At 39.9% G+C, this 72,089-nt stretch overlaps 4 protein-coding genes and 1 pseudogene across 4 annotated transcripts; 2 read left to right on the forward strand and 3 right to left on the reverse strand.

The window, feature by feature from the left end:
- LOC132842557 (interferon-induced very large GTPase 1-like) overlaps positions 1-2,295 on the reverse strand; it is an 18,718-nt pseudogene extending 16,423 nt beyond the window's left edge.
- Positions 2,296-20,827: 18,532 nt separating this feature from the next.
- On the reverse strand, positions 20,828-23,066 carry LOC132842560 (leucine zipper protein 1-like). Its single transcript, XM_060865294.1, has 4 exons — positions 22,819-23,066; positions 22,401-22,429; positions 21,768-22,243; positions 20,828-21,657 (listed from the first exon to the last, which is right to left on the reverse strand). Exons 2-4 carry the CDS (start codon positions 22,421-22,423, stop codon positions 21,179-21,181), a joined length of 978 nt encoding a protein of 325 aa, XP_060721277.1. The 5' UTR covers positions 22,424-22,429; positions 22,819-23,066; the 3' UTR covers positions 20,828-21,178.
- Positions 22,811-51,433, forward strand: LOC132842121 (uncharacterized). The gene is made up of 3 exons (XM_060864791.1): positions 22,811-22,848; positions 23,082-23,098; positions 46,892-51,433. The coding sequence occupies exons 1-3, from the start codon at positions 22,811-22,813 to the stop codon at positions 47,764-47,766; spliced, it is 930 nt and encodes a 309-aa protein (XP_060720774.1). The 3' UTR covers positions 47,767-51,433.
- A 14,070-nt stretch (positions 51,434-65,503) lies between these two features.
- On the reverse strand, positions 65,504-67,099 carry LOC132842150 (uncharacterized). The gene is made up of 3 exons (XM_060864815.1): positions 66,984-67,099; positions 66,347-66,831; positions 65,504-66,236 (listed from the first exon to the last, which is right to left on the reverse strand). Exons 1-3 carry the CDS (start codon positions 67,004-67,006, stop codon positions 65,758-65,760), a joined length of 987 nt encoding a protein of 328 aa, XP_060720798.1. The 5' UTR covers positions 67,007-67,099; the 3' UTR covers positions 65,504-65,757.
- A 557-nt stretch (positions 67,100-67,656) lies between these two features.
- Positions 67,657-72,047, forward strand: LOC132842561 (uncharacterized). The gene is made up of 2 exons (XM_060865295.1): positions 67,657-67,717; positions 69,305-72,047. The coding sequence occupies exon 2, from the start codon at positions 69,321-69,323 to the stop codon at positions 71,367-71,369; it is 2,049 nt and encodes a 682-aa protein (XP_060721278.1). The 5' UTR covers positions 67,657-67,717; positions 69,305-69,320; the 3' UTR covers positions 71,370-72,047.
- Positions 72,048-72,089: the final 42 nt, after the last annotated feature.

Below are 72,089 nucleotides of genomic sequence, written 5' to 3' on the forward strand. Positions count from 1 at the left end.
AGGGAAAAACACATGTACAATACATAAGAATATATGTACAAAACAATAATCAACCTATTATTTATATATACCACTGAAATATGTGATTTTCCTCAGTGGACGTGATGCATAACAATTAGACTAATTTAACTGTAAAACAAGTGTATTTATCATAGACAAATGAGCTTCAGATTTATTTTTCTGTTTAAAAATAGCATTCATCAATTAGTCTAAAGACCAGGCAGTGAAAAGTAGAGGCCATCCAAAACCTACAGTATGTAGTAAGCCAACATAGCATGCAAAAGAATGTCAGTGGTGGTTCTAGGGTACTGATCAAAAAGTGAGGGTTGATGTACCAGACCATCTAAGCTAGGAGATGAGCAAGGCTCCAATGCTGTTGCTAATGTACACCAAATAACAAATTTTAGTATTTTTCAAGTCTTAAAACTACTAAAAGTCTTAAGCTGTCATTATCAAGAACAGTGAGTAATCATTCGTAGTGCAGGCTGCAAAACAAAGTTTAAAGTAAGATTAGCTTTAAAATTTTGGAACTGTTGGTTGTTTGAAAACCCCTAATTGAAAACCCTGACTGAGAATACATCATGGTTTGGAGCTGCTTTGCTGACTGGACGCTTCATGATAACTGAGGCAACAGTGATGACAACAACCAGAATATACTGACCAGTGACATGTAGCTCAGTTAAAGCATTATATGCACTTCCGGCATTTGATCATGTGCTACTTAAGCACGCTGCCAGCACAGGATTCTTGACTAGATGGCCTTCTCAGTCTGCCTTGCGCTCCTGTTAAGTCATCCCTCCTTTATTCCTGCTCCTGCTCTGCCTGGTTTCACCCTGTCTGTTTTCCTGTCATTGTTCCTGTCTGCCTCTGCATCCTGCTATGCATTGCAGTGTTTTCCTGTGCTAAGGATTATTGGACATTTTATGACACTGATTTCCTCCTGAACTGCAATGCCCTGTTCACCCATATCTCAGATGACTGAATTGTCTGTTATATTAAACTCTGCCTTGCCTTTACTGTACTTTACTAAATTGTATTCTTATATATGTTCAAATTCAAATTCAAAAGTACTTGTAAAGCGCATTTAACAATGGACATTGTCTCAATTCAGCTTTACAGAACATAAGAAGCATAATACAAAGGTTTAATATTATACATAGATTAATGTAAAACAAAAGAACTAAATACGAAAAAGCTCTACCGCCTATAGTAGATTTTGATATTCTGGGAACTACCACAATACCAAGTCCTGAGTTGTGTGATCTCAGAGAACGTGAAGGATTGATATTCTGCATTTGGGATCTAACCTGTCTTCCCTGACACTACTGAACAGAAGGTTGTGAGTTCAAATTCCAGGACCACCAAACTGTCACTGCTGGGCCCTTGAGCAAGGCCCTCAACTCTCAACTGCTCAGTTGTATTTATAAAAAATGAGATACGAAGTCACGTCTGCCAAATGCAAATAATTGCCAAATAATTGAGTCTTTGCATTTAAATGACATTAAGCACCTATTATAGAACACACATAGAGGATGGCAATAAGAATAATGGCTTGAAATATTACTTTCACTGGAGCAAAATCTTAAATGTATTGTTTTAATGTTTATTATTATTGTTATTATTATTATTATTATTATTGTTGTTGTTGTTGTTGTTGTTGTTGTTGTAGATGTTGATTTACAGGTCAGTAACATACATTGTTTTTTACTTAGTATATGTTGACATACACAGAATATATTTGTGTAATAATTTTGTGTAATATATATTAGATAAATAATAAAATCTCTATAGTTATCGTTACTGTTAGAGACATTCCTCAGTTTGACAAAGTAGCTAGTTTTCTTTAGTGTATTTTCAGCTAACATGTCAGTGTATTTAAAATAATTTAGCATGTATTGTAAAATATTACTGGTCTTTAGAACAGTATAAATATTCTGACCGAAAGGTTAAATTGTCTCTGCGTCATTTTCTCCCCACAGTCACAGACCGGAAAAGACCTAAATGTTCTGTTTGGCGTTGTCTCTAAAAGATAGTATCATTTATAGTAAACTAGTGTAAAGATTTTAAGTAGAAAATACACATAACATATTTCATGCAAAACTCCTTGTTTGTGTTACTTTATTAAGATAAATTCATGTAATTTGTTCCTTACCTTCTCCCGACGCCATTTCGTGTCTTGGGTGGAGAAATCTAAAGTGAAAGTAAAATTTCACCGAAACAACCAGAATCTACAAAACACACACCTATGCTGCAGTTTGGTCACCTCTGGAATTTTCCAGATCTGTTTCTTGTAGGTACAAATATATCTCCGTAGGATCTTTCAGTGATGTCCAGTTACAGTACAGCTGTTAAGCTCGCTGCTCTTTTAGACATAAAAGTGTACAGACAGCGTTGTGCTCTGAAAGACTCATGTGTCTGATTGTGTGTGTGTGTATGTGTGTGTGTGTGTGTGTGTGTGTGTGTGGTGTGTGTGTCTGGTGTGTTTGGTGTGAAAGTGAAAGTGAAAGTGACGTGACATACGGCTAAGTACGGTGACCCATACTCAGAATTCGTTCTCTGCATTTAACCCATCCAAAATGCACACACAGCAGTAAACACACACATACAGTGGGCAGCCATTTATGCTGCGGTGCCCGGGGAGCAGTTGGGGTTCGGTGCCTTGCTCAAGGGCACCTCAGTCGTGGCCGGCCCAAGACTCTAACCCACATCCTTAGGGTTAGGAGTCAATCTCTCTAACCATTAGGCCATGACTTCCCGGGTTTTCGCATATCCCAGGTTATTATGAGCCTGAGGTCAGAGCGCAGGGTCAGCCATCGTGCGGCACCCCTTGAGCAGGTGAGGTTAAGGGCCCAACGTTGACGTCTCAGCAGCTTATGGGCTTGAACCCTGATCAGGAACCCAGCGGTTCAAGAAAATCACCATCACACCCTCACGCCCTGGTGTGTGTGTGTTTGTGTGTGTGTGTGTGGTGTGTGTGTGCATGTGGTGTGTCTGGTGTGTGTGTGTGTGTGTGTGTGTGTGTGTGGTGTGTCTGGTGTGTGTGTGTGTGTGTGTGTGGTGTGTCTGTGTGTGTGTTGTTTAATCTCACTATGTTTATCAGAACAAATACACATCAAATCTACTCCAAATATTGTATTAGTCGGTATTAGTCGAGTATTAGCAAGAGGTTGGGTTATGTTCACTTGTTATGTTCAGCTAATGTTAGTTAGCTAATGTCAGGGATTCTAGTCTAACAAGGATAAAAGTAAGACTTTCTCATTTGCATTATCATGCATATTCAAGCAGTGCAACGGTCTTGTGGTTATTTTCGGTTATTTCCACACGCCTGCAGCCTGCAATGTTCTTGTTTTTTCTACTTACAGTAGTGTGCAACTGGAAACAGTTATCTTTCTGTTCCTAGTTTTAGGGTGTGAACGTATTGGTACAGAATGTTCAATGTTAATTTTTGTTATTCACAATATTTTTCTATTACACAAGCTAACGGCTAGCAAACTAACGCACACTCACACATCATTACAGGATTTTAGTATTTTAATTTTAGTTTGTAATTTATTTAACAGCAAACAAAAAGTCATGAAAATACATATTCTAATAAAATATGATGTTGCTATGATGTTGCTATAAAAAACATTGTTTGTTTGTTAAACAAGAGGAATTACTCAGACAAATTACGGATTCAGTTTTCCTCTAATGACTCAGCTTCAGTGTGGAAAGGTCTGAAAGCCATCACCAACTACACAACACCATCCTTCAGCACTGTAGTGAATCAACAACTGGCAGACGACATGAATGAGGTCTACTGCAGGTTTGAAAAAGCCCAATTCTCACCTTCTGTAACCCCCAAATCAGCCACACCTTCAATCCAGTTCAGTGAAGATGATGTGTGTCAGGTCTTCAGAAAAATCAAGAGAAGAAAGGCTCCAGGCCCAGCCTTTCACCAGCCTGTCTGAAAGCCTGTGCTGATCAGCTGATCAGCAAAATAAAATTCATTCATTCACTCATCTTCTACCGCTTATCCGAACTACCTCGGGTCACGGGGAGCCTGTGTCTATCTCAGGCGTCATCGGGCATCAAGGCAGGATACACCCCGGACGGAGTGCCAACCCATCGCAGGGCACACACACACTCTCATTCACTCACGCATTCACACACGATGGACAATTTTCCAGAGATGCCAATCAACCTACCATGCATGTCTTTGGACCGGGGGAGGAAACCGGAGTACCCGGAGGAAACCCCCGAGGCACGGGGAGAACATGCAAACTCCACACACACAAGGTGGAGGCGGGAATCGAACCCCGACCCTGGAAGTGTGAGGCAAACGTGCTAACCACTAAGCCACCGTGCCCCCAAAATAAAATTTTATTTATTTTTTTTTTTTAAGGGCAAAATCGATCAGTTTTAAAGAGATGTCAAAAAATTAAAAAGCCATATAAAAATAAATATCAGTAAATTTGACTTTCTAATCATAAATTAATTGCTCTTCAATGTCAGTGAATGTGTCACTATAATAGTGCCATAAATGCATTTCTAAAGGGACATTTCAAATTGGTAAATGATCAAACCAATGCGGTTTAGTTTACAGCGAACTAGGGGAAAGAGTGGCAGAACTAATCCCTATTAGTTTGCTCTCTGATTCCCCAGTATCTTCAAAAGTGCATCTAGAACTGCTGAAACCCAGATCAGAGGAACATGAGCAGCATCTCCATCCATCAGCTCCAGTGGATGACCAGATTTCAGGACTTCTGCTGCAAGCTTAGGGAGAGAGGTGAAGTTTTTTTCTTTATATTGTTCATTGGATTGTTGTACAGAAATAAAAGCCTCGTATATTTGATTCATATCACTGAGGATGTGTTATCCCAAACCAAAAGTTGCAATATTCAGTTTTTTCTGAAATTTTCTCAAGTTAATTTTGTTTGAGTCTCTGAAGAGCTTCTGTATAATCTCCTTATATGCTGCTTTTAGATTTTTGGATTAGAGTAAAGTACAATGTTCTCTGAGGATATTTTATTCGGGATTTCCATTTGCTCTTTATTAGCTTCTGCATCACCATGGAGATTACAGAATGCCACACAGTCAGTGAAATAATCAGTTTCCTTCCCTGATAGACAGAACCAAGCGATCTCCACCACGCCATCCATCAGGAGCCGGTTCTTGCTGCTTCCTGGACAGTGTCTGTGGAAGAATGTGTGATGTTTTTCATTGATCAAGCTGTTCATCAACTGAGACCTGGATGAAGAAACAGAGCCGAGTCTGAAGAAAGCCACCATTGGAGTTTGAGCTTCAGACATGGCCTGGTTCTCACTGACCACAGCAGAGTGACTCTTCCAACTCTTTCTGATTTGGTGAAAAGTTCAGAGAGGAAACTCAATCTCTCTGGTGAAGGGATTGGGCACCAGCAGAGGCAGAGCATACTGACATTGAGCTAGTTTAATCACTATTAGCTGCTATAGAAAATGATCAGAGCAGTGGAACACGGCCATCTGGACATCATTGTCCACACATTGGGTGAAAAGAATATTTATGGGTTTCACTGTCCAAAGATTTTATCTTTGTCAAAAAAAATCTGTAAAGTCATCAGTAAGTAAGTGTGTTCAGATCTGCTGGAGTCTTCTTCAGTTGTAATGTACTTGCTTTGTAGTCCATCATTATCATCTTTTGTAGAAAGCTTTCCACTAAGTCTTTCTCTCTACAAGGCTTCTTCCAGTGTAGCGATGCTATTAGAAATGCTATTTTCTTTGTTCTTTGTTCTTTGTAAATTCATTAAAGGTGGGGTCTCCGATTTTTGAGAAATGCTTCAGAAAACTGAGTCGGGCCGAAAAATTAACAAAAACCAAAACAAACGTGTAGCCAATGAGCAGAAAGGGGCGGGTCTTGTTAATATGGGCGGAGAGAGTGTTCAGTGCGCATGTGTGACATTAGCAGAAAGCGGTTTTAAAATTGAAATGGAGAATAAAAACAAAGAAAGAAAGTGAAGAAAGGCTTACGATAAGGCAAGAAGTAGGACCCGTGTTAATATAGGATCAGCTTTCCAGCGCTGGAGAGAACTGAAGGAGCAGGAAGTTGGCCGCATATTCACAGATTTGAGTTTCCCGAGTAAATAAAACCTGAGCTAAACGCTGTTACTAAACAAATAACACCTCTTTTCTATCGTAGTAATGTAGAGACACAGCTACAACCGCGTTTGCTAGTAACAGTGTTTAGCTCAGGAGTTATTGACTCGGGAAACTCAAATCTGTGAATATGTGGCCAACTTTACTTAAGACACCAAGGTTGCTTTTTTCCTTCTCGATAGGTGAGTAACGTTGGTTTTGCTTTCTTTAACAGAACTAATATATGCCGTCCTTTGCATGATTATGCTTGTGTGTAATTTTTTCTTGTTTGTTTATCTGCAATCGTATTGTTTTTCTCTTCAGCTATGATAAAGACATTTCTTTCCATTAGTTGCCTGGGTTGCGTATGTATGTGTGGGCGGGGCTATCAATATAGGGGTGGGACCCATTTGGGTTAGGGGCGTGTTTGTTTTGGTGATTTTATATGTCAACATTGGCTTTCAAAAATCAGAGACCCTACCTTTAAATAGCAGGTAAATAACAGCGGCATTAATCTCATGTCTTCTAATGTGTCTGTAGTCTATTAAGCACTAAAATAAGTTAATAATGTGTGTATGTGTGTGTGTGTGTGTGTGTGTGTGTGTTTGCGCATTGAGAGAGAGGGGGGGGGAGGCATGCGACATCATAACACATTTATGTCCATTTTTACACACTACCCCGGATTTATCATGTAAACAGAAGTTGTCCTGGTCTCTAACATCTTGACAAACAGTACAACACACATCACTCACTCTGCACTTTAAGGTGGGGTGTATGATGTTTGAAAAAGGCTTCAGAAAACTGAGTCGGGCCGACTAACAAAACAAACGTGTAGCCAATTAGCAGAAAGGGGCGTGGGGGACTTCCGGTATAGGCATGAAGGCGTGAGGTCGAAGGAAGAAGGGCTCCCGACCTACATTTTCAAACTAACGCCATACAGTGTCAGTCATTGCTGATATCCGTGTTTAGAACATCGCTTGGTGAATTATGAGTCACATTAAACAGAAGCAACCGCACTCCTCAGCCCCACCGACCACGAGAGCTACTGCTAGCATTGCCGGTAAGTTGGCAGCCATAGCCGCTACCTCCAATCTCGAAAAACAGACCATGACAGAAACTTTTGAATCTGTCTCCATGGACCAACTGATTTCTGAATTAACTAAACAGCACATTACTATCAGGGAAGACATTTCTGACTCGATTCAGGAATCTATTGGTCCTTTACAAAGCTCTGTCAATGCACTGAGAGAAACTGTGGATGGCTTTCAAGGCCGCTTGGCCGCGACAGAATCCCTGGCTGGGGAGAATTTCGAAAAGCTGGCAGTGGCCGAAAATACAATAAAAACTTTGCAAGCGCAGAATATATCTCTCCTTGACCGCGTTGAAGATTTGGAGAATAGATCGCGAAGGGCTAACCTGAGGATTGTGAACGTTTCGGAAGGGAGCGAAAACGGTCATGATCCCGTTACGTTCATTGCCGAGATGCTGCTAGAGATGACGGGCATGGAAGTCTTCAACAAGCCACCAGCACTTGAGAGAGCGCATCGATCACCCGGTCAAAAGCCAGCTGATGGCCGTAAACCACGTCCATTTGTGGTGTGCTTTCACAGGTTCCAAGAAAAGGAGCAATTACTGCGATGGTCAAGGCGACATGAAGCGAAATACAAGGGGAATCAAATCAGAATCTACCCGGATCTCAGCGCTATCCTGTCAAGGAGACGCGCGTCTTACAATGGCATTAAACAATCACTCTACCAAAAGAACATTCGATTTCAATTGCTCTACCCGGCTCGTCTGAGAGTGACTTTTAATGAAGAAACTTTCATATTCAATACACCGGAGGAGGCGAAACAGTTCTACGATCAACGTATCAATGTTTAGGATTCCCTGGACTATTTATTTAATTATTTTCTACGTTCAATGTCTCCCTTTTGAGCCAAGGATGACGGGTAATTATTTTACTTTTTCTTGAGACGGTGGAGAAAGGTTATAAACACTTTCCGCACTTTGTGCTTCTTCGAAAATATTTTGTTGTTCTAAACCTAACTCAAACAAGCTGATGGTTCTGGGACATAGCCTGATACTTCACTGAGTTAAGACTTTATTCACAAAAAGCGTTGTAACGCACCGAGAATGATTCATAAGGGTAAAGGTTGGGCTCCCTAGAGGTTGGAATAGTTATAAGTCAGTTGAGGGATTACTGGGGGTTTGATCATAGGGGCCTGCAATTTGTATCTGTTCTTGAGGCAAATATAGGAAAAGTTCAGTGTTTTCTGGGTTGGGATGGAAACTGCCAAAGTGGTTTTTTTTTGTTGTTGTGGGGTTTTTTTTTTTTATTATTATTATTATTATTATTTTTTTTTTTTCTTTTCTCTCTCTCTTTACTTGCCTGTCATGCATCGGAGATGTGGTCTTATTCATTATTCTTTTATAACCTAAATATTGATTAATGTGTGATTCAAATAGTACAGGAGGGTCTACCATTCGATTCACTAGTTGGAACGTTAAAGGTATGAATGGGCCAAATAAAAGAACTCGTATTTTTGCTCATCTTAAAAAATTGAATACTGAAATAGCATTCTTGCAAGAAACACATTTACAGGTAGCAGATCATATAAGACTAAAAAAAAACATGGATTGGTCAAGTCTTTCATTCCCACTTCAACAGTAAAGCAAGAGGAACAGCGATTTTAATACATAAGAAAGTACAGTTTTATCCTTCCAAATGTGTTTCAGATCCTCAGGGTCGTTTTGTTATTGTGACAGGTGATTTGTTTCACACCCCTGTCACCCTGGTATGTGTCTATGCCCCCAATTGGGACGATGTTAATTTCATTCATAAATTAATTTCACTATTACCCAACTTAAACTCACGTCGATTAATTTTTGGCGGGGATCTGAATTGTGTTATTAACCCAATCCTAGATCGTTCGAATCCGAAAACTATGCTCCAGTCTAAAATGTCGCAAGCTCTTTCTACTTTCATGGCACAAACGGGCTGTCTGGATCCGTGGAGATTTTTATTCCCGCAAAAGAAAGAATTCTCTTATTTTTCCCCTGTCCATTCTTCATATTCAAGAATAGACTATTTTTTTTATAGATAAAACGTTACTTCCTTTAGTGGAAAATACTCAGTATTCAGCAATTATAATATCAGACCACGCACCATTACTTCTTGACCTACGTTTTACTCAGCATTGCACACAGCGCCCTACATGGCGATTAAACTCTAATCTGTTGGCAGATAAAAATTTCCACAGACATATATCAGTGGCGATAGATAACTTCTTGCTCACAAATGATTCAGAAATGGTATCACCACTGACTTTATGGGAAACATTTAAAGTTGTCATTAGAGGTGAAATTATATCTTATTCTGTATACAGTAATAAAAAGAGAAATGCAAAACTAAAACAGCTAATTGATTCGATAGAAGAATTAGATCAACGACTCTCTCTATCACCTTCCGAAGAACTGCTTAAAAAGAGAGTGGAAATTAAAGCTCAATATGATCAGATATCAATTGAAAAAACCCAACAAAATCTGCTTTGGTCAAAAGGTAATTTTTATGAACATGGGGAAAAAGCGGGCCGTTTATTATCACATCAGATAAAGTGTCAATCAGCTTCCAGATTAATTCCACAGATTCGCAACACATCACAACAACTGACAGTGGATCCTAAAGAAATTAATGAAACTTTTAAAACATTTTATTCAAATCTATATACTTCAGAATTTCATGGGGATATAACAGGTATGTCAGCCTTTTTGAATGACCTGAATATCCAGACTATTAATCCAGATCATAAAGAAAGATTAGAACAACCAATTGAGCTGCAAGAAATTTTAAATTCTATTAATGCAATGCAAAATGGTAAAACCCCTGGCCCCGATGGTTATCCTGTCGAATTTTATAAAGCTTTTGCTCCCAAATTAGCCCCGCTTCTCCTGAGAATGTTTGAGAATTCTTTAAACAATACGGAATTGCCACAGTCTCTCACAGAGGCATTTCTTACACTCATTCTGAAGCCAGGAAAAGATCCACTAGAGTGCAATTCCTACAGGCCAATTTCTTTGCTAAATGTTGATGTTAAAATTCTTGCCAAATTGTTGGCCTCTAGAATAGATACTATTATACCAGAAATAATATCCCCGGATCAGACAGGCTTTATTAGGGGTCGCCACTCATTTACCAACTTAAGGAGACTTCTTGGTATTTTGTATTCTCCTGCATCCAGGGAGGTCCCAGAGGTGGTGGTATCCCTGGATGCAGAGAAGGCATTTGATAGAGTGGAGTGGAGCTATCTATTCGCAGTATTGGAAAAGTTTGGTTTTGACCCAAAATTTATATCCTGGGTCCAATTACTGTATTCTAACCCTAAAGTATCTGTTATAACAAATAAAATACGTTCACAATTTTTCCCGATACTAAGGGGCACAAGACAGGGTTGCCCTTTAAGCCCTCTTCTTTTTGCATTAGCAATAGAGCCGCTTTCCATTATGCTTGAACCCTCGCAGTCTATACAGGGCATTGACCGAATGGGGATGGAACACAAGGTCTCTTTATATGAGGATGACCTTTTGTTATACATTTCAAATCCAGCAGAAAACGTCCCAAAAATAGTGCGGAAACTATCCATTTTTGGAAACTTTTCAGGATACAAACTTAACCTTTCTTAAAGTGAATGCTTCCCGAATAACCCTCTTGCTTTACAAATTAAAGCTGCATCCCTCCCATTTCACATTTCTCAATTTGGTTTTAAATATTTGGGAGTTCATGTTACTCGTACTTTCTCAGGTTTATATGCAAAAATATTTTTACCACTCATTAGTAATATTAAGTCTGACCTTCAGAGATGGGATGCATTGCACTTGTCTCTAGCAGGCAGAGTGAATTGTATAAAAATGAATATATTACCTAGATTCTTATACTTATTTCAGTCACTTCCAGTTTTTCTCCCAAAAACATTTTTCCGTTCCATAAATAAACCCATACTATCATTCTTGTGGGGGGGAAAGAATCCTGGAATTCGCAAGGAGCTTCTCGAAAGGCAAAGGCCCCAGGGAGGCTTAGCTCTTCCTAATTTTATGGGCTACTACTGGGCTGCAAATCTCCAAAAAATTATTTGTTGGTATAATTCCCATGAGGTTGATTGGTGTAAGGCGGAGGCAAATACTTGTATTTCCACATCGCTTTCTGCTCTAATAACAATGAAGCTGCCATTCTCTCCCTCTAAATACTCATCGAGCTCAGTTGTATGTTCCACACTTAAAATATGGTCACAGTTTAGACAAAGGCATAAACTCAGCAACTCTTCTATGCTAAGCCCTCTCTGTAATAACCATTTGTTTCCAGCTGGTAAAATAGATCACACGTATGCACAATGGCAGAGGATAGGCTTGGCCACGTGTAGTGATTTTTATATAAACAACACATTTGCCACAACTGTCACAGTCCAACCTATTCCGTTACTTTCAAGTCCGACATTTCATTCAATCTCAGAGCTCAACTTTTCCTGACTTACCACCTACTTCACTATTGGATAAAATTCTACAATCTCCTACTTCTCTTAAAGGTCAAATTGCAGCAATATATAAGACGATTATGTCCTCAAATGATTTTTTTAAATTGACAGAATAAGAGGTGAGTGGGTAAAGGACACAGGAAGGGAAATACCTGACGAAATTTGGGACGAGGCTCTTACTAGAGTAAATGGATCAACCTTTTGTGCATGCCTCAGCCTTATACAACTTAAAGTCCTCCATCGTGCCTACTACACAAAATGTAGACTTTCAAAAATTTACCCAAATGTTGATGATTTATACGATCGATGTAAAGGTGACAAGGTAGACCATTTGCATATGTTTTGGGCTTGTGAAAAGTTGAGTGACTATTGGACATGCATATTCAAAACAATAAATGAGGCCTTTGGTTTGAATATAAAACCCAGTCCTGAAGTTGCTATTTTTGGAGTACCAGAACACGGAGTATTACTGACAAATAAAGTAAAAAACGTTATTGCTTTTGCCACCTTATTAGCGAGAAGAAGAATATTATTGGAGTTATTATAAGTCAGCAAGCTCGCCTAAAGCCAAAATGTGGTTGTGTGACCTAGTATCATACTTAAAATTAGAGAAAATTAAATATTTAATGAAAAGATCTGTCCAAAGTTTTTATAAGACATGGCAACCCATGATTACATATTTTGAGAAGATGAAGACTCTCCCACTCACTGATCAATGTTAATTATCATCACCAATTGGAGTTTTGTTAATTGTGTACGGACCACGAACATGTCAGGAAACTTTTATTATTGGCTATGTATTTGTGTATATTTTTATTTATTTATTTATTTATTTATTTATTTATTTATTTATTTTTATTATTAGTATAATTATTGTGTTAACCTTTACGTAATGTATGGTTAATTTCTTTGGCGGAAAGGGCTATAAAGGGGGGAAAAGCTATAACTGAAACTGTATCAATCCTTTTGCTAAAGAAAGGGGCACATGTCTGACATTAGCACAAAGCGATTAAAACACTGACATGGCGGATACCTGCCGTTACCTCTGTCTCGGGTTCTAGGTGTTGAACGTCATCTTCCGTCTGAAACGGAGTTAAACCTTTCACGGTACAACACACAGCCCTACAAAAACACATTTGTATTACCATAGTATTACTCATTGTGTTCATTTATTGATAACAATATCCCCTTGGCCAGCTGCCCCAGCAGGTTCCACCATAATAGTTGGCTAGGTTACGTATGTATGTGTGGGCGGAGCTATCAAAACAGGGGTGACACCCATTTGGGTTAGGGGCCAGTTTGTTTTGGTGATTTCAAATGTCAATATTGGCTTTCAAACATTGTGCACCCCACCGTCACTGCATTTCCTGTAACTGTGACAGGAAAGTGTTTTGCATATAAATTACTTTGTAAACCACTTTAAAGTTAATTTTCCTAAAGCAGCACAAGTTTAAAGGCTTCAGTATGCTTTAATCAGTTTTCTATGTTGCTTTGTGGTGTTTGTGAAGCACAGTGACACCAACATGAAGTGTGATCTGACTTCATAATCCACACACTAATTAGAGGAAACTGTGTAAAATAATGTACAGGATGTAAACAGGTGAACATTAAAGTTATTCATGAGCACAAAACAGGAAGTGGCATTTAGGTCATAAGTAAAGAATACAGAGAGACAAATACGTTATCTTGTAAAATCAAAGCAAAAATCAAGCAAAAGTCTCAGTGTTTGTTACACTGCTGTACGTGGTCTATTATTAAATAACTTTTCTTAAAGCTACTTTGAGACAATCAGAATCAGAATCAGAATCAGAATCAGAAAGGTCTTTATTGCCAAGTATGTTTCCACATACGAGGAATTTTTCCTAGTACAGGAGCTCCACAGTGTAAACATGTAGCAATGGTAAGACATGAACATATAAATAATAGACAGTTGTATGTGCAATTTGTAATATAAGTGTGCAAATTAAAGTGAAAGATGTGCAAATTCAAATGTAGATGTGCAAAATAAAATATAAATGCGTACTTGCAGACAATGTAAGAATAGGTATTGTTCTGTGTATGTTAGGTGTCCATCAGATGTATTGCCTGAGGGAAGAAACTGTTCCTATATCTGGTCGTTTTGGTACACAGGGCTCTGTAGCGTCGGCCAATGACATCGTCGGAATCTGAATGACTCCACTGCTGTAACAATGTTGTCCATGATGGTGAGTGGGGGGAGAGCAGGGGGGTTTCTCCTGAAGTCCACGATCATCTCCACTGTCTTGAGCGTGTTCAGCTCCAGGTTGTTAAGGCTGCACCAGACAGCCAGCCGTTCCACCTCCAGTCTGTAAGCAGACTCGTCACCGTCCTGGATGAGGCCGATCAGTGTGGTGTCGTCTGCGAACTTCAGGAGCTTGACAGAGGGGTCATGAGAGGTGCAGTCATTCGTGTACAGAGAGAAGAGCAGTGGGGAGAGAACACAGCCCTGGGGGGCGCCAGTGCTGATGGTGCGGGTGCTGGATATGAGTTTCCCCAGTCGCACTAGCTGCTGTCTGTCTGTGAGAAAGCTGGTGATCCACTGACAGACAGAGGAGGGCACGGATAGCTGGGATAACTTGGGCTGAAGGAGTGATGGGATGATGGTGTTGAAAGCAGAGCTGAAGTCCACAAACAGGATCCTCACACAAGTCCCTGGCCTGTCCAGATGCTGCAGAACATAATGCAGTCCCATATTGACTGCATCATTCACAGACCTGTTTGCCCTGTAGGCAAACTGCAGAGGGTCCAGTAAGGGTCCAGTAATGTCCTTCAGATAAGCCAGAACCAGTCTTTCAAATGATTTCATGACCACAGATGTTAGGGCCACAGGTCTGTAGTCATTTAGTCCGGTAATTTTGGGTTTCTTTGGGACGGGGATGATGGTGGAGCTTTTGAAGCATGAGGGTACTTCACACAGCTCCAGTGATGTGTTGAATATCCGAGTAAAGATGGGGGCCAGTTGATCAGCACAGGTTTTCAGACAGGCTGGTGAAACACTGTCTGGGCCTGGTGCCTTTCTCCTTTTGTTCTTCTTAAAGACCTGACACACCTCATCTTCGCTGACCTGAATTTTAGGTGTGTTGGAGTCGGGGGTTACAGGAGGTGAAAATTGGGCTTTTTCAAACCTACAGTAGAACTCGTTCAGGTCGTCTGCCAGTTGTTGATTCACCACAATGCTGGGGGATGGTGTCGTGTAGTTGGTGATGGCTTTCAGACCTTTCCACACTGAAGCTGAGTCGTTAGAGGCAAACTGAGCCCGTAGCTTTTCAGAATAGTTTCTCTTTGCTACTCTGATCTCCCTTTCTAGTGTGTATTTGGCCTGTTTGTACAAGACCCTATCCCCATTCTTGTGAGCATCCACTTTGGCCTGACGGAGCTGGCTGAGTTTTGCAGTGAACCATGGTTTATCGTTGTTGTAGGTTAAGTGAGTCCTGGTAGGAATACACAAATCCTCACAGAAACTAATATATGATGTTACAGTCTCTGTGAGCTCGTCCAGGTCGATGGCAGCATCTTCAAAAACAGTCCAATCAGTGAGCGAGAAACAAGCTTGTAAATCCTGCTCTGCTTCCTTAGTCCATCTTTTTACAGTCCTTAATACAGGTTTAGCTGTTTTCAGTTTCTGCCTGTAGGTCGGTATGAGATGAACTAAGCAGTGATCAGAAAGTCCCAGAGCTGCCCGTGGGACAGAGTGATATGCATCCTTTTACTGTCTCTGGTGGGACATGTAACATGCTGTCTGTATTTAGGCAATTCACGTGAGAGAATCGCTTTATTAAAGTCCCCAAGAATTATTAGTACAGAGTCCGGGTGTTGTTGCTCACTCTCTGTGATCAGATCAGCGAGTGTCTGTAGTGCCGAGCTCACGTGCGCTTGTGGAGGAATGTAAACATTCACCAGAATGAACGAGCAAAACTCCCGCGGCGAATAGAACGGTTTGCAGTTAATGAAGAATGTTTCCAGATCTGGACAGCACATCTTCTTTAACACAGTTACATCAGAACACCACCTTTCATTGATGTAAAAACACGTCCCGCCGCCGCGCGATTTCCCCGCTGATTCTGCGTCACGGTCTGCTCTAAAAAGCTGAAAGCCCGGCAGACTTAACGCGCTGTCCGGAATGGTGTCGTTCAGCCAGGTTTCCGTGAAACAGAGAACAGCAGAGTTCGAAAAGTCCTTATTTTTCCGGGTGAGCAGAAGGAGTTCGTCCGTTTTGTTGGGTAGAGAGCGGAGATTCGCCAGGTGGATGCTTGGCAGCGGTGTTCTTAAATCGCGCTGTCTAAGTTTCACTAACGCGCCGGCGCGTTTTCCCCGTCTGCGCTTCTTGAAGCGCTTAAGCAGCGCAGCCGCTCCGCCAACTACTATATGCAGCAAAACGTCAGAATACTCAAAAACCGGTAAAAGATTTTGTGGTGTGTACTGCCGAATGTTCAGCAGTTCATCTCTGGTGAAACTGACCGGATTTCCTTGACAAAGTGCAGGAAAAACTAACAAAAACAGAGTAAACACTGAGGAGCTAAGCACTGAGGCTGCCATCCGCGGCGCCATCTTGTTAGCCATATCAAGATGTCTTGATATGGCTCAAATTCAATTCAGTTCAATTTTATTTGTAGAACACTTTTAACAATGTCCATTGTTAAAAGTGTTCTACAAATAAAATTGAACTGAATTGAATTTGAGTCAAGACTTTCATTGTTAACAATAAATATAATTAGACTTCTGCACCTTATTCATCCAACCAAATTGGCACTGCAGATAAAGGTTGGAGAATACTCCACTCTACTGAGCAGGTACAAACTGATACAAAGCAAGTTACCAGACAAGCTATGGAACTACGCTATGCAGACATCAACATACATGAGAAACAGGTGTTATGGTAGACACACAAAGAAAATGTTGCTCACAGAAAAGAAGCCAAACATTTACAAAATGCAAAAATTCAGATCAATTTTCGTTTACAAACAAGAGAGGAAAAGTAGACTCTAGATGTGAACAAGGTGTTTTTATTGGCAAAAACAGCCCTGCTTATCTAGTGTATAATGCTAACACATAGAAGGTACAAAAGGTAAAGTTAATAGAGAAGAAAACCAAATAAAGGGAAACACAAACATTTGAGTCACACACAGAACACAGGGATGCAAATCCTAGCAGTGATTTTAAATGAAATGTTGATGAAAATGTGAAAAATGTACCAGGTCATGGTATACAAAGTGATTATTAGCTCCAATGTATGTAACTAGTCTTCTAGCACGTTACAATCCTTCACGCTCTCTGAGATCACAAAACTCAGGACTTCTGGTAGTTCCCAGAATATCTAAGCCTACTAAAGGCGGTAGAGCATTTTTGTATTTAGCTCCCAAACTTTGGAATAGTCTTCCTGATATTGTTCGGTGCTCAGACACACTTTCCCAGTTTAAATATAAATTAAAAACTCATCTCTTTAGTCAGGCATTGTTGTGGAAGTTCCGAGGTTAGAGAGATTTAAAGTATAAAACTGGTGGACACGAGCAAGAGTAAAAAGGTTACACAATTTATTGTACTCAGCTGCGCAGCAGGACTCAACACTCCACATGTAGCATGAGGGATGAAGGGCCGCGATCATTGATTACATCAAGGTTTTATAGACAGAACTCAAGAAAACAGAAGATATGTAAAAGCAAAACATCATCAATCATTGGCTCAAAATTACAGCATGCATCTCCTGACCAAGCTAATCTGACCAGGCCAAGGTCTTCTAGAGGACCTATTGGACATTGTTTATGGACAACTCGTCCCCAGTCCCTACTGCCCTTGTCATAATCTTAACAAAACCTACTGATGACGATGTCAGTCTCTGGTCATGACGCACACAGGGTACAAGCATAGAAGGACAAAGCCTTATGAACATCTTAAGATTAGAAATTTCCACCACAGGTGTATACATAATACATCCCGTAATATTGTGCAATATTACTGTATATCAGACTTGCACATCTTTATGAACAGCAGATATGTTAATCCCTCTCCACTGCTTCTCTCTTTCTACCCATCCCGAGGCATCCAGACATTGTACCAGCTCCGATCGTCTCCCGTGCTATGAAGATTTTGGACCTCCACTGAGATGAGGGCGACTGTGAGAATCCTGAGACATCTACAGATCTATCAACTCCGTCGTTCTACTGGGGGACTTCAACGCTCACGTGGGCAGTGACAGTGACACCTGAAGGGGCGTGATTGGAAGGAACGGCCCCCCCGACCTGAACCCGAGTGGTGTTCTGTTATTGGACTTCTGTGCTAGTCACAGTTCGTCCATAACGAACACCATGTTCAAGCATAAGGGTGTCCATCAGTGCACGTGGCACCAGGACACCCTAGGTCGGAGGTTGATGATCGACTTTGTGGTTGTTTCATCTGACCTCCGGCCATATGTCTTGGACACCCGGGTAAAGAGAGGGGCTGAGCTGTCAACTGATCAACACCTGGTGGTGAGTTGGATCCAATGGCGGGGGGAGGGGAGGGGGGGTTGGTCAGACTTGGCAGACCCAAACGTACTGTGAGGGTTTGCTGGGAATGTTTGGCAGAGCCTCCGGTCAGACAGAACTCCCACCTCCGGCGGAGCTTCAACCAGATCCCGAGGGAGGTTGGAGACATTGAGTCCGAGTGTTCTCCACCTCCATTGTCGACATGGCCGCTTGGAGCTGTGGCCGTAAGGTCTCTGGTGCCTGTCGTGGCGGCAATCCCCGAACACGGTGGTGGACCCCGGAAGTAAGGGATGCCATCAAGATGGAGTCCTATCAAGTCTGGTTGGCTCGGGGGACTCCGGAGGCGGCTGATATGTACCGGAGGGCCAAGTGAGCTTCAGCCCGGATGGTTGCGGAGGCAAAAACCCGGGTCTGGGAGGAGTTTGGTGAGGCCATGGAGAAGGACTATCGGTCGGCCTCGAAGAAATTCTGGCAAACCGTCTGGCGCCTCAGGAGGGGGTTAGGAGTCAATCCCTCTAACCATTAGGCCATGACTTCCCGGGTTTTCGCATATCCCAGGTTATTATGAGCCTGAGGTCAGAGCGCAGGGTCAGCCATCGTGCGGCACCCCTTGAGCAGGTGAGGTTAAGGGCCCAACGTTGACGTCTCAGCAGCTCATGGGCTTGAACCCTGATCAGGAACCCAGCGGTTCAAGAAAATCACCATCACACCCTCACGCCCTGGTGTGTGTGTGTTTGTGTGTGTGTGTGTGGTGTGTGTGTGTGCATATGGTGTGTCTGGTGTGTGTGTCTGGTGTGTGTGTGTGTGTGTGTGTGTGTGGTGTGTCTGGTGTGTGTGTGTGGTGTGTCTGTGTGTGTGTTGTTTAATCTCACTATGTTTATCAGAACAAATACACATCAAATCTACTCCAAATATTGTAATTATTAGTATTTTGTAATTCTGTGGTATTAGTCGAGTATTAGCAAGAGGTTGGGTTATGTTCACTTGTTATGTTCAGCTAATGTTAGTTAGCTAATGTCAGGGATTCTAGTCTAACAAGGATAAAAGTAAGACTTTCTCATTTGCATTATCATGCATATTCAAGCAGTGCAACGGTCTTGTGGTTATTTTCGGTTATTTCCACACGCCTGCAGCCTGCAATGTTCTTGTTTTTTCTACTTACAGTAGTGTGCAACTGGAAACAGTTATTTTTCTGTTCCTGGTACAGAATGTTCAATGTTAATTTTTGTTATTCACAATATTTTTCTATTACACAAGCTAACGGCTAGCAAACTAACGCACACTCACACATCATTACAGGATTTTAGTATTTTAATTTTAGTTTGTAATTTATTTAACAGCAAACAAAAAGTCATGAAAATACATATTCTAATAAAATATGATGTTGCTATAAAAACATTGTTTGTTTGTTAAACAAGAGGAATTACTCAGACAAATTACGGATTCAGTTTTCCTCTAATGACTCAGCTTCAGTGTGGAAAGGTCTGAAAGCCATCACCAACTACACAACACCATCCTTCAGCACTGTAGTGAATCAACAACTGGCAGACGACATGAATGAGCTCTACTGCAGGTTTGAAAAAGCCCAATTCTCACCTTCTGTAACTCCCAAATCAGCCACACCTTCAATCCAGTTCAGTGAAGATGATGTGTGTCAGGTCTTCAGAAAAATCAAGAGAAGAAAGGCTCCAGGCCCAGACAGCATTTCACCAGCCTGTCTGAAAGCCTGTGCTGATCAGCTGATCAGCAAAATAAAATTCATTGATTCATTCATCTTCTACCGCTTATCCGAACTACCTCGGGTCACGGGGAGCCTGTGCCTATCTCAGGCGTCATCGGGCATCAAGGCAGGATACACCCTGGACGGAGTGCCAACCCATCGCAGGGCACACACACACTCTCATTCACTCACGCATTCACACACTATGGACAATTTTCCAGAGATGCCAATCAACCTACCATGCATGTCTTTGGACCGGGGGAGGAAACCGGAGTACCCGGAGGAAACCCCCGAGGCACGGGGAGAACATGCAAACTCCACACACACAAGGTGGAGGCGGGAATCGAACCCCGACCCTGGAAGTGTGAGGCAAACGTGCTAACCACTAAGCCACCGTGCCCCCAAAATAAAATTTTATTTTTATTTTTTTTTTAAGGGCAAAATCGATCAGTTTTAAAGAGATGTCAAAAAATTTAAAAGCCAAATAAAAATAAAGATCACTTAATTTGACTTTCTAATCATAAATTAATTGCTCTTCAAAATCAGTGAATATGTCAATATAATAGTGCCATAAATGCATTTCTAAAGGGACATTTCAAATTGGTAAATGATCAAACCAATGCGGTTTAGTTTACAGCGAACTAGGGGAAAGAGTGGCAGAACCTAACCCTTTTTGTTTGCTCTCTGATCCCCCAGTATCTTCAAAAGTTCATCTAGAGCAAAAGTGCATCTAGACATTTTTGTATGTCTCTCTGTATTTATTTATTTATAAATTATATATAAATAAAATGATGAAGATTATGTATAAATAAAAATTTATATAATTTATTTTATTTATAAATAAAAATATTTAATCTAATCTAGGTCTAGCTTGGTGTGCATGGGTTGGTAAAATATTTCAATTTCAATTTATAGATTTTGATAATCTTTATCTAAATCTAATATATTGAAAGGCTGTTAAATAAAATATCTTTATTTCATCATATTTGTTATAGTCATTTTTATTTCGTAGTTATTACATACAACATTGTTTCCCATTTAAAAAAGAAAAAAAAAATACAGGACATAAAAAATCAGCATGCAAAATTATAACCTTGTCACAGGGTTTATATCACTTCTAGCTCACAGATTCATTTGTTTTTATTTAATGCAACATTCATTTACTACAACATCAATTTACTGTATTTATTTATGCTCATGTTTAGTGGCTTTTAATACTCTTGAATATGACACAGAATCATAAAATTTATATACTTTATTCGTATTTGAACAAAACTCTGAAGTGCTACAGAATATTTATTTTTCTGTGTATCTCTGTTCAAAATAAAAGAATTAACAATATTGTGATATTGAGCTGTTCTCTCAGGCACAGATGGCTGCTAGTCGTTGGTTGTTCTCCTTCATCTGATTGATGAGTCTTGGCAGGTCATTGCGATAGAGGAGCTCATTCCCTGTGATCTGCTCTATGGCCTTCATCACATCCTCCATCACCTTCATCACAGGCTCCTGGAGGATGGATCTGCGAGTCAGACCATGAGCTACACTGACCCTCCCACTCAGGACACCCAGAAGATTGACAGCTCCTCTCACTTTCCCCTGGAACTCAGCTACAGACTGACTCTGCTTCTTCACTTTCTTGATTCCTTCACGTATCTGCTTTACCTGGTCATCTTTCTGACTGATGTCACGTACGGTCTGGGAAATCTTAGACACGTAATGAGATACTTTAAGTTCATAGTTTCTCACTTCATTCTCAGACTTTCTCACCTCCTCTTGAGCCACTTGGACAGCTTTGTTTGTTTGATTCAGTTCACCTACACCACCAATAATCATGGCAGGACCTGAACAGTGAAGAAACAAACTATAGAGTCAGAACAGACACTCACATGAAGGTTATGATGATGAAACAGTTCAGATGTCATTATTCTTATCTGTATGCTGTAATTCTTACCTGCAATCCATCCAATGATAGGTATAGTGAACACTCCTGCCCCAACACCTGTGACAATTTTAGCATCACGTTTCATTTTCTGCTGAGCGTGTATTGCTGAATCCAGATTTCTCCTGGTCTGCTCCAGAGCTCCCTGAACTGCTCTGAGTATTTTTTCATTTGATTCCTTCTTTTCTTTCAAGTTGTCTAAGGTTAGTATTGTGTCATTTATCTCCTGCTTGAGTTTCCCCTCCTCTTGTATCAGTCTCTCTAAGTTTTCATCCAGACTCTCTAACCCTGAACTGGCTTCCTGTTCTGACTGCTTCAGGAGCTGATGAGCCTGTACTATCTGCTGTCTGATGTAGTCGTAGTTGGAGCATTTCCCAGTTACAGGATCCACATCTGCCTTAATAAGAGCCTTATAGACTTCATTCAGGGAGGAGATCCCACCTTTCAGTGGAATGAGAACAGCTTCAGCTGTGTTCTTCAGCACAACTCTGTAGAGACAAACAAAACAGTTCAACACAGAAAATCAAAAGTCCTTAAAAAAAATTGGATTCATTTTTGTTTTTCTTGAATATGTTTTATGCAATTCGTTTTAAAATTGAATCAATTGTTATGACTTATTTCTATTAATTCTGGAATTCAACTCACTCCAATGATGAAAGCTGATTCATCTTACTCTGAAACAGGAAGTAAACATGTTAAAGTGGAAAAACTCAAACCTGATCATAAGATCATCAAAAAAATCTCCTTCAGTGTCTCTAGTCATCTGTCATCTGTTACAGAATGATTTTATTAATAAAAGTCCTCTACAGATCAAAAGGATAATAAATAAAAACAAGTTTAGTCTTTCATACTAAAATACTATTTTGTGAGTCTTAAACATGAGATTGTTCTGTTTTTCTTTTTATTTCTTCATGTCAGTCATTTTATTTTTAGAATTTAAGTTTGAATGAAAACATCAACTTATTATATATTTAAACACAGTAAAAAAAAAAAAAATAATAATAATTAAAAAAAAAAAAAAAAGGAATCCAGCACCCATAAAAGCAGCATGAAACATGATTACCTTGTCACAGGGTCTCCTGAAGATAAATCTGTAATCAGAGTGTGAAAGTTTAACTCTGTTGCTGTACTTTCTCTTCTGGATCACCACAGTCACTTATTATGTGAGATTTATAAGATGAACTTCTTTTATATATGTATCAGAGGTGGGTGGGTGAAAAGGGGAGGGCAGATTACACATTATAAATACACAGGGGCTTTTAGTCTTGAGTCAGTGCACCACTTGGATCACAGAGCAGACAGAGAACCTCCACACCTTCACTGAAGAATTTCAACATATCCAGGTAGGAAGAAACTGTTCTCAACAATTACTTTTATAGTTTTGTCACACTGCAAACATTTAATCCTTTTATACAATTCAATATAAATTTATTTGTATAGCGCTTTTAACAATGGACATTGTCTTAAAGCAGCTTTACAGAACACAAGAAACATCACACAAAAAGTTTATTATACAAATATTAATATTAGACAAAAGTTTAAGACATATTTAAATGTGTTGTATTTATCCACATATAAAAATATACAATCTTTGTCTTACAGTTATGAATACAAGAAACAGACAATGATATAGATGATAGATGACATTGAATTCCTAATAATGGAGTGTGTGTGTCTGAGTGTGTGTGTGTCTGTGTATATGGGTGTGTGTGTGTGTGTGTATGTGTCTGAGTATGTGTGGTGTGTGTGTGTCTGTGTGTGTGTGCGCATGCACTCATTATGCACATTTATGTCACCTTGCAAAATTTCTATTCATGCTTTTGTACGCTTCCACTTATCTCTACAAAGCGATGTTTCCTCTCCTCATTTGGATCATAGAGTTTCTCCACTTTGTAAAGTGTATAACTTGTCTACACCTTTTACTTCATCTCAGTCTGAAGTTTTATTTCACTCTGAGGCTCATGAAGTTTAATGAGCAGGCCTTTAAAAATCGATTTTCTGTTCATTTACTTTAATATTCTCTAGTGTAAAAGGTATTTATGAGTTTACTTTATATCGTGTGCTTATGATACTATATCATACTCTACTCTAGAAAATTCTGACATTTAAAGAAACTAAGAATAATCTACCAGAATAAACGCTCTCTGTAATTTCATTCATTTTGTCTACCTTTTCTGATTTCCCCTTGGGGGTTAATAAAGTTCTCCACTAATAATACTTTGTTTCAGGGGCGGTTCTAGACCTTTTTTAGGGTGGCTCCAACCCCCCTGTCTGCTCAGCCACCCTAAAATTATAATTTTTACTTTCAAAAATAAAAACTACGTTAAAATGCAGGACGTGTCGTCGATTGGAATGAAAGTTATTTATCAGTTTGAACCAAGAGCGATTTTTTTTTACTTTGCTTTTACGCGCGTGCGTTGTAGTCTTTCAAATGTGCGTCATCAGCTGTTTGCTTTATTTGAACGGAGAAGCTCAGAGTCAGTCAGAACTGGAGGCATTTATCTATAACGTTAATTGGCGGAAAACCGCAAAGACGGCAACCAAAAGCAGTGAAATTTCATTATTTTATTACCAGAGTTGTATCACAAACAAAATATTAATGCAAACAATCCATTCAATATTAAATAAAAATAACATTTATTGATTTGGTCTTTTTTATTAATGACTGCATTCATTGGACACACTGTTTGTAGAGAATGCACACATACATGAACTGATCTGATTCAAGACCGACATCGGTGTCCACTTTTGCCATTTTAAATAATACCATAACTTTCGGCTTACTATGTAGTCATATAATATATAATATAAAACTCTTCTGGTTTTAAATTCTCACTGAGGGCTAAACCCCTAAAGATGAAATCCTAGAACCGCCCCTGCTTTGTTGTAACACTTAAGCTATTGTGAGAGGGACTATACACGCTCAGATGAATCTCCAGTCTCCTGCAAATGGGTCCATCAGAATAATGCAGGCATTCATTAAAATATGGAACTTTTCCTACTTTTATTTGTTAGCGTTCAAGAGGTTTTGTGTGGTTTAGACAGTAATGGCTGTGTTATACCAGCTGAACACTGTAGTAAAGTGTAATTTCCTCAGTGTTGTCACATGAAAAGATATAATAAAATATTTACAAAAATGTGAGAAGTGTAATCACTTCTGTCAGATACTGTATACTCATTGTCCATGGCTTTGGAGCTAAAACAGTTCCATAAATACACAAGTCTGCTTTTAAATATTCAGTAAACTATATTATACACGTCATCTGTCACTCACATACATGAACAATGTTTCTTATGTCACTGGCTGCTTTGTTACGACATTAATTCAGCTAAATTCAGTTCAGTTTTATTTGTATAACACTTATCAGCAGACATTGTCTCAAAGTAGCTTAACAGAAATATATTATTAGGATTTAATTTATTAATTTAGAAATGTATAAATTTATCTCTGCATGAACATAAAGCTCCAGAAAGCAAAGAAAAGAAACACAGAACTTATATAAAGCAACAAAATGGAAAATACAAAGGAGGCATTAAATAAAGAAATGAAACAAACAATAGGAGTTCATGCACTTGGTAAGGATGCCCTCTGGTGGTCTGTGGGGGAATTCAATTCAATTCATATTTATTTGTATGACGCTTTTAACAATGGACATTGTCTCAAATCAGCTTTAGAGAACATAAACATAAAACAAAAGTTTAATATAAAGATTAATCTTAGATATATTTAAACGTATCTTTTCGGAATTGTCCGTGGTGAGCGTGACACGAAGTCTATTTTTGCTTTTTACTGATAGAGCAACCCAGTGTATTTCAATAGGAAGCATCTTTCTTGTCTGCACCACATTTTTCTTTCTGCCGTTTGGAAGCATTGTTTCTACTACATTACTCAACATTTAACCAGGATATTTTATCCTTGTTTTAATTGCTTTAAATTCTGTAGGGGACTAAACATTGTGCTATGGTTTCTTTTCTGAGAAAAGCCATTTTTCCAACTATTTGGTGTGTTAAATCGGACAGTAAACTAAATACTACAGTACCCAAGAGCCTGATCTACTGAGCCTACATGAGCCTGAGCCACGAATTCTCCTTCATTGCGCTCAAACCACTTCCCAGGTAATGTTACTTGAATGTAATGATCAAATTTGAACATTCAGAATTCGCAAAACCCTGAAAGCCTGCAGAAATCACCCAATTGTTTCTGCAGGCCGCGAATTCTAAATGTTCAAATTTGATCATTACATCCAAGTAACAGAAGTGGTTTGAGCGATATAAATAAATAAAATAAAATAAAATGGATGGTCATGACATCGTATTGTTGAATTATCAAGCACACGTTCATGTTTATGTGTTGAAAGAAAAATGAGGAGATCAAAAGAGAATCGGCGGTGGGTCATCAAGTAGTTTTAGCTGACGTCTTCAACATAGTAAAAGTACTGTAGATAAGGCTCATGGGTACTGTAGTATTTAGTTTACTGTCCGATTTGACACACCAAATAGATGGAAAAGTGGCTTTTCTCAGAAAAGAAACCATAGCACAATGGTTATTACCCTACATAATATAAAGCAATAAAAACAAGGACAAAATCTCCTGGTTAAATGCTGAGTAATGTAGTGCTTAAAGTTTAAAAATGAATAACAAATGAGCAAAAAATATGCTTCCGAGTGGCAGAAAGAAAAACGTGGTGCAGACACGAAAGATGCTTCCTATTGAAATACATTAGATCGAAAGTCCTGCTGAGTGACACGGAAAAAAGGAACACGAACACGAATCGAATAGATTAAATTTCGTGACTATGTCACGAACTGCCGTGAGACTGGGTTGGATAGAGACTGCTTCAACCACAGACACTGGCATCTTTCTCTAGTGTCGTACAGCTCAGTGTGAAAGTTTACACACACACACACACACACACACACACACACACACACACACACACACACGCACACTCATGCATGCACATGCACACACACATACACACAATTTTTTATCAGAGTCTCTTCTCCTTGTGTACACTGGAGTGTAATACTGTGTCGGTGTCTGTGATAAATAAGTAAACGTGTGGCTTTGTGTCTGCACTTATGTATTTTTCTGTCTATCTTTCATCAGTGATAAAGGGAATGTGGTCATAGAGCACATTGATTCTGTACATCTGAGGTCAGTAGTGCATGTACAGTAGGAGTTATGACTGAGTGAGACTCATATTTAGAGTTAAAATCATTTTGAAAGTAAATTGTGCCAATACTAAAAACACAGCAGATGGTGCTGTAGGACCGAAATTCTCATCTGCATATACATTTACACCAGCCTTACAACAGTTTCAGGAACACTGAGTTTATCTTTTTTTAAAATGTAATATTATTTAGTAACATTAAACTATTAAAATAACATTAAATATGTTGCCTAATTATAATAAAATATAAAATGAGTGTATTGTGGGTATTTAATTTAGACTGTAGACATATCAATTTCATAGAAATTCCATGCACTTACAATATAGATATTTTTTGAAGGCTTGAAAGTCATCCTTTAACTTTACAAGGACACTTGGCCACTGCTACACACCATTCAAGATCAGCTACAAGGCACAGTCACTTCCACCGTTTGGAATATCAGTCCATGCCGCTATCTTCCTCATGCCTGTATACAAACAAAGGCTAAAACAGGAAGCTCCGGTTCACAGGAAGGTTGCGTGCTGGACTGACAATTCGGTGGCCGCTCTGCAGGACGCTTTAGATGACGCAGACTGGGACATGTTCAGGTGCAGCTCTTATGACGTCAACATGTTCACGGAAGCAGTTGTGGGATTCATCAGGAAACTAGAGGATGATAGGTTGCAGAAAACCACTCCTGCAGAAGTCCTCCTCCTTATTCTCCCTCATGCTATCTAATATCATGCAAGGTTAAAGTATAATGTGATGGCCACTAAAGAAAAACCATGACCCCGGGCACACATGACAACCATGACCCTGTCCATCACCCAGAGTACGGCTACCAGTGTTTGTTTTGAACCAAGGTTTGTTGGCCTGAAATTTGCTCACATCCTGAATCCACTTAAGCATCTCACACAGTGTGAGCAAGATGGCACCAGGTGGTGTTTTGGCATGCCGTCGCTCCGAGTATAGACTGCTTACATTATGTTTTCTCGTTTTATTATGCTTTTTAAATCATATGGACTGTCTACAGCTGATGTACAATCAGGTTACTCTGATAAACCTTCGACAGATGGTACAGTATCAGATAACAACACTTGCGATTTCGATATAAAACTGTTTGCTGAGCAAAGACAAATACCACACTCACCTTTTAAATTGTGTGGTTCATCGGGCTGCGCATGCTGGTTCACGAGACGTCGGAGGAAACGGGGGACGCGTGCGGGAATTAAGGTAAAGCTTAAGAAATTTAGGACGGATTGTGGGTCGGGTTGTGGAGATACGGCTTTCTTTCTCTGTACCTGTGGTACCTCCTGCATCTCGGCCACCTTTGATCCGGACTACGTGGATGAGGCGGTGGGAAAGCAGAGGGGTGGATTGCGCAAATCTGCGCCACTTGAAACGAGTCGGTTCCAGTGAGTTAAGTGCTCACTCCACAGGCACATGTCTTGTGTCTTTAATAAATGCCCGTTCTATTGTAAACAAGTCTTTTATTTTGAATGACTTTTATATTTGTCATTGCCTGGACTTTCTCTTCATTACTGAGACTTGGCTAAATGATAATGACATGAGTCCTGTAGCTGAGCTTTTACCGCCGAACTGCCAGTTTTTACATACCCCGCGGATAAATCGTCGTGGGGGAGGTCTAGCTGCTATTTTTAGTAATTTGTTTAAATGTAAGCAGCTCTCCACGGAGAATTTTAAATCCTTTGAAGTTCAAGTTATGAAGGTTGACATGTCTATGCCAGTGTATTGCTCATTAGTTTATAGGCCACCTGGTTATTGTACGGATTTCCTCGAAGATTTTTATGATTTTTTTTATCTGGTGTTATAACATGTGCTGACAAGATTCTGATTATGGGGGATTTTAATATTCATGTCTGTTGCCCAGAAAAATGCATGTCTAAGGATTTTCTAATTTTGGTTGACTCTTTTAATCTCAAACAGAGTGTAATGGGGCACACACAGGTCCATGGGCATACACTGGATCTGGTGTTATCTTTGGGTATAAGCATTGAGAGTATTTGCATTGATGAGATTCCTATTTCGGATCATAAGCCTGTTAGGATTAATTTGAACATGCCTCGTGTTGTACAGGATGCTTCTTTTCCTCCAAAAATGTCCAGAGTCATTACAGATCATACAATTGATGCTTTTGCTGCTGCTTTTATGGCTGCTGAGCTACCTTTTGTAAATGGTTCCTCTGAAGTGCCTGAAACAGCACCAGATGAAATGGTACCCCCTGCTGAAAAATCCAGCATAAATCAGCATGAATTCCATGCTGGTCCAGGCTGGTTTTTACTGGTTCATGCTGGTATAGTGCTGGTCAGTGCTGGTATAGTGCTGGTACAGTATAGTGCTGGTATAGATGGGTGGCCAGCATAGTCATGGTGTTATCAAGCAAAACGGGGCTGGTGTAGCTGGTTAACCAGTATGATCTTGCTGGAATGAGCTTCATGGGAACAACCTTTATTTTTGCTTGTGTATCACTATGTTCACGAAGGTAAATGTAGTTCCTGCACTTTCCAAAAATAAATCTCTCAATGTTTTCGACTACATTATATACCTTACAGTGTTTATCAAAATTAGTATAAGTGCACGTGTTCCAGATCATCATGTTTTTGCCACCGTAAATAGGATTTTGTTTTGGGGTAAATCATGGGCTTAAAAAAACATGGTCATCGCCACTACTTGTTACTAAAATAGAGAGCGGAAGCTAAGACCAAAAATGTGTGTTGTAAAGGTTATATTGTGTAATGTTATTTGTGCACGTGTGTAAATTACAGTGTGATGGCAAATGTCATTGTCCAATAAATATTTTAAACAAACTTATACACACACACACATTATATATATATATATATATATATATATATATATATATATATATATATATATATATATATATATATATATATATATATATATATAAAGAAAGCCATGTAAATGATAGGAATTTCCAGAATGTTTTTCTTTATTAAAAAGTGAATTGTAATTCTCTAGAAAATTGTCTTGGTCTTTATTTAACTATGAATATGCACTAAGAAATGTGATATGTAACAAATGGGTTTTGGTGTGGTCTTGCTGGGATTATACTAGCATCCAAAAGACAACATATGTTGACCAGCACACCAGCATCCCAGGCTGGTTCGCCAGCACACCAGCATCCCAGGCTGTTCGGCCAGCACACCAGCATCCAGGCTGGTCGGCCAGCACACCAGCATCCCAGGCTGGTCGGCCAGCACACCAGCATCCCAGGCTGGTCGGCCAGTGTAACTGGTATTAAAAAAAGGGACTCGGTAATTTAACCTGACCTGTGTCTATTTCCTGTATTCTTTTTTTTTTTTTTTTACTTTTTTTTTTTTACAATGGAATAGCTCAAGTGAACTCCACAAAATGTTGTTTTTAATTATTGTTCATAGGATATAGTTTTAAAGTAACAGAACTTTTCTTGGGAATTTGTTTGGGAGGGGATGTTATTTGTGGGACACCTTGGTGGGGGGTTTCCTTGTGTGCGCCATGCGGTCGCCTCAGTTCGACTTCAGTATGAGGCTGATGACGCATGTCCTTCTCGCTTCTCCCTTCAATATATACGACTGTGGTAATATTTATTTTCTGAAACACATTTTTGATGCTGAGAATGTGATTAATAGTATAACAGTTGATGGTGTTTATGTTAAGAATGTTTCAGTTAATGTGTGGTTTTCATTATTTAAACGAGATGTATCATGATGCTAACTATTTAGCATTGTGTGTACGAGAGTGTACCGGTGAAGGAGAAGCTGACACCCCGTGTCCCCACTTGTATTTCTTTTCTTGCAGGTACGTTATTTAAAGAGTTCTGGTTCATAAAGGAAAGATGTTTAGCTCACGGATAGTGGATGTATAGAGTGTGTTAGAAGTATTGGATTAAATTTGTTGTATGTGAAGCATGCGGTGCAGCTTCCACATGGAACGGTATCGAATATATGTATGTATGTGTATGTATGTGCGTGTATATGTGTATGTATATGTATGTATACGTATATATATAATGTGTGTATGTATCCTGTTTTATTTCACCTTAGTGTGTGATCTGTAGAAATATGGGTTATACATTTATTATTATTAATATTATAGTGTTATTATTTTTCATTTTGTGACGTATAAATACTTGTATCAGTGTCTATGTTAATGTAATATAGATATTGATATGCTGTATAAGAGTGACAGATTCATATAAGTTGTATACTTTATTTACATTTATAATCTATTTCTGTTATTGTATAATAGCAGTTCGACTTCCGTATGAGGCTGATGACGCATGTCCTTCTCGCTTCTCCCTTCAATATATACGACTGTGAGTGTACCGGTGAAGGAGAAGCTGACGCCCCGTGTCCCCACTTGTATTTCTTTTCTTGCAGTAAAAAGAGCTGAGTTCTATTGAGTGGTGGTGTGGTCTTTGTGTGTGAGAGAGTGACCGGTCCAACCACGCTACCCAGCACACCAGCATCCCAGGCTGGTCGGCCAGCACACCAGCATCCCAGGCTGGTCGGCCAGCACACCAGCATCCCAGGCTGTTCGGCCAGCACACCAGCATCCAGGCAGGTGGGCCAGCACACCAGCATCCCAGGCTGTTCGGCCTGCACACCAGCATTCCAGGCTGGTTGGCCAGCACACCAGCAACCAGCACCTAATGCTGGACCAGCATACCACCATCCCAAGCTGGTAGGCCAGCACACCGGCAACTGGCACCTAATGCTGGACCAGCATACCACCATCCCAAGCTGGTCCCAGCATGCAAAACATACCTTATGCTGGACCAGCAATTTTGTTTTTTTTTAGCAGAGACACTCTTTTAATCATGTATGTTGTAAGATTCTTGAGGCAAAAAGTGAATAAGCGACCATGGCTAAATGAGGTAACATAGGGTTTTAGGCGGGTCTGCAGGCAGGCTGAGCGTACGTGGGTTAAAAATAAATTACAAATTTCATATGATATTTTTAGGGAATCCTTGAGAAATTATCAAGATGCAGTCAAATCAGAAAGATCATCTTATTTCTCAAGGATTATATTACAAGGGGTGAGCAACCCTAAAGTGCTGTTTGCTACCATAGAGTGTTAAACCCACCTAAAAGTGTATTTTTAAGACCATCTCATGACTTATCCCTGCTAAAAAAAACCAGCATTGCTGGTCCAGCATAAGGTATGTTTTGCATGCAGGGACCAGCTTGGGACGGTGGTATGCTGGTCCAGCATTAGGTGCTGGTTGCTGGTGTGCGGGCCAACCAGCCTGGGATGCTGGTGTGCGGGCCGACCAGCCTGGGATGCTGGTGTGCCGGCCGACCAGCCTGGGATGCTGGTGTGCCGGCCGACCAGCCTGGGATGCTGGTGTGCCGGCCGACCAGCCTGGGATGCTGGTGTGCCGGCCGACCAGCCTGGGATGCTGGTGTGCGGGCCGACCAGCCTGGGATGCTGGTGTGCGGGCCGACCAGCCTGGGATGCTGGTGTGCTGGCCGACCAGCCTGGGATGCTGGTGTGCTGGCCGACCAGCCTGGGATTGCTGGTGTGCTGGTTGACCAGCCTGGGATGCTGGTGTGCGGGCCGACCAGCCTGGGATGCTGGTGTGCGGGCCGACCAGCCTGGGATGCTGGTGTGCTGGCCGACCAGCCTGGGATGCTGGTGTGCTGGCCAACCAGCCTGGGATTGCTGGTGTGCTGGTTGACCAGCCTGGGATGCTGGTGTGCTGGCTGACCAGCCTGGGATGCTGGTTTGCTGGCTGACCAGCCTGGGATGCTGGTATGCTGGTAAACATATGTTGTCTTTTGGATGCTAGTATAATCCCAGCAAGACCACAACAAAACTCATTTGTTACATATCACATTTCTTAGTGCATATTCATAGTTAAATAAAGACCAAGACAATTTTCTAGAGAATTGCAATTCACTTTTTAATAAAGAAAAACATTCTGGATATTCCTATCATTTACATGGCTTTCTATGTATATATATATATATATGTCAGGCGGAAACCTTGTATGTCCAAATTTGGTCAATTTCATATTTTTTCACATATCGATGCTATTGGTCAGTCCCCACGTGGGTCTGTTATTTTTACAAGTTATTAACCAATCTAAAGTCTTGAAAATAGCTTGAGCGCAAATCTCATAACTCCATTGGACACTTCAACTGTCCACCTCTTCCTCACTCCGCGGGAGAGCTTCACAGCATATTTCTCCTCAAGAAGTTTCTCCTCACTACACGTTCACTTCTCCTCCGTTTCTCGCTACAGTGCTGTGGGTGCACACACACGCCAGTTAGCACGCCGCTCGCTCGCATACATGCCGCACACACACTCACTTCATTCTTTCATTCCGGACAATAAGCAAGCGCGCGCACACATTTACATTTACATTTACATTTACAGCGTTTGGCAGACGCCCTTATCCAGAGCGACGTACATAAGTGCTTAAATCTCTAACATTGAATACATTAATGCTGGCTCACTAAGTTACATACTTAAGATACCATGAGCTTAAAACATTTGTTCAATGAAAGCTAATGAAGTTGCAATGAAAAAGTGTCAAAGGTGGATTTTTTTTTTTTTTTTTTTTTTAAATGCGAAAGATAAGGAAAGAAGTGCTAGTTGAAGTGTTTCCTGAATAAGTAGGTCTTCAACCGCCGCTTGAAAATATCCAGTGACTCAGCTGTCCGGACCTCTAGGGGAAGTTCATTCCACCACCTTGGTGCCAGTACAGAGAAGAGTCTTGTAGTAAACTTGCCTCTTACCCTGAGAGATGGTGGAACCAGTCGAGCAGTGCTGGTAGATCGGAGGGTGCGGGGTGCAGTGCGAGGAGTGATGAGGGCTTTGAGGTAAGAGGGAGCTGGTCCATTTTTGGCTTTGTAGGCCAGGATCAGTGTTTTGAATCTGATGCGTGCAGCTACCGGAAGCCAGTGGAGGGATCGCAGCAGCGGGGTGGTATGCGAGAACTTTGGCAGGTTGAAAACAAGCCGGGCAGCTGCATTTTGGATCATTTGCAGAGGACGGATTGCGTTCATAGGTAGACCTGCCAGCAGTGCATTGCAGTAATCCAGCCTAGAAATGACAAGAGACTGAACAAGTACCTGAGCAGCCTGTGTGGACAGAAATGGCCGAATCCTTCTAATGTTGTAGAGAAGAAACCAACATGAGCGAGTCACATTAGCAACATGAGAGGAAAAGGACAGTTGATTGTCCATGGTTACCCCAAGGTTGCGAGCTGTGGCTGAAGGGGAGATCAGATCGTTGTGCAAGGATATAGCAAGATCATGACCTGGGGATGAATCACCTGGGATGAAGAGCAGCTCAGTTTTGCTAGGATTAAGCTTTAACTGATGAGCAGTCATCCATGATGAAATTTCTGCCAGACATGCAGAGATCCGGTCAGAAGCTGTGGCATCTGTGGGTGGGAAAGAGAAGATAAGTTGTGTATCATCAGCATAGCAGTGGTAAGAGAACCCATGTGAGGAAATAACTTCACCAAGAGAGTGAGTATACAGGGAGAAAAGAAGAGGACCAAGTATTGAGCCTTGTGGGACGCCAGTGGAGAGTCTGCGTAGAGCAGATGTCACTCCCCTCCATGTTACCTGATATGAGCGTCCTTCCAGGTAGGAAGCGAACCATTCCCAAGCTGATCCGCAAATCCCAAGACTCCTGAGGGTGGCTAAGAGAGTCTTATGGTTGACCGTATCAAACGCTGCTGAAAGGTCAAGGAGGATAAGGACGGATGAGAGATTGGCTGATCTAGCAGCATGTAGTTTCTCAGAGACATCTAAAAGGGCTGTCTCTGTGGAATGAGCTGCTTTAAAGCCAGACTGGTTGGGGTCTTGGAGGTTGTTCTGTGAGAGATAGACAGACAGTTGATTAAAGACAACGCACACAGACACACACAGACACACACAGACACACACAGACACACACAGACACAGACACAGACACACACAAGGACTTTGTAATTCTTTATTTGTCTTTAAATATCTATGTATAGGTTTCCTTTTCTGGGGTTAAGTTTTGGAAACTCGCCTGTTTGTTGTGTCGGTCTTTCGGGTGGGTTTGGACAGCAGCCAACCGGAGCTCTGGATAGCGGCTGGCTTTAAAGCGCCAGCGCTGCGCCACACATGCGCAGTAAAACCGGAAGTCGGCGAGTTTATTTTGATGGAACATTTTTGGTTATTACTATTATTACGATTACTATTATTATTATTATTGCTATTGTTCTCATTATTACTGTTATTATTATTACTATTGTTATTATGTTTATTATTTATATATAATGTTATAACTCCTTTATATGGCTGGGTAAAAAATTCCAACCCCTCTGGGAGAAATGGTTGACTCCAGGGGGAGGGGTTTACCCTTTAAAAACCAGTCTCCCACTTCAGTTCGGGGTGGGGACGAAAGGTAGGTGGTTGGCAACAGCTAGACTGTGACTGGGTAGGAGATGGCGGAAGGAAGTGAGGAGACCGGAAGCGAGATGGGATTTGAAGAAGAAGGCGGGAGAGATAGAAGTGTTTGGAGTGTAATGCGATTGAGAAAACGGAAAAAAAAGGAGAAGGCGACATATAGTATAGATGAAACGGATCGTGAACAAGGTATGGCAACAGTAAGTAAACCACAAGATGAAGAGTATAAAGTGATTGTGACACTGTCTCAGGAGGGGTCGTCATTTGGTGAGTGGAATCCGATTCATTTGACGAAGTTGATATACAAATTGCTAGGCGAGGTCAAAAATGCAAAGGTATTAAGAAGTGGAGCACTGCTGATCTTCTGTAGGAATGAAAAACAACAAAAGAAAGCCATAGAACTGAGTACAATAGATGGCAGAAGAATAAAATGTGTTTTGACCGGAAATAAGTCGTTGATTCGAGGAGTTATCACAGGAATACCGGTAAATATCAATGAAGATGAAATTAAAGACAATGTAGCAGGGGCAAAGGTGCTGGAGGTAAAACGCCTTAAAACAACCAGAAACGGGGAGAAATGCGATAGCCTGTCTGTTATGATTAAGTTTGATAAAGCAAGACTTCCAAGTAAGTTATTCATAGGTTACATGAGCTACGAGGTCAGAACATACATCCCTCCCCCTCTGAGATGTTTTAAGTGCCAAAAATATGGCCATGTAGCAGCGGTCTGTAAGGGTAAACAAAGATGTGGTAGATGTTCAGGCGAACATGAGTATGGGAAATGTGGGGAAGGAGTTAAATTGAAATGCTGTAATTGTGGAGGGGAGCACAGTGCAGCCTACCGTGGATGTGAAGCTAGCAAGAGAGCAATGGAGGTGCAGCGGGTGAGATCGCTGCAAGGAATAACATACAGTATGCAGAAGCTGTAAAGAAAGTGTCTAAGGAAAAAGAAATCAATAAACCAGAACTCAAAGTAAATAACACTAAGTCTTGTGAGAAATGTGAAAAAATAGAGGAAAAGAAAGATATGTTAGTTATGGGAAAAAGTGAATTCGTGTTGTTTACGGTTGAGGTGATAAACTGCTCGGCACAAACAGACAGAAAGACAGAGAAGATCAAAATAATAGTTAAATCAGCGGAAAAATATCTAGGAATTAAAGGGCTTAGCTGTGAAGTAGTTGAAGAAATGATAGTGGCAGGAAGTGCAAATTTGGGCTGGTGGCTCTTTATGATATTAGCTATATTGCAATGGAACTCTAGAAGCCTTATAGCAAATGGACAGGAATTCAAGAGTTTTGTCTCAGAACTAGCAGATAGACCTCTTGTAATATGTGTGCAAGAAACATGGTTAAAGCCACAGTTAGACTTTGTATTGTATGGATATAATTTGATTAGGAGAGATAGAGTACTAGGAAAAGGTGGAGGTGTAGCAACTTTCGTTAAAAGTGGGGTAAGATATAAACTTATTAGTACAGGGAAAGAACAGGAATCTGTTGTAATTGAAGTATGGTCAGGGGAAGATAGCATAAAAATAGTCAATTTTTACAACCCTTGCAATAGATTAAGTGCTGATATATTGGAATCAGTTTGTGGGTCAGTGCAGGGCAAAATTGTGGTGTGTGGGGATTTTAATGCGCATAGTACACTATGGGGAAGTAAAAACACAGATATAAATGGATTAGCAATAGAGAAATTTATAGAGGATAAGGAGCTGGTGTGTATTAATGATGGAAAGGGCACGCGGTATAATAGTTCAGGTAATACAGAAAGTGCCATTGATCTAACACTGGTGTCAATTGGAATTGCAGGAATTAGTGCATGGGAAGTACTGAGTAGATCAACAGTGGGTAGTGATCACTATCCGATAATGACTAGAATTGGCATAGCGGTACACCAGGATGGGGTAGCGAAAATACCAAGGTGGAATTTAGATAAAGCTGACTGGCAGACATTTCAAGAAACTAGTATGTCTAAGTGTGTGGAACTATTGAGTAGAGATATAACAGATGTGGAGGTAATGAATAGTGTCGTAGTCGCGGCCATTATACAAGCAGCGGAAGAAACAATTCCGAAAAGCACAGGAAATAAGCAAGGAAAAAGCGTGCCGTGGTGGGATGAGAGCTGTAGAGTAGCAGTTAAAAAAAGAAACAAAGCATTTAAACAGCTTAAAGCTCATCACACGCTAGAAACTCTAGTTGGCTACAAAAGGGCACACGCAATAGTTAGGAGAACGATTAGGTCAGTCAAGTGCATGTATTAGAGACGGTATTGCAATAAAATTGGGAGTGAAACACAGTTGTCAGATATATGGGGAACAATCAGAAGCATGAGTGGATTACATAGAAAGGTGGACATGCCAGTGTTATGTAGTGATAATAAGAATGCCGTTAGTAATGCAGAAAAAGCAGAGCTTTTGGTAGAAACCTTCGTGAAAATCCACAGCTCTGGAAATTTATCCACTATAGATAAGCAGAATAGGACTCAGACACTGTTGGAAAACCCTGGAATTAAGGAGGGTAGTACTGTGTCAGGAGGAGATATGGACTTGCCGTTAACTATGTTCGAATTAAAAAGGGCTATCTTGAATGCAAGGCAAACAACACCAGGGAAAGATGCTATATGTTACACCATGTTAGGGCATATGAAGGATGTGGCATTGGAGGTAATATTAAGGCTAATTAACATGATATGGAATACAGGTAAAATCCCGCATGGCTGGAAACAGGCAGTGACAGTCCCAATACTCAAACCTGGTAAGAATGCTGTAGACCCGTCAAGCTATAGACCTATAGCATTAACATCACAATTAGGAAAGGTCATGGAAAGGATGGTAACAGACAGGTTAAGTTACCATATGGAAAACAAGGGTCTCTTTTCAGCGTATCAGTCTGGTTTTCGTAAGGGAAGGGGGACAATGGACTCTGTTTTGTGCTTGGAAGCAGAAGTTAGGAAAGCACAAACTAATAAGGAAAGTGTAATTGCTGTGTTCTTTGATGTCGAAAAAGCATATGGTATGTTGTGGAAGGATGGACTACTTATCAAACTTAGCAAATTAGGAATAAATGGAAAATTATTTGGTTGGATACTAGACTTCATGGACAGAAGAACTATAGAGGTTAAGGTTGGTACAGAGTATTCAAGTTATATTCAAGGCATATTGTGGAAAATGGTACCCCACAAGGTAGTGTCTGCAGCCCCATACTATTCAATATCATGATAAATGACATTTTTGATCAAGTAAGCGGAAATGTAGGTAAGTCACTTTATGCAGACGATGGAGCACTCTGGGTTAGGGGGCGAAATGTGGAATACTTAAGAAAGAAAATGCAAAATGCAATAGGGAAAGTTGAACAATGGACTTATAAATGGGGGTTTAAGCTATCAATTCAAAAAACTCAAGTTATACTGTATGCTTCTCTAAGCGCCATAAGGTAGTGCCACTGAAATTGTATGGACAAGATTTAGAACAAGTTAAAATGGTGAGATTTCTAGGAGTTGTTTTTGATGAGAGGCTGACTTGGTGTCAACATATTAATACCGTCAGAAATAAATGCAAAAAGATTAACAACTTGTTGAGATGTCTGTCAGGGCAAGACTGGGGAGCGAGTAGAGCATCGCTAATAAGCATTTATCAGGCTCTCATGAGAACTGCCACAGACTATGGTTGTTTAGCGTATATGTCGGCATCAGATTCCAACCTTAGAAAGCTTGATGTGGAGCAGGCACAGGCTCTCCGGATTTGTACTAGGGCATTTAAAACGTCGCCAGTAACTGCATTACAGGTGGAGGCAGGAGAGATGCCGCTAAGTATTAGGAGGGTCAAGATTATGTTGGCATATTGGACTAATCTGCAAGGACATAATATGATGCACCCAACAAAAACTGTCTTGCAAGACTGCGCAGAGCATAGTACAAGAAATCTTTGCAGTTTTGGGTGGGTTGGGAATGCTAAGGCTCAAAATGCAGGTCTCAGTCAGCTGCGAATTGGACCCACTGTGACCATGTCAGCGATACCACCCTGGAAATTTATACAACCAGCTGTAAATATAAACCTACAACAAATAATAAAAGAAAATGCAAAAAGAATGCCAGAGTGGTTAATAGTTCAAAACTATGTTAAGAAATACCAAGAGGAACTATTCATATTTACAGATGGGTCAAAACAGCCAGAAACAGGCCGAACTGGTGCAGCATTTTTTATTCCCAGGTATGAAGTAGCAGTCAAGAAGAGGACAACAGATTACCTGTCAGTCTACACTGTGGAGTTAGCAGCAATTTTACTGTCATTAGGGTGGGTGGAGGTCAATAATCCGGACACAGATGTCATTATAGCCTCAGACTGTCTATCAGCATTATCAAGCATTCAGTCAGGGAGAGCATCATTTAGACAAGACCTCATTCATCAAGTACTCCGCTTGCTTCTCATACTTCACAATAAAAGAATAGGGGTCTCCTTCCTTTGGGTCCCTGCCCATGTAGGGGTGGAAGGAAATGAAATTGTGGATATACTAGCAAAAAACTCTACAAAGCAGGAAACAGTTGGTGTGCACATACCAATAAGTAGGGCAGAGGTCAAAACTATCATAAAGCAACACTCACTTAAAGTATGGCAGGAATATTGGAACACAGCGGATACAGGACGTCACTTATACAATATACAAAACCAGGTAGCCACAAGCATGAGGAAGGGCAGAAGCCCAAGGGACGAGATGCTAATCTCACGGCTTAGACTGGGTCACACTGGTTTAAATGCAACACTGTACAGAATAGGAAGACATCCCACTGGACTATGCACTGAATGTAAAGTACTAGAGACAGTAAAGCATATACTGTTAGACTGTAAAAAGTATGAAGAAGATAGGGCAGAGTTAAAGGCACGCATGGATGGACAAAGCATGACGCTTGAACGTTTATTAGGTAAAGCGTCTATGGGAATACACAAATTAGTGATTTTGTTTTTGAAAAATACTGGGTTAAGTGAAAGAATCTTTTTTTTTTTTTTTTTTTTTTTTAAATTTATTTATTTTTCTTTCTCTTCTCTTTTTGTCCTTTGATGTCATTCTACTGCCCACACTCCAGTCTAGTAGGTGGCGGTAATGCACCTTTAAGCTGAGTTGCCAACCGCCATAAAACTCAAAAGAAGAAGAAGAAGAAGTTCGGTGTGGGAGTGGTAGGAGTGTGAAGTGGAGTTTTGGAATTGGAAGCTAGTCAAGTAAATGCACAATTGTAGGTGCTGTATGCTTGTACATAGTTTTCTTTATTTTCTCAGATGTTCTTTGGTTTTTCTTTATTTTTCCACTTTCTGGGGAGTTGTAAATATTTTGGACTTTGCACTCGAGCACATTGTAAATACAATAAACACCACTTTAACATCACAGCGAGTATTGCCATCATTTGGGTGGAAGGCGAACCCGTAAGGCCGCTCTACCACAAAGATCTGTGAAGAACTAGCAAAGTATGCACCAGAAGGGGAATGTGAAGAAGCCAAGACAAATGAGTTGATTAAATTGATCAGAAACCTGAATGAATCAGCTCGCAGTTTTGACAGCAAAAGTAAATCTGTCACAAATTCTCCTGCTCTGACTCCAAAACTACCAATGATGTACAGTATAAAGAAGAAAGTAAACCTGGGAAGGTGAAAGCTTCACAAAGGGCATCAGATAATGCCAGGTTCCGGATAGAGCAGAGCCGCGCTCAACTGGACAAGACCAGAGAGAGTTATGAGAAGAGTGTAGAGAACATGGAAAAGAACCAAAAGGAGCTGACTGACATCCTGATCACCATGAGGAGGTGTGAGTTCAAAGAGATAGACTTTAACAAAACTATAGAAATGTTAGTTAAAGGTATGGATGCCATGGGGAGAGTGAAGGAGCAGTGGGAGAATATGGTGCACTTCTTTCAGATGGTGTCCAACATTGTGAAAATCAGTCTGTAAAAATCAGTCCTTAAAAATTTTGTATCCACATCTGAGAAGACACAGAAGCTTTCCTACAACGCAAAGCTCTTCTCCAAAGATCTGCTCTACAATCAAGCCTTTCAAGCCACTAATATCACCAACCTTGTCAACATGATCTCTACAACCTACACTGAGGTGTCCACCAAACATATCATGGATCGTGTCAGCACTCTGGGAAAACTGATGGTCATGGACAAGGAAAAGCCAGAGTTTCAGTTTGAGGTTGATCAGTTACGGAACGCCTGTGATGGGGCTCAGAAAGCCATCTCAGAAAGCCATCCAAAAGAACAAGAAGGAGTTTGAAGAGAAGTGTCTTGCAAGACAGAATAAGATTGATAAAGAGTCATCAGCCATTCTCGCTGCTGCTGCTCCAGAAGAGATAAAGAGCATTCAAGCAGCTGTTAAAAGTGGATTCACAGAAGAAGATGAATCAGCCTACGCCTGAATAAACAAAAACTTTAATATTATATCCAATAAAGCTCCTAAAGTATAAAACAAGTGCCTTACACTGTAATTAGCACAGTGTTCATATTCAACTTCTTCTCACATGTGTTCATAAATATCATATTAGCATCATATCATTCATTTTTGTCACTTTTAATTAATTTGCTTTTTTCTAATTACATTTATATTACAAATATAATACACACATGTAATATTCTTGTGTGTGTTAATATATGTGTATGTATTAATGCTCTGTCTTAACAGCAAAGTGACAAATTTATTCTGCACTTCAAACTATTCTCTAATACACAATATAACGTATATCTTTTTCTATTAGCTTTGCATTTAACAAAAATAAAGATTTCTTACTTATGTGTATTATTTAGTACTCAGTAGTTTCTTAAGTGATAAATTTCTAAAATGATAAAAAGTCGTTTACTTCACCTCCTTCTTCAGGTTTACAATTATAAAGACTAAACTCTTATAAATGGATGTTTTTATTATTTTTTCAGTGTTAGTGTTGATGTTAAATTGGTCCTCTATCACTGTACCAACCCAAATGAAAAATCCAGAAAAATCCAGAAAAACCCAGAAAAATCCACTAGAAGATTCTGACAAAAAAATAATTGCCTTACAATTTGGATTTGTTTGTTTGCACTTTGCCAGAATAAACGCTTTCTGTAATTTCATTCATTTTGTCTACTTTTCTGATTTCCCCTTGGGGATTAATAAAGTTCTCCACTAATAATACTTTGTTGTAACACTTGTTAAGCTATTGTAAGAGGGACTATACACTCTCAGATGAACCTCCAGTCTCCTGCGAATGGGTCCATCAGAATAATGCAGGCATTCATTAAAATATGGAACTTTTCCTACTTTTATTAGTTAGCGTTCACAACTTATTACACAATTTCCTGCACATACTTTACCTGCACGTACAACGACTCATACGTCAGCACACCAAATCCTAATAACACAATTACCTCCATAGACTAAATAAACACACAAAAATAAATCTCACACTGTCGTTATGGCAACATTTACCTGTATGTAGAAATGTTGAGGAATGTTGATAGTTAAACAGTTTACTGCCAAATTAAACAAATAGACAAACCTATCACAAAAAGGGGTGGTGGGGGTGTGGTGGGTTAGAGGTTAGGGTTAGGGTACAGACAGCAGGTCAGATTTTTTATATTGTTTGTCCGTCTATTATAGTCACATTTGCTTACACTTTTACATTACACTGTTGCTAAAGTAGGGGGGCACGGTGGTTTAGTGGTTAGCACGTTCGCCTCACACCTCCAGGGTCGGGGTTTGATTCCCGCCTCCACCTTGTGTGTGTGGAGTTTGCATGTTCTCCCCGTGCCTTGGGGGTTTCCTCCGGGTACTCCGGTTTCCTCCCCCGGTCCAAAGACATGCATGGTAGGTTGATTGGCATCTCTGGAAAATTGTCCCTAGTGTGTGATTGCGTGAGTGAATGAGAGTGTGTGTGTGCCCTGAATGAATGAATGAATGAATGTTGCTAAAGTAATAGTGCAAGTGTTTGTGTGTGTGTGTGTGTGTGTGTCTGCATGCATGTCTGCGATACTGTGTTTGTCTCATATTGAGAAATGTTGCCATACAGCACCCTCTGCTGTTACCTTATGTTGTGATTCTGTTTGCTTGCTTATTTATTTATTTGTTTGTTTGTTTGTTTGTTTATGTATTTATTAGTAAAAAATCTGCACTAAATATAATTCAATAAATATCTTTAGTAAGGTTCCAGTAATCCATGTCCTTAGCTTGTCTTCAGCAAACTGTTTGCAGGCTTTCTTGTGCATCATCTTTAGAAGAGGCTTCCTTCTGGGACGACAGCCATGCAGACCATTGATGCAGTGTGCAGTGTATGGTCAGAGCACTGACAGGGTGACACCCCACCCCTTCAACATCTGGCAGCATTCATACATCTATTTCCCAAACACAACCTCTGGATATGACGCTGACCATCTGCACAACTTCTTTGGTGGACCATGGCGAGGCCTGTTCTGTGTGGAACCTGTCCTGTTAAACCGCTGCATGGTCTTGGCCACCGTGCTGCAGTTTAGATATTAATGGCTGTGTGTTGAGTCATTTTGAGGGGACAGCAAATTTACAATATTATACCAGCTGAACACTCACTACTTTACATTGTAGTAAAGTGTAATTTCCTCAGTGTTGTCACATGAAAAGATATAATAAAATATTTACAAAAATGTGAGAAGTGTAATCACTTCTGTCAGATACTGTATATTCATTGTCCATGGCTTTGGAGCTAAAACAGTTCCATAAATACACAAGTCTGCTTTTAAATATTCAGTAAACTATATTATACACGTCATCTGTCACTCACATACATGAACAATGTTTCTTATGTCACTGGCTGCTTTGTTACGACATTAATTCAGCTAAATTCAGTTCAGTTTTATTTGTATAACACTTTTATCAGCAGACATTGTCTCAAAGTAGCTTAACAGAAATATATTAGGATTTAATTTATTAATTTAGAAATGTATAATTTATCTCTGCATGAACATAAAGCTCCATAAAGCAAAGAAAGGAAACACAGAACTTATATAAAGTGACAAATTGGAAAATACAAAGGAGGCGTTTAATAATCAAAAGAAAGAAATTAAGCAAACAATAGAAGTTCATGCACTTGGTAAGGCTGCCCTCTGGTGGTCTGTGGCGGAATTCAATTCAAATCAAATTTTTCTGTATGACGCTTTTAACAGTTGACATTGTCTCAAATCAGCTTTAGAGAACATAAACATAAAACAAAAGTTTAATATAAAGATTAATATAATACAAACATTCAAGATAAATATTAGATATATTTAAATGTATCAGAATTGTCCGTGGTGGGCGTGACACGAAGTCTATTTTTGCTTTTCACTGATAGAGACTGCAAAATCTGTTTGTGGTGATTGTAGTCCTAAAGCCATCATGTAATGCCCAAGGTGCTCATTCACAGTACCCTGGTGTTCCTCACGTCAACTACATTACTCGTGTGTGTGTGCGTTTGTGTGTGTGTAAGAGTGTGTGTGTTATTAAGGTTATTATAAAGAATAATATAAAGATTAATATAATACAAAATTCTAGATTATATTATACTTTTATTTAAATGTGTATGTATTTATCCCCAATGAGCAAGTCTGAGGTGACTCAGGTGACTGTGGGGAGGAAAAACTCCCTAGAATTAAGGGAAGAAACCTTGAGAGGATCCAGACTCAAAGAAGAACCTCATCCTCATATGGGTGACACTGGAGGGTGTGATTATAAATATACAGTCTGATAAATGTTGTATTGATGTAAAAGATCACATGGAGTTCACATCTCCTCTTTAGTATCGCAAAGACTAACTGGAGCTGGTAGATCTCTAGATGTCTCAGGATTCTCACAGAGTTGGCCTCATCTCAGTGTAGGTCCAAAATGTTCATGGCTCAGAAGACGATCGGAAATGGTACAATGTCTGGATGCCTCGGGATGTGTAGAAAGAGAGAAGCAGTGGAGAGGGATTAACGTAGCTGCTGTTCATAATATTAGCAAGTCTGATTTATTAGTGCACAATATTATGGGATGTATTATGTGTATGCCTGACTAAAGAGATGAGTTTTTAATCTACATGTAAACTAGGAAAGTGTGTCTGAGCCCCGAACACTATCAGGAAGACTGTTCCTGTCAGCGAAAGCATTTTGGACTAACTGTAGCCTATTTATTAAAGATGCAGGACAACCACCTAGTAATGCATTACAATAGTCCAGTCTAGAGGTCATGAAAGCATGAACTAGCTTCTCAGCATCAGATACAGACAGGATGTTTCTCAGCTTGGCAATATTTCTAAGGTGGAAGAAGGCTGTGTTTGTAATATGGTGATATGTTTTTCAAAATAAAATCAAAATAACCTGAACCATAGACAGGGAAATAAACCACAGGAAAACTAACACCTTGACAAGCCAAAGGTAAAAACAAGGACAAAAGAAAGACGAGGACTCTGCAAAGTCACATGCAAGGCCAACGATCACAAAAGCTGTTCTGGGAACACCACGAAACGTTTCGTAACTTTGTTCAGGAAATATTTTTATGGCTTCTAAGGAACTAACAGACTAATTCCAGCTCATTTGTTCGTTATCAAGCTGGAGCGGTATGTGTGTGTTTGTTTACAAAAAATGTGTAGAACAAGCTGTCAGGTTAGATGAGGGGATGGGTCTGTTTGGGCAGACAGGTTCTGGTGAACTGGGTGTGCTGGGCTGACTGGTGTAAGTGGATATGCTAAGACTTGTGCTGCAGGTAGGCGTGACAGTATCGGGTGGTTGGTATGCAGTTAGGTTTTTTGTTGAATTAATCTTTCGAGCACAAAAGGCACCTAAATGTTTAAACAACATGCAGGTAATTTTTTAGATTTAATTGTGTGACAAGGTCAACTGCCTGATGGGTAAGACACCCTACAAACTCGCCAGTGAAATATAATAATTGTATCAAAGCTGACAGATCTATGTTTTGTTGAACTGAATATTGTATTGTTTTTATTTTTACTGGTATTTCTTTTTCATTATCATTATTTTTCTTCTTGTAATGTTTTTAATGTCTGTGTTATGGCCATTCATATGGACTGTATTAATAAGGAGTAGTTTTGTAAGATTTTTATATTTACATTTTCAGCAGCAGCTAGCATTTTCAGCAGCAGCGGCGTTTTCAGCAGCAGCGGATTTGGAGCTCTCGCATTCATTTGTTTGCTTGGCTGAGTATCTTTACTCAATTGCGATTTATCTTGAGCTAAACTCTAACTCCTTACCCTTCGATACCTTTATTTATTTGTTTTCCCAGTGCCCGCTGCTAGCTGGTTAGCTGGTTAGCATCGCTAGCTAGTACACACTACACTCTGACTCCCTATTTTTTACACAGGACGAACACATCAGCAATACTTCTTAAAACCTAGAATAATCGTGCGATATACATTTCGATATTGCTACATCCTATTTATTTGTTTTCCCAGCATCCGCCTCTAGCCGGCTAGCATAACTAGCTGTTAGCCGAGTTCCGCTAGTACACCTTTTTCACACCAATTATCTCTGTTGAACTTTAATTATCTCTGTTGTACTTGCTATATAACACCATGTCGGTTACGTCTCTGCCTTTGAGTGCAGGTGAGGACACGTTCGAGCTGCACTCGGTGGAACTGGAGCTGGAGGCTGTGGAGAAGCAGATCCGCGACCTACAGGTGAAGCAGGCCGAGCTGCGGGAGCGGAAAGCAGCGCTGGAAGCCCCCCGGTCTCAGGTAAACTCCCGGCATTTAATTACTACTCCCTCCACCTCTACTCCGTGTGTTTCTTTGTCCAGGCCCAACGCACCCAGGAAGTGGCCTGGCCAGGGGCAGTTCACTCCGGCGCCGGGGCACCGCGGATCCTGGGTGCAGCAGCGGAGGACACGTGCCAGCCCCCGGTCGAGGACCTCTCCCCCTCCACCACCGCCGGTCTTCGAGATCCCCACCCGGAACCGCTTCGCCCCCCTTCGTGAGACGGACCGCGACACTGTGATCATCGGAGACTCCATCGTCCGCCACGTCCGTGCTACTGTGGCTAAAGGTAAGGCTCGCACTCACTGCTTACCTGGTGCCCGTGTTCTTGATGTCGCTGCACAGGTACCTAGGGTCGTGAGCAGAAACACCGGAGCTGTGGTTCTTCACGTCGGCTCGAACGACACCAGCCTGAGGCAGTCGGAGATCCTGAAGAGAGACTTCAAGACCCTGGTGGAGACGGTTCGCAGCACAGCGCCCACGGCGAGGATCATCCTGTCCGGGCCACTTCCAACGTACCAGCGAGGAATTGAAAGCTTCAGTAGACTTTTTGCTTTTAATGAATGGCTTCAGTCATGGTGTCAGGCTCAGAATCTACTCCTTATTGATAATTGGAATGTTTTCTGGGAGCGTCCTAGGCTGTTCCGCGCTGACGGCCTGCACCCCAGCAGAGTTGGAGCGGAGATCCTCTCGGACCACATCTCCAGGGCGCTGCACACCTTCTGACTGGTAAACTACGCCTTAAATTTAAATTTCAATAGCCATCCTTCACCTCAACACATCGATACAAATGCACACATACCTCTCCCCATAGAAACTGTGTCTGTTCCCCGAGCAGTGAGATTAAAAAGTAATTATGTAAGACGTTCTTGAAATAATCTTACTGTAATTAGACTAGAAAAATGCCAAAGAAACAAACAAAAACAGTTCCTAAAATTTGGGCTTCTGAACATTAGATCACTTACACCCAAAGCACTTATCGTAAATGAAATAATCTCAGACAATAGCCTTACTGTATTCTGCCTCACCGAAACCTGGATTAAACCAAATGACTACATCGGTCTAAATGAGTCTACACCATCAGGTTATATCTATAAGCACGAGCCTCGTCAGACTGGTCGTGGAGGTGGTGTCGCCACTATCTTTAGTGATTGCCTTACGGTTACCCAGAGAACACAGCATAGATTTAAGTCTTTTGAAGTGCTTGTCCTTAATATTACACTATCGCACACGCACACGGAAAAATCCCTGATGTCTCTTGCGCTAGCGACCGTGTATAGACCACCAGGGCCCTACACCGATTTTCTTAGAGAATTCACAGATTTTCTTTCTGACATATTGGTTAACTTTGATAAAGCATTAATTGTAGGAGATTTTAACATTCATGTTGACGACACAAATGATGCGCTAGGACTCACATTCATGGACTTACTAAACTCACTTGGGCTTAAACAAAACGTCACTAGAGCAACTCACCATCGTAATCATACACTAGATTTAATAATATCACACAGAATAGATGTCACTGATATAGATATCATTCCTCAAAGTGATGATATCACAGACAATTATCTCATAATGTACACACTACCTGTAGAACAGGCTAACTGTGTCTCACCACGTTATCGACTCGGTAGAACTATTATTCCGACCACTAAAGACAGATTCACAAATAACCTGCCTGATCTGTCTGGACTTCTTACTGCACCCTTAAACACAGACGATCTAGATGAAATTACTAACAGCATAGGCGCTATATTCACTAGCACATTAGACACTGTTGCCCCAATCAGATTACAGAAGGTTAGAGATAAAACGCTTGCACCGTGGTATAATAGTCATACCCACACCCTCAAGAGAGAGACCCGTAACCTCGAGCGAAAGTGGAGAAAAACTAAATTGGAGGTTTTTAGAATTGCGTATAAGGAAAGTATGTCCAGCTATAGACAGGCTCTAAAAGCTGCCAGGGTCGAACACCTGAGCAAACTCATAGAAAATAACCAGAACAATCCCAGGTTTTTATTTAGCACAGTGGCTAGATTAACAAAAAACCAAAAATCTGAACACACTGTTTCATCACAGTTCAGTAGTGACGATTTTATGAGATTCTTCACTGATAAAATCGGAAGTATCAGGAATAAAATAGGTGACGCTCAACATATAAGAGCAATTAGCGTCCCGGTCTCACCTAAGGTTCTAAACACACAACTACATTGCTTTACAAGTACAGGTCAGGAAGAGTTAGTTAAACTTATTACTACAGCTAAATCAACAACTTGTTCACTAGACCCCATTCCAACTAAACTACTGAAAGAAGTGTTATATAAAGCCGGTGAGCCTCTCCTTAATATCATTAACTCCTCGTTATCTTTAGGTTACGTCCCTAAATCCTTCAAGTTGGCAGTTATTAGGCCACTCATTAAGAAACCTAATTTAGATCCTAATGAACTTTCAAATTACAGACCTATTTCACACCTTCCGTTTATGTCTAAAATACTAGAAAAGGTTGTGTCTGTTCAACTGAGCTCCTTCTTACAGGAGAACAATATCCTCGAAGAGTTTCAGTCAGGTTTCAGGCCCCATCATAGCACAGAAACTGCTCTTGTTAAAGTTACAAATGACTTGTTCTTAGCTTCGGACAAAGACTGTATGTCACTATTAGTTCTACTTGACCTTAGTGCTGCATTCGACACTATAGATCACAACATTCTCCTAGATCGCTTACAAAATTACACAGGTATTCATGGACAGGTTTTAAGTTGGTTTAGATCCTATCTGTCTGATCGATACCATTTTGTAGAACTAGATGGTGAACCCTCCAGTTTACTACCAGTTAACCATGGGGTCCCTCAAGGATCAGTTCTAGGACCCCTGCTTTTCTCGATATACATGTTTCCATTAGGGAACATTATTAGAAGACATGGGATTCGTTTCCATTGTTATGCTGACGACACACAGTTATACATCTCATCAAAACCAGATGAAATAACTAAATTGTCCAAATTAACTCAATGCCTTAGAGAGATAAAAGACTGGATGAGCTGTAATTTTCTGTTGTTAAACTCTGATAAGACAGAAATACTAATTATAGGCCCAAAAACCAGTACACAGAAACTCTCACAACTTAATTTCCAATTAGAGGGATGTACTGTTACTAGTAGCTCGACAGTGAAAGACCTGGGTGTTATATTAGACAGCAACTTGTCTTTTGAAAATCATGTCGCCCAAACCACAAAAACAGCCTTCTTTCACCTTAGAAATATTGCCAAGCTGAGAAACATCCTGTCTGTATCTGATGCTGAGAAGCTAGTTCACGCTTTCATGACCTCTAGACTGGACTATTGCAATGCATTACTAGGTGGTTGTCCTGCATCTTTAATAAATAGGCTACAGTTAGTCCAAAATGCAGCTGCCAGAGTTCTCACTAGGACAAGAAAGTATGACCATATAACCCCAATTTTATCATCTCTACACTGGCTACCTGTTAAGTTTAGAATTGATTACAAACTGCTGCTACTTACAGTACGTACAAGGCTCTTAATGGTTTAGCTCCCATGTATCTAACTAGTCTTCTAACACGTTACAATCCTTCACGCTCTCTGAGATCACAAAACTCAGGACTTCTGGTAGTTCCCAGAATATCTAAGTCTACTAAAGGCGGAAGAGCGTTCTCTTATTTAGCTCCCAAACTCTGGAATAGTCTTCCTGATAGTGTTCGGGGCTCAGACACACTTTCACAGTTTAAATGTAGATTAAAAACTCATCTCTTTAGTCAGGCGTACACATAATACATCCCATAATATTGTGCACTATTACACTAGACTTGCACATTCTTATGAACAGCAGATATGTTAATCCCTCTGCACTGCTCTTCTCTTCTCTTTTTCTACCCATGCTGAGACACCCATGCTATGATCGTCTTCCGTGCAATGAAATTTTTGGACCTCCACTGAGACAAGGCTGACTCTGTGAGAATCCTGAGACATCTACAGATCTACCGGCTCCAGTTGGACTCTGTGATACTTGTATATTTGTAACCACACCATCTAGTGTCACCCATATGAGGATGGGTTCCCCTTGAGTCTGGTTCCTCTCAAGGTTTCTTCCTTTGCCAATCTAAGGGAGTTTTTCCTTGCCACTGCTGCCTGAGCCTCCTCAGACTTGCTCATTGGGGACAAATACATATACACACATACATACATACATACACACTGTGAACTATATATATCTTGAATTTTTATTGTATTAATTCTTTATATTACTCCTTATGTTTATCTTTTGTTCTGTGTTTATGTTCTGTAAAGCTGCTTTGTGACAATGTCCATTGTAAAAAGCGCTATACAAATGAAGTTGAATTGAATTGAATTGAATTACATTTATGGCATTTGTCAGACATCTTTATCCAGTTTATACTTTATACTTTTGATATCGCTGTCAATGGACACATCAATACTAGTTCACTAGGTTATGGACTAAGAGTACCATCAGTCTAAAACTGTCTGGGGAGATAATATAGCAGGAAAAGCACAGACAACCCCATGTAAAAATAAATTGCTAATGTGAAAGTTAGTGTGTAGATGTTTTGGTGGAGTTAGAATTCCAATCAGAATCTGGTTCAAAATATTTCAGTCAGTAATTGAACTCATTCAATTGAATTGAATTGAACTCCAAAACTTCTGTAATAAAGCTCTGAACTACCAAGAACTGAATGTTGAAAGATCCCCTTTCTACCACTTCATCCTGAGACTTACTGGCCCATCTGCATCTGACCAGCAAAACACTTTAACATCAAGAGACACAATCCGACATAGATTAGATAGATTATTGGACAGAACTAACCTAATATCAAACAAAACTTGAAACCTGTCTGGCCATAAATTGACAATACACTGTGGCAACGTACATCACCACAGTAAACAACCCAACACTGAGGAAGAACCTGACAAAATAAAGGCTGGCTGAGGACAAGAGGAGATCTGACAAATACAGCAGCTCTAAAGACAATATACTATGTTCCAGCTGTGACCTCTGAGCAGTAGAGACAGAGCTGCATTTAATAACCCAATGCAATAGATATATACTACTTCCAGTCATTAGGAGACACAATCCCTGGGTTATAGAGCTAGAGTAGAATAGATAATCAAACTGTGCTGCTGAGAGAAAATAAGGAAATATGTGACTGCCACTACCTCGAGCCTCATGTTCCACATACATAACATGTATATAGGTCCAAAATCTTCATGGCTCAGAAGACGATCGGAGATGGTACAATTTCTGGATGCCTCGGGATGGGTAGAAAGAGAGAAGCAGTGGAGAAGGACTAACATATGTGCTGTTCATAATATTAGCAAGTCAGATGTATTAGAGCACAATATTATGGGATGTATTACTGTATGTGTACGCCTGACAAAAGAGATGAGGTGTCTGAGCCCCGAACACTATCAGGAAGACTGTTCCAGAGTTTGGGAGCTAAATAAGAAAACGCTCTACCACCTTTAGTAGACTTAGATATTCTGGGAACTACCAGAAGTCCTGAGTTTTGTGATCTCAGAGAGCGTGAAGGATTGTAACGTGTTAGAAGACTAGTTAGATACATGGGAGCTAAACCATTAAGAGCCTTGTACATAAGTAGCAGCAGTTTGTAATCGATTCTTAACTTAACAGGTAGCCAGTGTAGAGATGATAAAATTGGGGTTATATGGTCATACTTTCTTGTCCTAGTGAGAACTCTGGCAGCTGCATTTTGGACTAACTGTAGCCTATTTATTAAAGATGCAGGACAACCACCTAGTAATGCATTACAATAGTCCAGTCTAGAGGTCATGAAAGCATGAACTAGTTTCTCAGCATCAGATACAGACAGGATGTTTCTCAGCTTGGCAATATTTCTAAGGTGGAAGAATGCTGTGTTTGTGATATGTTTTTCAAAATAAAATCAAAATAACCTGAAACATAGACAGGGAAATAAACCACGGGAAAACTAACACCTTGACAAGCCAAAGGTAAAAACAAGGACAAAAGAAAGACGAGGACTCTGCAAAGTCACATGCAAGGCCAACGATCACAAAAGCTGTTCTGGGAACACCACGAAACGTTTCGTAACTTTGTTCAGGAAATATTTTTATGGCTTCTAAGGAACTAACAGACTAATTCCAGCTCATTTGTTCGTTATCAAGCTTGAGCGGTATGTGTGTGTTTGTTTACAAAAAATGTGTAGAACAAGCTGTCAGGTTAGATGAGGGGATGGGTCTGTTTGGGCAGACGGGTTCTGGTGAACTGGGTGTGCTGGGCTGAATGGTGTAAGTGGATATGCTAAGACTTGTGCTGCAGGTAGGCGTGACAGTATCGGGTGGTTGGTATGCAGTTAGGTTTTTTTGTTGAATTAATCTTTCGAGCACAAAAGGCACCTAAATGTTTAAACAACATGCAGCTAATTTTTTAGATTTAATTGTGTGACAGGGTCAACTGCCTGATGGGTCAGACACCCTACAAACTCGCCAGTGAAATATACTAATTGTATCAAAGCTGACAGATCTATGTTTTGTTGAACTGAATATTGTATTGTTTTATTTTTACTGGTATTATTTTTCATTATCATTATTTTTCTTCTTGTAATGGTTTTAATGTCTGTGTTATGGCCATTCATATGGACTGTATTAATAAGGAGTAGTTTTGTAAGATTTTTATATTTACATTTATGGCATTTGTCAGACATCTTTATCCAGTTTATACTTTATACTTTTGATATCGCTGTCAATGGACACATCAATACTAGTTCACAAGGTTATGGACTAAGAGTACCATCAGTCTAAAACTGTCTGGGGAGATAATATAGCAGGAAAAGCACAGACAACCCCATGTAAAAATAAATTGCTAATGTGAAAGTTAGTGTGTAGATGTTTTGGTGGAGTTAGAATTCCAATCAGAATCTGGCTCAAAATATTTCAGTCAGTAATTGAACTCATTCAATTGAATTGAATTGAACTCCAAAACTTCTGTAATAAAGCCCTGAACTACCAAGAACTGAATGTTGAAAGATCCCCTTTCTACCACTTCATCCTGAGACTTACTGGCCCATCTGCATCTGACCAGCAAAACACTTTAACATCAAGACACACACAATCCGACATAGATTAGATAGATTATTGGACAGAACTAACCTAATCCCAAACAAAACTTGAAACCTGTCTGGCCATAAATTGACAATACACTGTGGCAACGTACATCACCACAGTAAACAACCCAACACTGAGGAAGAACCTGACAAAATAAAGGCTGGCTGAGGACAAGAGGAGGTCTGACAAACACAGCAGCTCTAAAGACAAAACTGTGCAAAACAGCATGTAAACAGTTTGATGGATTGTAAGCAGCATGTAAACAGTTTGATGTGTCAGTGTGTGTGTGTTTTGTGTAGGTCTGTGCAGTCCATACAGATGATGTGTGTGTATGTATGTTGTGCTCAGTACAGTTCAGTTCAGTTATTGAAAAGTCTGATGGCTTGTGGGAAGAAACTATTACACAGTCTGGTTGTGAGGGCCTGAATGCTTCGGTACCTTCTTTCCAGGAGGGTGAAGAGTGTGTGTGAGGGAAGAGAGACCCCAATGATCTTCTCCGCTGTCCTCACTATCCGCTGCAGGGTTTTGCGATCCGAGATCGAACAGTTGCCAAACCAGACAGTGATGCAGCTGCTCAGGATGCTCTCAATGGTCCCTCTGTGGAACATGGTCAGGATGGGGGGAGGGAGATGTGCCTATCTCAGCCTTTGTAGGAAGTAGAGACGCTGCTGGGCTTTCTTGGTGTTGAGTGACCAGGTGAGGTTCTCCGCTAGATGAACACCAAGAAATCTGGTGCTCTTGACGTCTCTACGGATGATCTGTCAATGTTCAGCGGAGAGTGGTCGCTCTTTTCTCTCCTGAAGTCCACAACCATCTCTTTAGTTTTATCCACATTCAGAGAAAGGTTGTTGGCTCTACACCAGGCAATTAGATGTTGCACCTCCTCCCTGTATGCTGACTCGTCGTTCTTGTTGATGAGACCCACTACGGTCGTGTCATCGGCGAACTTGATAATATGATTCGATCTGTGCATTGCTGAACAGTCGTGAGTCAGCAAGGTAAACAGCAGTGGACTGAGCATGCAGTCCTGAGGGACTCCAGTGTTCAGTGTGGTGGTGCCTGAGATGTTGTTCCCGATCCGGACTGACTGAGGTCTCCCAGTCAGGAAGTCCAGGATCCAGTTGTAGAGGGTGGTGTTTAGTCCCAGCAGGCTCAGCTTCCCAGTCAGGTTCTGAGGGATGATTGTATTGATTGCTGAACTAAAGTCTATGAACAGCATTTGTACATAAGTGTCTTTATTGTCCAGGTGGGTGAGGGCTAAATGTAGGGCTGTGGCAGTGGCATCGTCTGTGGAGCGGTTTGGACGATACGTAAACTGTAGTGGGTCCAGTGAGGGTGGTAGCTTGGTGTGAGTGCAACGGGACAATAGCCATTGAGGCAGGACTCTGTAGACTTCTTTGGGACAGGAACAATGGTAGTCTTCCTTGCCGCTACGTTGTTCTGCATCTCAAACCGAGTGTAGAAGTCGTTCAGCGCATCTGGGAGGGAGGCATCGCTATCACAAGCAGGTGAAGCTGTCTTGTTGTTCATGATCGCCTGTATGCCCTGCCACATGCACCGGGTGTCCCCGCTGTCTTGGAAGTGGCTGTGGATTGTCTGGGCGTGTGGTGATGGTCTTGGAGACGGTCACGTCATCAATGCACTTGCCGATGTAGCTGGTCACTGCTGACATGTATTTTAGTTAGTTAGTAATTCTAAATTCTAAGATTATGATGCTCTTGTAACATTAAAATAAACCGTGTTTATTTATTTTTTTGTCGCTCAAAATACGCGTCATAACTGCCGACTTGCGAAATCCGACACAGAAGCAAACGTATTTTTGGTTTGCTGCAGCCGGCAAGTTAAAATTCTGTTGTCATGAATACGAAGATGACTCAAATAGACGTTGAACATTTTATTTGAAAGTAACCTTCAACCCAGCGTCTTTTTTGTTAAGTTTAGTTCAAACTGTTCAAAATATTTTTGTTTGCCTGCAGAAATAAAATTTCGTTTACTCGGTAGCAGTTCATTGATTTCATAAATGAACACACTACAGTTTTTTCAATACTTTCCATAAAGGTAAAAAATGATATATGCATTTACATTTACATTTACAGCATTTAGCAGACACCCTTATCCAGAGCGACGTACATAAGTGCTTAAATCTCTAACATTGAATACATTAATGCTGGCTCATTAAGTTACATACTTAAGATACCATGAGTTTAAAACATTTGTTCAAAGTTACAATGAAAAAGTGTCAAAGGTGTGTTTTTTTTTTTTTAATGCAAAAGATAAGGAAATAAGTGCTAGTTGAAGTGTTTCCTGAATATGCAGTGTTATCTTAATTTTAGATGTCAAAAGGGTTTTGTGGCTCCCTGTGTTTTATTTTCTGTGGGAAATGGGTCCAAATGAGGGTCAGGGTATATTCTGGCAAACAGTTTCCCTATTGCGTTTCACAATCAGCATAGCAAACTGTAGCACACGCCGTTTACCAACATGCGATGGGTAACTCGCAAAGCACAATGAGTCTCCAGATGTAAGAAGCGGGGCAACAGTTACAAAATTTCAAAGTTAAATTTCATGCAAACAGATATTAATAGACAGGTTTCAGTCAAATATTTATACTTTATTTAGCAAAATTCAGTGTTATAAACATGCATCCTCTTCTATGTTTAATATTCTCATCAAGTGAGCATCATGAATTTAGGAATCAAAATAATAAAAGATAGGCTACTACACCTGTCAGAGGAAAATAAATTTATTTTTGTGCCCTTTTATTTATTCATTTATTTTCTTATTTTTCTATGTTTGTGTTAGATAAATCAATTTGTGTGAAAATGGTATCGCAAAAACAAGTAAATTAATGCTGAATAATAATTAATTACGTTTCATAATTAATTATTACTATTTCTCTCAACGGCTCTGAACCGCATACTAAACCGCATATCAATCAATCAATCAATCAAACTTTATTTATAAAGCACTTTAAAACAACCAAAGTTGACCAGAGTGCTGTACAGAAGAATATATACACATAAAATACTCAACTCATACAAGACATAAAAACAAGAAAACAAACTAAGAAACAAAATGACAAAATCAGGTGTTAAAAGCCAAGGAAAAAAGATGGGTTTTAAGAAGCAACTTAAAAGAAGACAATGCCCTGCTAAAAAAACCAGCATTGCTGGTCCAGCATAATGTATGTCTTGCATGCTGGGACCAGCTTGGGATGGTGATATGCTGGTCCAGCATTAGGTGCTGGTTGCTGGTGTGCTGGCTGACCAGCCTGGTATGGTAGTGTGCTAGCCAATCAGCCTGGGATGCTGGTGTGCTGGCCGACCAGCCTGGGATGCTGGTGTGCTGGTCAACATACAGTATGTTGTCTTTTGGATGCTAGTATAATCCCAGCAAGACCACAACAAAACCCATTTGTTACATACCACATTTCTTAGTGCATATTCATAGTTAAATAAAGACCAAGACAATTTTCTAAAGAATTGTAATTCACTTTTTAATAAAGAAAAACTATACCAGGTTACGTATGTAACCCGGTTCCCTGAGAAGGGAACGAGACGCTGCGTTGCTGGCCACGCCCCGGGAGTCCGTTCGCGCTCCCTTCCGACAAATAGAAGCTGGAGCAGTGTGACGTAGATGCCCTTATATGGACTTACTGGCGAGTAATTACTCCGTCACGTGTCCTTTCCGAGGCATTAAAATGGCATGTGTGCACACAGAGCTTCAGACACAACTTCCTCAAAGAAGCATTCCCATAGCGTCAGCACTGACGCAGCGTCGAGTTCCCTCGAAAGGGAACATGGCTTTCATTATATATATATAAGTTTGTTTACAATATTTATTGGACAATGACATTTGCCATCATACTGTAATTTACACACGTGCACAAATAACGTTACACAATATAACCTTTACAACATACATTTTTGGTCTTAGCTTCCGCTCTCTCTTTTAGCGAGGAGCAAGTAGTATGTGGTGGCGATGACCATGTTTTTTTAAGAGGTGCTACCTGGAGTCGTTTGCCTTTAGACAACTCCTGCTCTATATCTTCTTTATTCTCTGAAAAATTATAGAAACAAAACAAGAAACAAAACTATATATCATTGCTGTCGGGCGGAAATCTTGTATGTTCAAATTTTGTCAATTTCATATTTTTTCATATATTGATGCTATTGGTCAGTCCCCACGTGGGTCTGTTATTTTTACAAGTTATTAACCAATCTAAAGTCTTGAAAATAGCTTGAGCGCAAATCTCATAACTCCATTGGACACTTCAACTGTCCACCTCTTCCTCACTCCGCGGGAGAGCTTCGCGGCATATTTCACCTCAAGAAGAGTCGCAACGAATCAACACGTCTTCTGAGGTAAATGTCTTCAAAACACTGGGCTCAAATAAAAAAAAATCTTGACCCCCGCTAGTTCTGGTGCTCGTCTGAGGACAGGAATTTAGCACAAGACAATTCACTGCAACGTGGACTAAACCCTGTGCAATGCAGATAAGGTACGGCGTTTTTTTTTTCATTTCCTGAAAAATAACGGTTTTGGAGATACGAGGATTCTGCCTGACAGCGACGATATCACTCATTTGTTTATATTGTGCAGTGAACGAGTTACGATAAAACAACTACTGCTTAAGTTACATACCTTTAAGTGTCAGTATTTGTGCCCTGAAGAAGTCTTGCTTCCATTGCAGCTACCCAATAAACCTGAGTTTGGTCAAACATGTCGTAGAAATAATCTTCTTTTGCCTGTCCACCCTGTACATGCCTTGTACAAAATGTAGGCATTCACCACCACTAGGTCAAGCATATTGTAAAAAAACGCTACTGGCCACCTGCGTGTTGCTGCTCTTACGGAATACATCCGCGCCATTTGGTCCAACATGTCTACACCACACTGTAAAAGCAGAGAGAGAGAGAGAGAGAGAGTCATGAGTATATGTGCTTTTTTCTATAGGCCTGTATATGTATAGTACACATCAGAAAACATTGTAGCACTGGTGTAAAATTATACACACATTCACTTACCTTCATGTGGTTATAGTCTGTTATCGTGTTGGGTTTCCTCTTTCTGCCGTCACCGATCGTCACGTCTTGGTGCATGGAACTTAGAACACACACAGTCTTGTTTTTTTTAGGTGCATAAATTGTCAAGGAGACACCGCCACTTGTAAGCACTGAAGTGGAGAATACCTCTCGCTGTGCAGTGTCTTTTGCAAGTTGAGGAAGTTCACGGCAGACTTTATTCACCGTGCCCAGTAGCGTTGTTTTGCGCTGCAGAAGTCTGTGCGACAGTTACAGTAAAGTAAAGAAATTGACCGACGTGACATTTCTGCCATCATCCAAAAATGGCTCCATCAGATTCATGGCCACGCTCTCTGCAAGCCTCTCTCCTTTCTGACGACTGGGGTCGTTTCCCAAGTAAGGAGATGCATTGCAGACATATTTGGTCTCCAAATCCGTGGCCATCCAGAACTTGATCCCAAATTTGTCTGGCTTGGTTGCAATATACTGTGTGAATGGACAACGGACCTTGGTAGGGAACAGCTGTTCATCTATGGTCATGTGTTCTCCTGGAGTGAAACTCTCAGCACAGTTCTTGTTGAAGCGTGTTCAGATGTCGGAGACCGCAGCAAATTTGTGTGTTAGAAGGTGTTGCATAATTGAGATAAATCTATCTCGGGGCATTGTCTCTTTGAAAGCAAATATGATTTGAATATGAAAACACAACGTGTGTGTGTGTGTGTGTATGCATGTGTGTGTGTGTCTGTGTGTAGCATCATTTTGGTAGATCATATCAAAGGCATATCAAAAGTGTGAAATATTTACAAATGTGTAGCTTTTTTTTTCTGGAGGCCTAATGAAATGCAATGCCCAATTTGTGTGTGTGTGCGTGCACGTGTGTGTGTGAAATGTTTACAAATGTATAGCTTTTGTACTGTCTGGAGGACAACTGAAATGCAATGCCCAATGCTTTGAACAGTGTTTGACTGTGTGTGTGTGTGTGTGTGTGTGTGTGTAGCATCATTTCTGTAGATCATATTTTGCCCTCTGCTAGGCAAAGGCATATCAAAAGTGTGAAATATTTACAAATTTGTGGCCTTTTTTTTTCTGGAGGCCTAATGAAATGCAATGCCCAATTTGTGTGTGTGTGTGCATGTGTGTGTGTGTGTTTGTGTGTGTGTGTGTGTGTGTGTGTGTGTGGTGTGTGAGCATGTGTTTTGGGTGCGTGTGTTAGTGGACATTTTATGTGTGCATTTTTGTGTCTGTATGTATGTTCATTGCGCTGAAAAGGGCAAAAGTGTGATCTACTGCCCCACTAATTGTGGCCGGGTCAAATTGACTCGGGAGGACTTGAGGAGGAATGTATTTATTTTACAAACACATGGTTCAACGAAAATAGACAAAATTAATTTTACTTGCAAAGTTCATAATTTGGAACAATCCTGGTAAATTTCAGGCAAATATGTGGAAGGAAACCCAAGTTATGACACAGTAAACTTTCCAGATGAGTCAAATAGACCCCAGTTCTGCACAAGGGTTATATAAATATCATATGTACTATGGCAATGACAAACCTTAGCACACAATTTTTTATAAATAAAACAGACTATTTTGTATAGATACGGCAGGCCTTTCTGAAGGTTTCCATGTCAGACACAGAGGTCTGGCCTGCCTTGGATCTGAGCTACTCTGAGTGAACAAATGCAAATGAGCCAGGCCTCACAGGTGATGGGTGTGTTTGCACAACAAAAGCACGGCTGAAAAACTGTGAAAATCTCAACAGGGGGGAATCACACCTCGGGACCCGCACCAGAGAATAAAAAAGTCAGTAAATCTAGTGTTAATTTCGCTAGTTGAAACAACTGCTGTGCAGCCGTCAACCAGGTACCTCACATATGCCAACATTCGGATTCCCAGTGATCAGCAGATTTGTCGTGTAGAAGCAGAAGCTTTTTATTTACCCCAAAATAAAATCCTAATTACGGTGGCAAAAACATGATGATCTGGAACACGTGCACTTATACTAATTTCGATAAACACTGTAAGGTATTTAATGTAGTCGAAAACATTGCGAGATTTATTTTTGGAAAGTGCAGGAATTAAAGTTACATCTAGGGATGAGCGAGTACAGCATTATCTGTATCTGTATCCGTATCTGTTAACCATATGAATTATCTGTATCTGTATCCGTACTCGGAGTGGGTGGGGCCTAACCCGGAAGTAGGCGGGGCTTATCTTGAAACGGACGGGGCTTTAACCGGTAATAATTAATCTGTAATATTTATAACACTAGCTTACTACCTTTATGTTTTTATGAAATACAGCAAAAACGTGTCAGACACTCTGTCTGGTTACTGGTTAGAGACAGCTGAAGGTTAAAAAAAGAAAAAAAATCTCCGACAGGCAGAGTCGCAATGCGAGTCGCATTCTACCAAGCAAGCACCACGTCTGAACGAACCCACGTTTACCAGAACTCTACTGGTTAGTAAGTACGTATTATTTACGTTACAAGCCAAAGTAAAAAGCTGAAGAAACCCTAAACGTTAACGGAAAAGACCCGCGAACCCGAGTGACTGAGGGAGAGACAGAGAGCTGTTCTATGTGTGACTGTGAGTGAGCAGAGCGAGACACAGCAACACAATACATCTGTATGTGTGTAGGGGAGGGGCGCTGTGACTAGCCTATCACAGAACGCTGACACAATCAGCTACCCAATGATGATTTTCATTCAATCCGAGCACAGATATTGACTCGTATTACTCGTATAATACTCGTACTCGGCAGAAGTGCTTTATCCGTACCGGATACTCGTTTCAGCCGAGTATCCGGCTCATCCCTAGTTACATCATTATACATTTCCTTCGGATCGCGGTTAAAGCCTATCGCGTGCTATGCGGGTAACTCACGGGATGGGTAGCATAGCAAGAAATAATGTGCATTTTAATATATCACGGGTGGGTCGGCGGCGTATATGAGAGATATGATAATTCACTTTTTTTTTTATATAAATGAGCGTTCATTTAAAACAGCATTCATTAAAAAAGGATTAAATGATATCGAAGCTGCCGATTCGGGTGACGTTTATGATTTGAGCATCTCTAATGTACAGTAAGAAAAAAGATTAAGCCCTAGATGATTTTAATTGCAATCTGAACGTCCACATCAGTGGTCACCATCCCTATTTCAGAATGTGGTAGACATTAGGTGGTTCTAAAACTGTATCAGCATGAGACCCCCTGGCAGTATACAATGTGCGTCCTAGTTTGTGTCCCCTTCCACAGAAAATGAATGACACAAAACAATTTCAAACTTACAAACCATACATATGAAATAATACAAAAGAATGCTTTATGCAATGATTTGATAAGTTATGTTGCTTGGTAGTCTTTTTTCTCTGATGATTACATTCTATAAATTCTATAGGCATAAATGTGACAAAAGTTTGGCTTGCCATCTGTGCCATCTGGCAACACCGCAGGAGGCATGATGACCATCCGTTTGGGAACAACTAGGTTAAAATCCATATTACAGTTTTTTTCAATCGCTAACAAGCGCTTACCTATACTTAAGATAATTTTTCTAAACTCTGAAACCCGGACTTACACCTACAAAACAATTTGGCCAAATTGATCATTTTCCTCTCAAAAACACATTTTGTTAAATATAAACTAACTCTCCATTTCAAAACAGAACACATCTTTCTCTGCACACACTAGCTTTACCGAAACACTGGAAATCTGACTCAAAATAAAATTATTCTGTCAAAGAATAACACTTGTTTTCACTTCACAAGGTATATGCAGTCAATCAAAGTACACCAGGTTTCAAAATACTGGCTATTGTTGACATTAGAAAAACTGCATAGACTTTTATGTTTCAGGTAACATGCAATCCACCTTTTACACAAAATTTCTTAGTTGGGAACTGTATGTCCACATGTACAGTAATGTTCACATTCAAACGCATTCCAGTAAAAAGCAAATCAGTTCTTTTTTTCTTTACTGTTTACTAAAGGAGGTTCAGTAGAAACACAATATAATAGAACAGAAAAAGTTTTAACGTATTGTTTACAGTGAACAAAATATCATATATAAGAGCATTCTGAAAAACAAAACAAAAAACAAAACAGCAAAAAGCCCAGATAAGAAGGGGGGAACTAAAAATAGCACAAAATTAATGTATCTAATCCCTGCGATCTTCAGGGTTAGGCCACATGTTTTCGTCAACATCACATCTGATATCATCCAAGGCGATGCACCAGGGATAAAACCGCTTGGTATGTCGGATCTACCCTTGGCAATCTTGAACTGTGACCCAACTGTTAATCTCCCGAAGTTTGCAGATGATACGACGCTCATCGGTCTCATCCAAGATGGCGACGAGTCTGCATACTGACAGGAGGTGAAGCGGCTGATGATATAGTGCAGTCAGAACAGTCTGGAGCTAAACACCTTCAAAACTGTGGAGATGATAGTGGACTTTAGGAAAGACCCCTCAACACTACTCCCCCTCACAATATCCAACAGCCCGGTGTCATCTGTGGAGGCCTTCAAGTTTCTGATCACTACCATTTCCCAAGACCTGAAATGGGAGTGCAACATAAACTCCATCATCAAAAAGGCCCAGCAGAGGATGTACTTTCTACATCACTTAAGGAAGTTTGTTCTGCCACAGGAGCTGTTGATGCTGTTCTATACTGCAGTCACTGAATCTGTCCTGTTCACATCCATCACCATCTGGTTTGGTGCAGCAACAAAACAGGACAGGAACAGACTGCAGCACACAATAAAAACAGCAGAAAAAATAATTGGCGCCCCCCTGCCTACTCTCCAGGACTTATACGACACAAGAACCAGAAACCGGGCAGTAAAAATCACCACTGACCCTTCACACCCTGGACACAACCTCTTACAGCTCCTCCCTTCTGTCAGGTGCTACAGAACTTTGTTTACTAAAACTGCCAGACACAGGAACAGTTTCTTTCCCCAGACAATAACCCTGATTAACAACTCACCATAATTATATTCACTGCTTCATATCTATATGTGCTGCATTATCAGGACTGTCAGTCATCACATCATCTGTATATATTACACACTACTGCTGCTGTATATTGTACAAAAAGAATAATATTGCACAATATTGGTTATTTGCACTCCCACACTTTATGTACATACCTGATCGTTCATATTCCGTATTCATATTTTATATATTTTATTAATTCTATATTCATATATTATACTCATTCTGTCTATATTGTATCTCATCGTCTGCATTGTTTTCTTGTATAGTATAGTGTTATTTATCTCTGTACCTTTGAGAGTCACAAACTGCTGGAACCAAATTCCTTGTGTGTGTCAACAAATCTGATTCTGATAAACCATAAATATTTGACTGAAACCTGTCTATTAATATCTGTTTGCATGAATTTTAACTTTGAAATTTTGTAACTGTTGCCCCGCTTCTTACATCTGGAGACTCGTACCTTTTAATTCCTTTCTATGGTATCGCACTGGGTAAACAGAAGGAACATTGTGCTTTACGAGTCACCCAACGCGTGTTGGTAAACGGCGTGTGCTACAGTTTGCTATGCTGATTGCGAAATGCAATAGGGAAACCGTTTGCCAGAATATACCCTGACCTTTGAGTGTTTAACGTTGCCGACCCCTGGGCTAGATGTCCAAACAAATTAACTTAAACAACAGCTGAGTCATTTAAAAGGAGACCTACTGTACCTCTTCCTAAAACACTTAATATTTTCCCAAATATTTTCCTAAATATTTTAGATATTATTTTTTTTTTTTAACGCTATTCCTCCCAGCAGAGTTTTTAGGCTGCTGGTATACTAAGTCTGTAACAGTAGTACATTACTCATAATAAGTAGTGTACCAGTGTAGATGTATTCATTGATGGAGGCTTCAAAGCATTTTTGTATCTCTCTCGTTATTATTTATTTATTTATTTATTTATTTATTTATTATGTTTAATGAAATTTTTCAACAGCCTTCCACATCAGTCTGACCAAGATTTGATTATTTTAATGATCAAGATTAAATAAAATATATATATTTTAATCTAATTTAAATTATTTGAGGTCTGGCTTGGTGTGCATGGGTTGGTAAAATATTTCAATTTCAATTTATATATTTAGATAATCTTTAATTATCTAAATCTAATATATTTGATTGGATGTTAAATAAAATCTCTTTATTTCATCATATTTGTTATAGTCATTTTTATTTTCGATATTTAACCAGATTGTATGAAAGCACTGAAGTTATTACACACAACATTGTTTTTGTTTAAAGTATAGTATAGTATGTTTAGTATAACCTTGTCACAGGGTTTATATCACTTCTAGCTCACAGATTCATTGGTTTTTATTTACTGCAACATTCATTTACTACAACATCCAATTACTGTATTTATTTATGCTCATGTTTAGTGGCTTTTAATGCTCTTGAATATGACATAGAATCATAAGTTTTTTGTACTTTATTCTTATTTGAACAAAACTCTGAAGTGCTACAGAATATTTATTTTTCTGTGTAACTCTGTTCAAAACAAAAGAATTAACAATATTGTGATATTGAGCTGTTCTCTTAGGCACAGATGGCTGCCAGTTGTTTGTTGTTCTCCTTCATCTGATTGATGAGTTTTGGCAGGTCATTGCCAAAGAGGAGCTCAGTTCCTGTGATCTGCTCTATGGCCTTCATCACATCCTCCATCACCTTCATCACAGGCTCTTGGAGGATGGATCTGCGAGTCTGATGTTCAGCTACACTGACCCTCCCACTCAGGACACCCAGAAGATTGACAGCTCCTCTCACTTTCTCCTGGAACTGACCTACAGACTGTTTCTGCTCCTTCACTTTCTCAATTCCTTCATGTATCTGCTTCAGCTGGTCATCTTTCTGACTGATGTCACGTTCGGTCTGGGAAATCTTAGACATGTAGTGAGATACTTTAAGTTCATATTTTCTCACTTCATTCTCAGACATTCTCACCTCCTCTTGAGCCACTTGGACAGCTTTATTTGCTTGATCCAGTTCAACTGCACCAACAATAATCATGGTAGGACCTGAACAGTGAAGAAACAAACTATAGAGTCAGAACAGACTCTCACATGAAGGTTATGATGATGAAACAGTTCAGATGTCATTATTTTTATCTGTATGCTGTAAAACTTACCTGCAATCCATCCAATGATAGGTATAAATAACACTCCTGCCCCAACACCTGTGACAATTTCAGCATCACGTTTCCTTTTCTGCTGATCCTGAAGTGTGTGTATTGCTGAATCCAGATTTCTCCTGGTCTGCTCCAGAGCTCCCTGAGATTCTCTGAGTAATTTTTCATTTGATTCCTTCTTTTCTCTAAAGTTGTCTAAGGTTAGTTTTGTGTTATTCATCTCCTGCTCGAGTTTCCCCTCCTCTTGTATCAGTCTCTCTAAGTTTTCATCCAGACTCTTTAACCCTGAACTGGCTTCCTGTTCTGACTGCTTCAGGAGCTGATGAGCCTGTACTATCTGCTGTCTGATGTAGTCGTAGTTGGAGCATTTCCCAGTTACAGGATCTACATCTGCCTCAATAAGAGAATTATAGACTTCATTCAGGGAGGAGATCCCACCTTTCAGTGGAATGAGAACAGCTTCAGCTGTGTTCTTCAGCACAACTCTGTAGAGACAAACAAAACATTTCAACACAGAAAAGTCTTAAAGAATTGAAATGAATTAATTTTTGTTTTGGTTGAATAATTTTATGCAATTCTATTTAAAAGATCATTAATTGTTATAAATCATTTCTGTGAATTCTGGAATTCAACTCACTCGAATGATGAAAGCTGGTTCATCTGAAACAGGAATTAAACATGTTAAAGGGGAAAAACTCAAACCTGATCATAAGATCATCATAAAAATCTCCTTCAGTGTCTCTAGTCATCTGTCATCTGTTACAGAATGATTTTATTAATAAAAGTCCTCTACAGATCAAATAATAAATTATTAAAATTATTATTAAATTATAAGATTATCAAATAATAAATAAAAACAAGTTTAGTCTTTCATACTAAAATACTATTTTATGAGTCTTAAACATGAGATTGTTGTTTTTTTCTTCTATATTTCTTTATAATAAAGTCATGAAGTCATTTTATTTTTGGAATTTAAGTTTGAATGAAACCAGGTTATTATATATTTAAACACTGTAAATAGTATAAAAAAATAATAATAAAGAATTAAAAAAGAACACAGCACCTATAAAAGCAGCCTGAAACATGATTACCTTGTCACAGGGTCTCCTGAAGATAAATCTGTAATCAGAGTGTGAAAGTTTAACTCTGTTGCTGTTCTTTCTCTTCTGGATCACCACAGTCACTTATTATGTGAGATTTATAAGATTATCTTCTTTTATATATGTATCAGAGGTGGGTGGGTGAAAAGGGGAGGGCAGATTACACATTATAAATACACAGGGGCTTTTAGTCTTGAGTCAGTGCACCACTTGGATCACAGAGCAGACAGAGAACCTCCACACCTTCACTGAAGAATTTCAGCATATCCAGGTAGGAAGAAACTGCTCTCAACAATTACTTTTAAAGTTTTGTTACACTGCAAACATTTAATCCTTTTATACAATTCAATTTAAATGTATTTATATTGCGCTTTTATTTCTGAGTGTGTGTCTGAGTGTGTCTGAGTGTGTGTGTGTGTGTGTGTGTGTGTGTGTGTGTGTGAGTATGTGAGTGTGTGTGTGTGTGTGAGTGTGTGTGAGTGTGAGTGTGTGTGTGTGTGTGTGTGTGTGTGTGTGAGTGTGTGTGTGTGTGTGTGTGTCTGAGTGTGTGTGTGCACTCATTAGTTCGCATGCACTCATACACATTTACGTCATATAACTTGTCTACATCTTTTACTTCATCTCACTCTGAAGTTTTATTTCACTCTGAGGCTCATGAAGTTTAATGAGCAGGCCTTTAAAAATCGATTTTCTGTTCATTTACTTTAATATTCTCTAGTGTAAAAGGTATTTATGAGTTTACTTTATATCGTGTGCTTATGATACTATATCATACTCTACAACAGTATACTGTGAGGGCTTACTTTTAAAGAGGTGATGGTTTTATTCATGCATCTTACCATGATAAAGGTCTGACTCATGTGTGTCCTTTCTATTCCTTTTGGACAAAACATGACCCCAAAATTTCCTGTCTGTTTTTGGGCTTTATCCAATGACTTTGTACTTAAACTAACTTCCCTTTTTTGCACATTTATATTGGGCAACATGCTCTTAAAAGTCATTCACTGTTTACAGTGAGTCTGAGTGGCTCATAGCTTTTGTTGTTCAATTATGTTTCACTTCTTTAGTTTATATTAAATGTTGTTATTTAAAATTTCCTAAAGTCTAAACTGATGTCTGATGTAGTTGTAATTGTAGCATTTCTCAGTGAAGAAGCATGAGATCTGGGATTCTGGGGTAATTTCCTATTTACAGGACATTTTAGCTGGAAGCTAATGATCTGATGAGAAATACAACAGTAAAACATCTGTCCCACAGTTAAGCTTGGAGGAAGAGGTGTGATGGTGCTGGGAACCATTTCAGCTGTTGGTCCTGGTGAAAAGTGCACTAATAATATAGTTTATATAAAGCTGCACATAGGTTTACCCACAAGGCGTAAACATTTAAAGAAACCAAGTGGTAAAGGTTTTCCATACTAAATCATTATCTATTTATTTAATCTGTTCTAATTTTCTGACCACTGATTTGACTTTAAGACCTTTAAAATATTAAATTAATGGTTCAGCACTGACATAATACCTAATATTTATCATACTGAGAATCTTAAAGTCTCTATAATATTAAACACAATCACATCTAACTTGTCTAGTGTTCAAGCACGTTGAAGTTGAGTGTTGAAGTGTTGAAACATTTTGTTAGTTCTGTTAGTTTTATCAGATGTAAACACTCCACCTTTACTCATGTGTCCACCAAATAACTAAACCCACCAAAAGTAAGAGCTCTCAGACGTTGTCTCTGTGTATCATGGTTCAGATTTTTATTATGGTTTCCACTGTAAGTGTACAAATTGTTCTCTGCTGGCACCCAAGAAGGCAGCCATGGTGATCTCATTATTAATTTATTTTCTTTTTGTTTTTAGTAGGAAAAAAGTAGCCATGGATTCGCAAATTGCAAAGAAAACTCAAAGCCTCACCACAGCTGAGGACATGAGGAACCAAACCAAGCTTGTGATGCAGCCGTATGCCAACTGGGAGGAGTATCTGACTCCTGCTCCTCTCTCCATAGCCATCCTGGGAGAGCTGGTGTTCATCTCCTCCAATACAGATTTCTTCATCAACAAGAACCCACCTAAAGATGGCTACAAGTTCATCAGATGCCCAGAGTCATTTCGTGCCTGCCTCATGCAGGTGTGTAACTCAGGCTGGTGGGCTTTCAACGAGGCCCATAAGAACATGGACCAGATTAGACTTTACACCATGGCAGTTCCTGATTACATGAAGATGGCTGTGAAGATCCTGTTCCAAGGCAGTGATGAGGTTGTTGAAGCTCACCTCCCTAAACAGCTGGAGAACATCCGTGTTGTTGCAGATGACTGTCTTGAGCTGGCCAATTCAACAGAAAAACGGTTCACTGATGTCATCAACATTATCCAAGAACTGCTGGAAGCATGTGTAAATGCTGAGCACTTTTATGGAGAGGAGCTGGACGAAATCAAGAGGAAACTGGAGGAAGCCAATCTGAGAAAACAGTCATCAGAAGAAGCTGCTAAACGTTCAGAGAAAGCAATTAAGGACATGGAAAAGCAACTGACCGAAGCCCAGGAAACATATAAGAATGCAATGGATTCACTGCCCAGTGGATGGGAAATGATAGGAATGGATTTGGTTGATGGCATATCTGAAGGCATCACAACTGTTATTAATGGAATGGCGTTAATCGTATCTAAAAGTGAGACACAGAATGTCCCTGCAAAAAATGTGTCTAAAAGTCCAGAACCTGAAGCTGATTGCTTTGATGAAAATAAAATTTATAGTAAATCTGCAGAAATCTTGAAATGCACAGAGAAAATTCAAGTGTATGTGATTGATGACAAAATTAACTGGAAAGATTTGTATGATCAAAAACACAAAACTACAAAGACAAAATTTCAGGCAGATCAGTTCAAACGAATCTGGAAGGATTTAGAAAAAATGCCAAACTGCACAGCAAAAGAGGAAGCTCAAAACATCTGTACCAAAGGCATCGAGATCTGTGAAGAACTAGCAAAGTATGCACCAGAACAGAAATGTGAAGAAGTCAAAACAAATGAGTTGATTAAACTGATCAGAAACCTGAATGAATCAGCTCACAGATTTGACAGCAAAAGTAAATCTGTCACAAATTCTCCTGCTCTGGCTCCAAAACCACCAATGATGTATAAAGAAGAAAGTAAACCTGGGAAGGTGAAAGTTTCACAAAGGGCATCAGATAATGCCAGGTTCCGCATAGAGGTGAGCCGCGCTCAACTGGACAAGACCAGAGAGATGTATGGTAAGGGTGTAGAGAACATGGAGAAGAACCAAAAGGAGCTGACTGACATCCTGATCACCATGAGGAGCTGTGAGATCAAAGAGATAGACTTTAACACCACTATAAAAATGTTGGTTAAGGGTATGGATGCCATGGGGAGAGTGAAGGAGCAGTGGGAGAAGATGGTGCGCTTCTTTCAGATGGTGTCGAACATTGTGAAAATCAGTCTGACCAAAACCCTTAAAGATTTTGTATCCACATCTGAGGAGACACAGAAGCTTTCCTACAACGCAAAGCTCTTCTCCAAAGATCTGCTCTACAATCAAGCCTTTCAAGCCACTAATATCGCCAACCTTGTCAATATGATCTCTACAACCTACACTGAGGTGTCCACCAAACACATCATGGATCGTGTCAGCTCTCTGGGAAAACTGATGGTCATGGACAAGGAAAAGCCAGAGTTTCAGTTTGAGGTTGATCAGTTACGGAACGCCTGTGATGGGGCTCAGAAAGCCATCTTAGGTCTTGTCCTCAAGAACAAGAAGGAGTTTGAAGAGAAGAGTTTTGCAAGACTGGAGAAGATTGATAAAGAGTTGCTCGCCATTCTCCCCGCTGCTGCTCCAGAAGAGATAAAGCGCATTCAAGCAGCTGTTAAAAGTGGATTCACAGAAGAAGATGAATCAGCCTACGCCTGAGTGAATAAACAAAAGTTCTTCTCTACAATTATATCCAATAAAGCTCCTAAAGTATAAAACAAGTGCCTTACACTGTAATTAGCACAGTGTTCGTATTCAAGCTTCTTCTCACATGTGATCATAAATATCATGTGAGCATCATATCATTCATTTTTGTTACTTTTAATTAACTTGCTTTTTCTAATTACATTTATATTACAAATATTATACACACATGTAATATTCTTGTGTGTGTTAATATATGTGTATGTATTAATGCTCTGTCTTAACAGCAAAGTGACAAATTTATTCTGCACTTCAAACTATTCTCTAATACACAATATAACGTATATCTTTTTCTAGTAGCTTTGCATTTAACAAAAAAATAAAGATTTCTTACTTATGTGTATTATTTAGTACTCAGTAGTTTACTTAAAGTGATAAATTTCTAAAATGATAAAAGTTGTTTACTTCACCTCCTTCTTCAGGTTTACAATTATAAAGACTAAACTCTTATAAATGGATGTGTTTTTATTATTTTTTCAGTGTGGGCGTTGATGTTAAATTGGTCCTCTATCACTGTACCAAGCCAAATGTACCAGAAAAATCTACTAGAAGATTCTGACAAAAAAATAATTGCCTTACAATTTGGATTTGTTTGTTTGCACTTTGCCAGAATAAACGCTCTCTGCAATTTCATTCATTTTGTACTACTCTTCTGATTTCCCCTTGGGGATTAAT

Source organism: Tachysurus vachellii, chromosome 3 (genome assembly GCF_030014155.1).
Source record: "Tachysurus vachellii isolate PV-2020 chromosome 3, HZAU_Pvac_v1, whole genome shotgun sequence".
Classification (NCBI taxonomy): Eukaryota; Metazoa; Chordata; class Actinopteri; order Siluriformes; family Bagridae; genus Tachysurus; species Tachysurus vachellii.

Coding starts and splice junctions, on each gene's coding strand:
- LOC132842560 (XM_060865294.1), bottom strand. CDS start 22,423: ATGAATCAGCTTTCATCATTGGA. Junction 22,244..22,400: donor AATCAGCTTTCATCATTGGA/GTGAGTTGAATT, acceptor TTGTCTCTACAG/AGTTGTGCTGAAGAACACAG. Junction 21,658..21,767: donor TATCATTGGATGGATTGCAG/GTAAGAATTACA, acceptor TTCACTGTTCAG/GTCCTGCCATGATTATTGGT.
- LOC132842121 (XM_060864791.1), top strand. CDS start 22,811: ATGATTACCTTGTCACAGGGTCTCCTGAAGATAAATCT.
- LOC132842561 (XM_060865295.1), top strand. CDS start 69,321: ATGGATTCGCAAATTGCAAAGAAAACTCAAAGCCTCACCACAGCTGAG.
- LOC132842150 (XM_060864815.1), bottom strand. CDS start 67,006: ATGAACCAGCTTTCATCATTCGA. Junction 66,832..66,983: donor AACCAGCTTTCATCATTCGA/GTGAGTTGAATT, acceptor TTGTCTCTACAG/AGTTGTGCTGAAGAACACAG. Junction 66,237..66,346: donor TATCATTGGATGGATTGCAG/GTAAGTTTTACA, acceptor TTCACTGTTCAG/GTCCTACCATGATTATTGTT.